This window comes from Urtica dioica, chromosome 7 (assembly GCF_054948205.1).
Source record: "Urtica dioica subsp. dioica isolate 48M chromosome 7, U.dioica_male_clone48M_v1_H2, whole genome shotgun sequence".
NCBI lineage: Eukaryota > Viridiplantae > Streptophyta > Magnoliopsida > Rosales > Urticaceae > Urtica > Urtica dioica.
The window spans coordinates 24,675,118-24,747,206 of NC_142762.1; the positions used below are offsets into that span (position 1 = coordinate 24,675,118).

At 38.2% G+C, this 72,089-nt stretch overlaps 3 protein-coding genes across 3 annotated transcripts; 2 read left to right on the forward strand and 1 right to left on the reverse strand.

The window, feature by feature from the left end:
• The first annotated feature begins 9,704 nt into the window (after nucleotides 1–9,704).
• On the forward strand, nucleotides 9,705–10,052 carry LOC149390502 (uncharacterized). The gene has a single exon (XM_089619787.1). The coding sequence runs from the start codon at nucleotides 9,705–9,707 to the stop codon at nucleotides 10,050–10,052; it is 348 nt and encodes a 115-aa protein (XP_089475913.1).
• Nucleotides 10,053–25,330: 15,278 nt separating this feature from the next.
• LOC149390503 (uncharacterized) lies at nucleotides 25,331–26,614 on the forward strand. Its single transcript, XM_089619788.1, has 3 exons — nucleotides 25,331–26,125; nucleotides 26,274–26,349; nucleotides 26,466–26,614. The coding sequence occupies exons 1-3, from the start codon at nucleotides 25,331–25,333 to the stop codon at nucleotides 26,612–26,614; spliced, it is 1,020 nt and encodes a 339-aa protein (XP_089475914.1).
• A 7,673-nt stretch (nucleotides 26,615–34,287) lies between these two features.
• Nucleotides 34,288–37,549, reverse strand: LOC149390504 (RGG repeats nuclear RNA binding protein A-like). The gene is made up of 7 exons (XM_089619341.1): nucleotides 37,162–37,549; nucleotides 36,335–36,659; nucleotides 36,158–36,223; nucleotides 35,914–36,043; nucleotides 35,292–35,447; nucleotides 35,150–35,206; nucleotides 34,288–34,609 (listed from the first exon to the last, which is right to left on the reverse strand). The coding sequence occupies exons 1-7, from the start codon at nucleotides 37,319–37,321 to the stop codon at nucleotides 34,421–34,423; spliced, it is 1,083 nt and encodes a 360-aa protein (XP_089475467.1). The 5' UTR covers nucleotides 37,322–37,549; the 3' UTR covers nucleotides 34,288–34,420.
• Between the last annotated feature and the right edge of the window lie 34,540 nt (nucleotides 37,550–72,089).

A 72,089-nucleotide genomic window follows, 5' to 3' on the forward strand; every position in this document is an offset into this window, starting at 1 on the left:
TGAAATATCAAAATTTCCGACAGAATCCGATGGATTCAGATAGATTCCGATGAAAATTGACAAATTCTGATGAAATCCGACCGTTTCTAATGACTTCCGAGTGATTCCGATGGTATCCGATTATTTATTAATTTTAATGTTTGTTTTTGTATTTTTTTTTGGGTATTTTTTGCAGTTTTTGTGTTGTATAATGGCACATGAGCGATTGTTCGTGTCCGATACCGCTCGTGTTTCTTCAACAAGTTGTATTAGAGAGATTGTTCGTGTCTGATACCTACTTACTTTTCCCAACAAGTGGTATTAGAGCGATTGTTTGTGTCTGATATCCTATGTGTTTCATCGACGAGTTGTGTCGGAGCAATCGTTTGTGTCCGATACCCCCCCCCCCCCCCTCGTTTCTCTACAAGTGGTATCGGAGCGACTGTTCGTGTCTGATACAACCCCTGTTTTTACAACAAAAACCATGCTGGTCCGGGGACAGCTTCAAATTGTAAAATTGGGCGAAATCCGCCAAAGCTGGAGGCCCATTATAGTACTTGGCGCACAAGACCGTCATCCCAACGAATATCCGATAAACTTTCGGTACAAGCTGAGTCGGACACAACCCAGGTCGGCCACAAATTTCAAAATCAGTGGGTGCATTGGTAACCCACCGAACGTTAAGTGCCACTTTCCCCGGAGGAGGGTTACATACCCGCTCATGCTCCTCAAGAACCGACAAGACGATCCCTTATCGGAGTTGAAACTCTTTGCGAACTTTCTCGAGGTACGCAAAGGAAACTCGGGAAGTCCATTGGGAGGCCGAGAATTGGCCTTCCTTGCATTCCATAACTTCCTCGTCCAGGTCATTTTTGGGAACATCCATGCCAAAAGTCCGACCACTCGAACCAAGGGACTCGGGATCTTTAGCCTCGTTCTCAGTCCCCGGCACCGAGGATGTCGTGGACTCCGAGATCAGGCTCAAAGGAGTGCTGACCTGTTCCGAGGACGCGAAAGCGCTTGACTCAAAAGACATCCATTCCCTGCAATAAAATCTTAGGGAATCAAAAACCCTATCCACAAGCTCCTTATTCATAAGCTCGGGATGCGAAGGGGGACGATGGAAAACTTCAGAAAGCAAGATCGCGAAGACAGGTCGGTCTTAACCAATTTCCAGAACATGGTACCGATCGATATCTCGGAAGAAAGAGACACTAAACCTAGAAGGGAGAATGACCTCTTCAGGATCAGGTTTTGTCCTCCGGACTATCATGTGATCAATCCTCAGGTATGGTGTCAACCGACCACCCATTTCCTATGCTATCACGTAATAAGCTATAATTCCTAGCACAACAAGCATAAGGCCGAGAAGCCTCACAAGGCTACCCTCGCCATATTTCAACAAAAAAAGAATAAAAAGCATGCATTATGGATAAAAACACATAAAGAATACATAAACAACTTACCCAAAATATTTGAAGGCGGAAAAGCTGAAAAAATCAAGTATTCACCCGGAAAAAGCGCCGGAAAGAGAGAAAAGGCGTTGAGAAAGTCGGAGCAAAATGAAAACCCAAAACCAGAAGAAATTTGAAATGAAAACCGAAAAACCGGAATAGAGCCTTATATACTTTGGTAACGAGCGGCTCAGATGCAGCGTACCAAGGAAGCCTCATGAATCTAACGACGGACACGGACGGTCGTTTCGTTTCAAGGAAAAAGAACATAAAACGACGCCATTAAAGAAGCGACTCGAAGACAAGAAAGGAAGATGAGAGGAAGAACTCCCAGGAGTCCTATGGGGATATAAGACAACTTCACGAAGAGCGATCGGGGAAACCCCTTTCTCACTCCTCTGCGAAATGGAAACTTTGATACCCGGAGAGATCGAAGTACCAGTATTTGATGAGAATTTGCAGGTGAAAATAAAGCGTATAACTATCAGATGATACAAAACGACCTAGACTTCATCGAAGAGAAAAGAGATCTAGCAAGAATTCGAGCACACAAAATTATTAATAAGCTGGTGGTCGATACTACCACCCGAAAGTAAAAAATTAGGAAATTTTCCATCGAGCAACTCGTCTGAAGGAAAGTTTTTCATAAAACTGTGTAAGAAAATAAAGGAAAACTAGGAGCGAATAAGGAATGACCTAACAAAAAGTCTCTAGAATGATTAGACTAGGAGTATACAAATTTGAAACCCCATAAGGCAAATCAGTTCTACGATCATGGAACATTCAACACCTAAAGATGTACCATCGGTGTTATAAAAAATAAACAACTATGATGTTGGTGAATCAAGCGCGTATCAGACACGAACAATCATTCTGATACCACTCGTTGGAGATGATTCTACCATATAACCATATTAATGCGAAAAATAATTAATTACGCTGATCATAAGCTAATTAAATTATGGTTATAATTAACAAGATCTAGTTATGTTTAATTAATTTAATTCACGAGAGCATATTTATCAAGCAACCGATTTGAGCGAAAAACGAATACTTACATTGATTTTCGGTTCAGCTACAGAACGCTCCTAACCAATCGCGTACTCCTTGCGTCGTCTTGATGAAGGACTCGAGGATGACACCTTAGTCTTCCGAAACGTAATCTCCGAGACGAATAAGAAAGATGAGTGGGCACAGTCTTTATCTCACTAGATGAGAAACGTGGTGTTTCAAATCTCGCTCTTATTTTACTAAAAATGGAAACGAATTTTCGAGGGGAAATGAGGCAGAAAATTTCGCACAGCCAAGAGAGAGAGCCACGAAATTATTAGGTCAAAATCCTTAATTTTTGCCTTCTCATGAACCCCTATTTATAGTAGTAAAAGAAGATATTCATGGAACCTTCCAGAATATATTATTTCCTTTTATTGTGTTCACAATAGAGGATTTAATCTAGGCCATTGGATCTCAGCAAGTGAATCATACTTTTTCTCTCATCCATCAGATCAATATCTATGAGATATTATTCTCTATTTAAATAGAGAATATTTTATTTAGTGAGAGAATAGAGGAGAATATATTATTTCCCTTTAAATATATTCTCATATATTCTCCTAAATACTTCCCTTTAAATAAGGAGAGAATAAAAGACAATATATTATATTATTCGCTCTCATTTATTTAAACAACTAAAGAGAAAATATTGGTAAATATCATTTTGAAATTTTCGAATTTGATGGCACACGGCCAAGGTGATTTGCGCAATTCCTAGTGCTAAAAAACCTAATTCGACTTTTCCATGTGTGCAAGGCCCAATTGCGTAAAACTCAATTAATCATTTATTTGCTTGGTCCAACAATAAACAAATAATTAATAATTGTTTATTTACTTGATCAAACAATAAATAAACAATTCTACCATAAATATTTATTCAATTATGCGAATACCCGTTTTCCAGAATTAATGCTGTCAATCACAATTACAGCAAGTGAGACTAATAATGATAAACATTATTATACTAAAGTTCTTATCCGCCTTTATCAGAGTCGAACCGGGGACTATGGACCTAGTAATAGAGCTTAACAAATCCGATGAAAAAGACGAAATAATCCTTTCTCTTTTTCCATCGATTCGTCTAATCTTGGTCAAATACTCCACTTTGTAAGCCAAGACTGAACTCTCCTTTAATACTAGAATTATATTTACTAATCGTGACGAGTGTCCACTGATATAGTCAGTTCGTGATCAAGATCCTCCAGGTTCAACCCGTGTCAAGAGAAGTCAATTTTTTCGTTATACTTCTCTTGATACATATAAGCCTTAAGCATTGTTGCTTCCCCAGCGAAAGATTCTTTTGAACGTTACTTACTTCGAAAGTGCTAGCAATCTATCGGTTTTGGAATCAGCCCTTAGGTGAGTGAACATTAACCTTCTTTTAGGAAGGCTGGATTCCGTATCTGTAAATCACTTCCCACTCGAATCATGCTCTGAGAGACTCCCAAGACATAAGATGTGATTAGCATGGATAGCCTTTTAGCGAATGAGTCAAAGAGCTCAGTAACATGACCCAGTGTCCATGATCACTTCAAGATTCAGATCAAGTCTCACTGTGACCATCATAGCGGCCTCGGTTAGTGTGTCGTAACGGTCCTTAAACGACACATCTACAACCAAGACCTGTCCAAGTCGTACACTTACCACAAGTGTAGAATGCTCCCACATAGTGATCAGCCTTCACCTATGTGTTCCACATATATGACTTTAGATATAGCTTTCCAGGCGTATATCAGTCATCGACCTCGTTTTAGCTCACCGTCTGAACTCAGGTGCCCAGCACGTGACTCAGTTTAATACGGAGGCTATGGAAGATAGTTGTTATTGATTTTAATTGTTTAGAACTCAACCCACTAATCATATAATGCTAATAGAGTAATCTTATTATCGAATTTAGTAATCATTTATTCATTATCTTCAAGTGGGCAATCTTTCCAACATATGACTGGCTTGATCCTCGAAAGGAGTACGTAGGTAACCCTACGGGGAAAAGCTAAACAGAAGGCGGGGGACATGACAAATTACCATAAACCACTCAAAGACAAATAAAGGGCCGTGACAATTTTTTTTAATAACATGCCCGACCAACTCAAGCATCGTACAATCGTGCACACAATGCAGCCGAGTATCACACTCGCAACCGAACGAATCACAAATAGTTGAACTGCCTTACGAAATAAGTCGAACTCTATTCGCGAAAGTGTATAAGACGAGCTGATCTTTCGCATCTCTCTATCAAACTACGTACACAAACATTCTCACAATAACGCTAAATACAGTTTGCATGGAGTTAACATTCATATAAAATTTTGGATGGGAAAAGAGTCCACCCGGAATTAGTCAAATACGAATGTCTGAAAAACGTAAGGAAGAAATAGAAAGGAAAATAACAAAAAAATGTCTGCGCAAGGGCCCAAAAGGATAGGAAATTATTCAAACATAACCAAAATATCAAATACTCGCACTCTTCATCACTTGCCTCCGTGTTGATCCCAGTAGGACGCAAAACCTGCCCAACAATCACGAAGCTTGACCCAAATTTGATCCGAACTGGTCCACTTCCATAATGACCACCTCATCTGTTCATAAATCACCCTCGATAACGATCGTTTTGGGGCTCCATGGGAGGAGTGAAAAAGGGCTCATTCATGTCAAAATCGGGGACATACAATGCATCAAGTTCGGCATGTTTCTCCTCATCAAAGCGAACGCATGCCTCCAACTCCTTCACCAAGTCAGTGACTTCACCCTTGTGCATCTCTTCTATGAGAGTCGCATTGGCCCTGGTATGAACTTTAAGTAGCTTAATCCGGTGAGCATCGCCCTTCTTGAGGAAGGCCTTGACCTTCTCGAAGAACTGACGATATTTCGCCGACGTAGCTTTCAGACCCTCAAAAATCAATCTCAGCTCCTCGTTCTTGAGCTTCACATGCGATACAGACAGATCCCGCTGCAATTTCTCGATGGTACCGTTCGCGAGAGTAATCTCCTCTTCAACATCTTTCTTCTCTACCGGAAGCCTATGTCGCAGATCAATCTCGGAAGCGTCGAGCTCCGCGTGTTCACTCCTCGTCATAGCTCCGCGTCGCGTCGCAGCTCCGTCGCCTAGGTTAGTGGTTATATGTATGTTACTTAAGTTAGTTTAGTAGTTATTTAGTTAAGTTAATAAATTAGGTATATAAATTTGTTAGGTAGTTATTAGGTAATTAATTCACTTGATTATTAATTCATATTCTGCTTCTAACGTCGCTTCTAAACGCTTCTCGTCATTTTGCATGAAATAATTAAGGCGCTGTATTTTTGGACTTAGAAGCGACCCTAGAGGCGAGAAGTCGCTCTTAAAAATGTCGCTTCTAATTTTTAGAAGCGACTGACCTTAAGAAACGGGATTTAGAAGCTTCTTTGTCACTTTTAAAGGTCCATTAGAAGCGACTTTTGTGCTTTTAGAAGCGACTTTTGTCATTTCTAAAGGTCTTTCTGTAGTAGTGTAGTTCACTTGCTGGACGGGCAATCTGATGAATCGTCCCCACGCCCGGAGCTGTCCCGAGGCAGAGAATGAGACGTTGTCCTCAAACCCAAACCATGATGGGAAGGTTTGTCGTGCGCGATCGAGCTTACTCCGTCCCATCCTTACCTTTGCCCTTTGGAGCATTGGCGGCAAGATTTGCTTCAGCTCGCTCAACGGTCAAAATCTTGTCCTCATTGTCCGAGGGACCACCTTCCTCGATGACTTTATGCTCCTTCTCGCGAACATGAACCTGATTCATTTTGATCTCCGCATGATATCCTTGTTGTTCCCGCTCTTCCTGAAGAACCTGCTCGACATTCTCAAAGATATTCTCATTTTAGAGGGAAATGACAAATAAGTACATGATAAATGAAAACTGAGAGGTGAAAGTAACCTCCCTTAATGACTTTTCGCCTCTTTATAAGAGTCAAATAAATAGCAAATCACTCATTAGAACCTTCTCCCCACGTTAGAGTATCGTTAATGGTCATTTGCTTAGCAATTTGAGAGATTTGTTAGTAAATAGCAAAAGTTTTAAGCTACTTGCTTATCATTGTTTTGCATATTAGCTATTGATTTAGCTTAGCAAATTAGCTCTATAGAGCAAATTGCTTAACCATTAGCTTAACAAAAAATTGGGCCCGTTTTTTTTTCAACCAATGAGAACTATGTATCATGATAAGTAGGATTAATATGACATTTAGCTTACCATTAAAGATGCTCTTGCACCGATAAATGCGAGAATTTCAAACGAAACCTGTAAATCATTATGATCTGCGCTTAAGAAAGTAGGGCCTTCCTACCGCCATAATTTGAACAGACTCCAACAATGACGTCATAAAAGGAAATAATTTGATTTTATTCAAACTATGACCCTTGAATCGAACAGAATCAATTAACCTTTTAAGTTCGTCTTAGCACTATGTACTTAGCGAACCGAGGGGCTGACAGTTGGAGTAGGACTTTGGCCCACAGTGGAACTTATAACGAAGAAAGAAACAAATGTGCACACACGCATGGGCCAGACCAATAAAGGACATAAGGCATGGACAGCCCACGAGGCATATAAAGTCCACAAGATATGCATAGAGATATTGGGTCCTGGTCAAGTTGCGGGAGTGTAAGGCAAATCAAGAAAGATACACATTTAGCTAGGTCTCGACGACAAGTGAAGAGGAACACGTCGTACGAGCAGAGATAACGCTATAACTATGTTACACATCTCCCATTCTTTTTAGGATCAAGGATATTTTGACTATTTTTATTTATAAATAGTCTGTTCAATAAAAGAAATGTACATTACTTTTTCATATGCAATTTTGCTCATAATTACTCTAAACTGTAATACTATAATAATATTTCTTCTCTACTTTTATTTTTTATGTTACTTTATGTAAAAGTGATTTTCAATATTTAAGTTAAACGGCTTGTGGATGTAGCTTTTGCTTTTGAATTATATATTTTTTTTCTCTCCTAACACTTTTATTCTTATATATTGACTTTTAATAATAATTATTTTTATATGTTTTTATCAAATAATTTTTTTGATATCACCAAAACCTATAATTTATATTTTACAATCTACAGACACTCACTTTAATATTTTTTTTATATACCTAAGATTATCTTATTATTATTATTATCATTAATTACATTTTATATAAATAATTACAAAATATTAATACTAATTTTAACAAACACTAAATCTGCTCCTGCTAACAGCTAAAGCTATTTTACAACAGTTTACAAAACATATGTTACTTTTGAAACATCAGTTTTTTTTTTTTTACAATCTAACATCATCTTTTTAAAAGCACAACAATGTCAAACGGAGCCACTAGATTATACAACATTTTAGGTTTTTACATTCATGTGCATTCTCGTTTGAATGTGGCTTAATATTGAGTTTGACAAATTATATTCAAGGTTTTTTTTTTTTTTTTTTTTTTTTTTTTTTTTTTTTTTTTTTTTTTTTTTTACTTTAATTGCTTCCGCTCTAAATTTTTTTAAATGCAAGATAATGTTGTCTTATCAACAAAAGGTTCAAGCACGATTTTTCAACAATCCAAAATTTTTCATTACCAAAACACTTGCCTTACGGTATATAAGCACGAGTTCTATATTAATTTTCTTTGCAAATATTCTAATTTTACTCTAACACTTAAATTCTTATCTAAGAATATGGAAAATGCACCACCTTTAAAAAAAAGTGGGCAAGGGAAAGAAAAAAAAAATCCAACAACGCAATTGATTCCACCACCAAAAGAGCAAGCTTTATTGATACTTGGTGATTTCAGAAATTTCAAGATGAATGTATCAAATAATTCTTTTCTTTTTCAACATTGTTTAATTATAATTTTCAATTTTTAAACATTAAACATGAGCATGAGAAAAAATCTGGATGTTATTGGGTCAAAGCAGCGACATTGGTTACAAATTTCGGACAAAGTTTCTACTATACTGGATGTTCAAAATGCAAGAAAGGAAGCTATATGCTTTGATCATATTGCTGAAAAGATCTTCTCATGCTAAGCTTCACAAATATCCAACATTCTAGAGCAGATACATCAATATTCTATCTTTTATTGATGTATAACCTAAAAAATAGAGAACTACAATTGAAATAGAAAATATATGATTTGAAAGAGTAGCTTTCAAAGACTTAAGTTCAATTGAGCTAATAATAATTGCTTCTTTTATATAAATAATAATTAAAAAAAAAACAATCTACTGGAATATTTGCAAGTTCAAGTTCAATTTTTTTTTTTTTTTTTTGCTTTCTTTTTCTTGCTTGGTAATATAAACTGCATATTCTTGTACACTATTCTTTCTTTCTCTCTTTTTTTTTTTTTTTTTTTTTTTTTTTTCTGACTAAGATAATTTAATAAACTTACTTAAAAAATACTATTTAAGGCACAAGAAACTATTACAAAAGCATTTTATGTTAAATCCACAAAGATTCTAACTTCAACATTAATGCAACAACAATTCACAAATAATCAACTTTAGACGCTCAACGAGTTTAATTCTATCCAACAAGGCTTGGAAAACAAAGCATCACATACTACTGAACAAGAAAAGGAAGTCTCCACATGTCTATCATCAAAACCAACAAGACACTACAAAAGATAGATGTTGATCAATCCTCTTCAACATCCACCTCCAACAAAAAAATTAAGGCTTCAAAAAACTTGTCTTCAAAAAGAGGACTTTTGAAAGTTTTGGTTTGTCTTCAAAAAAGGACTTTTGAACATTTACAAACAAAAAAGTTCAAAAGTTGTTAACTTCCGATATTGTATAATCAGTAAATATTGTGTAATTAGTATAGGATATTATTTCCTGTTTTATAGCCCTAGTTAGTTCCGATTATTCTAGGATATATTCTGTTTTTATTTTTTTCCTGATTAGTAGTCTAGGTTACTGTTTTTATGGGATTTAGTTATATCCTTGTACTCTATAAATAATTTCTATCGGTTAATGAGAATATTATCATTTTTCCGCATATTTTACCTCTGCTCTCATGGTATCAGAGCCACAAACACATCAAACACATCTATAAGATCTTAGCCAATTGTCATGGCTGATCCAAGTATTAATAGCACCGATCTACCGGAAATCCTTCTCGGTCTGGTGGATTGAATTCTATCACCACCACTGATCACCTTCAAACCCATTCCATTACTTCTCATAAACTAAATTGAAGTAATTTCATGGAGTGGTATCAATCTGTCAAACTCATCGTTCAAGGGAGAAGTAAATTTGGTTATCTTTCAGGAACCACGATCAGACCGGATGCTAAGGAAGATCTCATCGGCTACAACACCTGGGAGGCTGAAAACTCGATGATAATGTCATGGCTTGTGAATTCTATGGAAACAAGTCTAGGAAGAACATATCTCTTCCTTCCCTCGGCAAGTGCAATCTGGATGGCAGTAAGGGAGACATACTCAGACCTCGGCAATGCTGGCCAACTTTTTGAGATTAAGTCTCAATTGAGGAAGGCTAGGCAGGGCGAGAAATACGTGATGCAGTACTACACCGATCTCAAGATGCTTTGACAGGAGATGAAACTCTACTGCGATTACGAGTGGAGCTGCTCGAAAGACAGTGCCTTCTATCAGAAGACTGTCGAGAAGGAGAGAGTGTTTGATTTTCTGGTTGGCTTAAACGCAGATCTCGATGAAGTCAGGGGCAGAATCCTCGGTCGAGATCCACTCCCAAGGACGCGCGAGGTGTTTTCAGAAGTCCGCAGAGAGGAGAGCCGCCGTCAGGTCATGCTCAGGCTCGGTGCCAGTGATGCCTCACCAACGCAGCCAGAGATGAGTGCTATGGTGACTTCCAAACCGGATTTCAGCAACCGATTCTCAAAGAAATCTGACCGGCCAATCTGTGAACACTGCAATAAGGTGGGACACATTAAAGCTAAGTGCTGGAAACTTCATGGCAAGCCGGCTGATTCACAACGATCCTTCAACGACAACAAAATCTCTCTCTAAGTCTCTAAGTCGACGCCAAGCAACCCCAGAACTCAGCCATTGACTCCAGAACAGTCTTTCTTCAATAAAGACAACTTAGAGCAATTGTTTAAGCTGTGGACCTCTCATCAGTCATCCCTTCCATCATCATCCTTAGCTCAGAAAGGTATCCATATGACAGCCCTAAAAATATCCTTAGACAATTCTAATCCATGGATCCTAGACTCGGGGGCCTCAAATCATATGACTGGCTCTTCCTATCTGTTTCACACATATTACCCTTGTTCTAGTCATGAAAAAGTGAAAATTGCAGACGGATCTCTCTCTGCTATTGCTGGGAAAGGTTCAATCATTTGATCCCCATCCATTACCCTATCAAATGTTCTTCATGTTCCTAATCTTGCCTATAATCTGTTATCTGTCCATAAATTGACAACTGATTCATAATGTAAGCTCATATTTGTACCTACTGGTTGTGATTTTCAGGACCTATGCTCGGGGAAGATGATTGGCAGTGCTAAAGAATATGGAGGGCTATACTACTTCACCTCCGAGGCAAACTTGAGTAAAAAAATTCAGAAACCTCATTGTTCTAGTTTCTTTTCATTATCTGATGAAATAATGTTATGGAACTTTCGTTTAGGCCATCCAAGTTTCGGTTATCTAAAACATTTGTTTCCTTCTATGTTTCAAAATAAGAATATTGATCTTTTACAATGTGAAATCTGTCAATTAGCAAAACATAAAAGGTCTAGTTTTCCTACGTTGAAATATAGTCCATCTAAACCTTTTGCTTTAATCCATAGTGATATTTTGGGGACCATCATGTGTAAAAAATATAACTAACACACGGTGGTTCATTACTTTCAATGATGATCATACTAGAAACACATGGATATATTTACTAAAGGATAAATCTGAGGCTGAAAATACATTTAAGATGTTTTATAAAATGGTTGAAACTCAATTTAATAGCCGGATACAGATTTTAAGAACAGATAATGGTAGAGAGTATTTTAATAAAATTCTTTTAATTGAAAAAGGCATAATCCATCAAAGTTCTTGTGTTGATACACCTCAACAAAATGGAATTGCCGAAAGAAAAAATAGACACCTACTTGAAGTTACTCGAGCCTTAATGTTTTCAATGAATGTTCCAAAACGTTTTTGGGGAGATCCTTTACTAACTGCTTCATATCTAATTAATAGAATGCCAAGCAAAGTTCTTAGCTATAATACCCCTATTCAAACACTCAAAATTTTTTTTTTCCTGAAAATAAATGTTTCACACATCTTTCTCCGAAAATATTTGGGTGTACTGTTTTTGTTCACATTCATAATCATAATAGAGGAAAATTGGACCCAAGAGCAACTAAATGCATATTTCTTGGTTTTTCCCCTACACAAAAAGGTTTTAAATGCTATGATCCTAGCTCGGGTAAATTCTTTGTAAGTATGGATGTCACATTTTTTGAAAACAAACCTTTTTTTTTGATAAAAACCCTCTTCAGGGGGAGAAAAATGATAATGAAGAGTGTTTTTGGGAATTAAATACTCTGCCTATTTCTTTGCCTAAATCCGATTGTGTGCATAATGATATTTCATCCTATAATGAAAAAGAATCTGATTCTATTGAGGGACAAATCACTGATTTTCGTGTTAACTTAAGAGTGCAATTGGAGAATGAAGTTAAAACCCCGGCATTGTCATCATCGGAACCGGGCTCGGGTCAAGGTAACACATCTTCACCTTCTATCATGTCTAACTCACCCATAACCACTGAAATTAGTGATGAGTCAGCCGAAGACCTAGATGAGCCTATAGCCCTAAGAAAAGGTACCAGAAATTGCACCAAGTTTCCTCTATATCCTTTGTCAAATTATGTCTCATATCAAAGTCTTTCTCCTATCTTTAGAGCATTTACCACAAATCTTATAACTGATGATGTTCCTAGTTCTATACATGAAGCTCTAAGTAGTCCTAAATGGAAGGAGGCTGTTTTAGAGGAAATGAGAGCTCTAAAGAAAAATGAGACTTGGGAGATAACAGAGTTACCTAAGGGAAAACAGACTGTTGATTGCAATTGGATTTTTACGATCAAGTACAATGCTGAGGGGATAGTCGAGAGATACAAGGCAAGGCTTGTTGCTCGAGGGTTTACTCAAAACTATGGGCTCGATTATGAGGAAACCTTTGCCCCGGTCGCTGAACTTAATACGGTTCGAGTTTTACTCTCTCTTGCAGTGAATCTTGATTGGCCACTACGACAATTCGATGTCAAGAATGCATTCCTCAACGGAGAATTGGAAGAAGAAGTCTTTATGCAACTTCCCCCGGGATTTGACCAAAATTCCAATGGGAAAGTGTGTCTCTTGAAGAAAGCGTTATATGGGCTCAAGCAATCTCCACGAGCTTGGTTTGGAAGATTTTCAAAGGCAATGAAGGATCAACAGTACACACAAGCTCATAGTGATCATACCATGTTCTACAAACACTCTCTCAATGGTAAACTAGCCATATTGATTGTTTATGTGGATGACATAGTGATGACATGAGATGATGATGCCGAACTCAATAGGTTGAATCATTTTCTAGCTCAACAATTCGAGGTGAAAGATCTAGGGAGCCTTAAATACTTCTTGGGAATGGATGTTGCTAGGTCATCGAAGGGAATTGCTATCTCACAAAGAAAGTACGTGCTTGACCTACACATGGAGACTGGTTTACTCGGATGCAAACCTGCCTCTACACCGATTGATCCAAATCATAAGCTTACGAAGTCAAATGGTGAAAATCTGACTGATAAAGAGAGGTATCAAAGATTGGTTGGAAAGCTAATTTACTTAGCACATACACGGCCAGATATTGCATATGCAGTGAGTCTCGTGAGTCAACACATGCACAGCCCGTCTAAAAGCCATCTAGAGGCAGTGTATCGCATTCTACACTATCTCAAAGGGAGTCCAGAAAAAGGAGTTTTTTTTTTCAGAAGAACGACAGTAAGCAGATCGAGGTCTTCACGGATGAGGACTATACCGGATGCTCAGATGACCGACGATCAACATCAGCTATTGCACCTTCATGGGCAATCTTGTAACATGGAGGAGTAAGAAACACGCTGTTGTGTCTCGGAGTAGTGCAGAGGCTTAATTCCGAGCCATGACCCAGGGTATTTGTGAAATCCTTTGGATCAGAAGCATCTTGAATGAGCTACAGATCAAGTTCACAGCTCCTATGAAGTTATTTTGTGATAATAAGTCAGCCATCAGCATTGCTAATAATCCGGTCCAACACGACCGGACTAAGCACGTGGAAATCGATCGTCACTTCATCAAGGAGAAGCTAGAAAGGGGAGAAATCTGCATGCCTTTTGTTCCAACATCAGAACAACTTGCCGATGTTCTCACCAAAGGACTTTACAGACAGAAATTCGAAGACTTTATAAGCAAGTTGGGCATGATAGATATCTTCGCACCAACTTGAGAGGGAGTGTTAAATTCCGATATTGTATAATCAGTAAATATTGTGTAATTAGTATAGGATATTATTTCCTGTTTTTATAGACCTAATTAGTTCCGATTATTCTAGGATATATTCTGTTTTTATTTCTTTCCTGATTAGTAGTCTAGGTTACTGTTTTTATGGGATTTAGTTATATCCTTGTACTCTATAAATAATTTCTATCGGTTAATGAGAAGATCATCATTTTTCCGCATATTTTACCTCTGCTCTCAAAAGTCATCCTTTCGAAGACAAGTTTTCTCTAGCCTCAATGTTTTGTTAGAGGTAGATGTTGAAGAAGATTGATTAGCATCTATCTTTTGTGGTGTGTCTTGTTGATCTTGATCATAGACATGTGGAGACTTCATTTCCTGTTCACTAGTATGCGATACTTTGTTTTTCAATCTTTGCTAGATAGAATTCAGCTCGTTGAGCGTGTAAACTTGATTAATTGTGAATTGTTGTTTCATGGATGTTGAAGTTAGAGTTTTCGTGTATGAAACATAGAATGCTTTTGTCATAGTTTCTTGGCCTTAAATAGTATTTTTAAGTAAGCATTTTGTGCATCTTGTTGGACAATGTGAATAACCATTAATTTATTATTAAATTATCCTAGGCAGGAAAAAAAATAAAAAAAGAAAGAAAAAAAAAGTGTACAAGAATCTGCAGTCCATATTATCAAGCAGGAAAAAAAAAATGGAAAAAGAGCAACAAAAAAATTGAACATGAATTCCCAGATATTCCAGAAAAATTATTTTATTGTTTTAAAAAAAAAAGTGTTATTATTAGCTCAATTGAACATAAGTCCTTACAAGTTACTCTTTCAAATCCTATCTTTCATATTTCATTCGTAGTTATCTATTTTTTAGGTTATATATATATATATATATATATATATATATATATATATATATATATATATATATAGAATATTAATGTAATTGCTCTAAGATGTTGGATATTTATGAAACTTTGCATGAGAAATCTTTTCAAGCGCATGACCAAAGCATATAGCTTCCTTTCTTGCATTTTGAACATCCAGTATTGTAGAAACTTTTCTCAAAATCTGTAATCGATGCCGTTGCTTTGACCCAATAACTTCCGGATTTTTTCTCCTGCTCGTGTTTCATGTTTAGAAAAAAAATTGTAATTAAACAATGTTGAAAAAAAAAATTATTTGATACCTTTCATCTTGACATTGTTGAGTTATTCTTTTGTTCCCTTGCCCACTTTTTTAAAGTTGATGTGTTTTCCATATTCCTAGATAAGAAAGTTAAGTATTAGAGTAAAATTAGAAGATTTGCAAAGAAAATTAAAATAGAATTCATTCTTCATACCACAAGGCAAGTGTTTTGGCAATGGAAAATTCTATATCGATGAAAATTGTGCTTGAACCTTTTGTTGATAAGATCACAATATTTGTCACAGCAAATTTTATTTTTATAGATTAAAGTCAACCGAAAAAACCGCTTGAATACTAATCTGTCAAACTCAACGACTCAAGTACTCAGCCATAGACGTTAAGCCACATTCAGACAAGTATGCACATGAGTGGAAAAACCTAAAATATTGTACCATTCATAATTAAACACCATTCAATATATAATGAAACTAAATAATGTAAATCAGCATGGTATCTTATAAGAAAAAAAAACTCATAAAGACAAAGAAAACTAAAGAGCACAACCAGTAATTACATATACAATACCTAGATAATTTTTTGCTCTCAACTTAATTCCAGCAATAACCGGCCTTGTTTTTATCATAGCTGAAGTAGGATTTGCTTCATTTATTGCAATATCCACACGGATAATTTGATAACTTCAAAACTGAGATAAATAGAGAAAAAGGGTTAGAAAATATTAATAAATATGGAGAATCTACTTGAATCGCAATAGAAACCTTTGATCTATTAAGGTTAGTTGGCAAAAATCAGCATTGTTTTTTAGTTCTTGTTTTGAAACATGTATGACAACTCCTACAACGTCTGCAAAATTAATATAACGAAATAGTATCACACTTGTGATTCTATTTTAAATGAATGAAGTTAATATAACAAAACAAAATGTTCTAAAGAAAAATAATGAAGTACATACTGAAATCGAATTGTTTATCGAAGAAATTCTTGCACAGGTCGAATGTGGTTAAGTTGTACAATCCTTCTACCGTTGCGGTGTTATCTTTTTCCACTTCGTCGATGGTTGTACTTCTTCTAAAAGTCAAATGATAGTTCGATCCATATAATTTGAACGCATGCATCTCTTCTTCAATGATTGCATTTAAAATATGATATGTTTTACTCAATTCTAGAATTTGTTGTAGAGATTTACGTCATGATTAAATATAGTTCGTCAAATCTTGTTCGCCTAAAAAGTATAAAATTGTGTTACTAGAGTTACTATTAGAGAATAAAATAAAATAAAATAAATCGCACTGAGTTGTTTGAATGTAACCTTCGAATCAATCAATGTTTTGATGTTTTTTTTTTCCATGCACATGCTTTTCTTAGGACTTTGTTTTTTTTGACAACTGTGTGTGTTTGGTTCTCATCTCAAAAAGAGTTTTTGAGTTAAAAAAATTGGAAACAAAAAACGAAAATTGCGTTTGGTTTAATTTTCCGGAAATTTTTTTTTAAAAATTTTGCAGTTGTTTTGTAAAAGAGTAAAGAAAACTGAAAACAAATAAAAGATGTTTTTGGAAAAAAATTTCTTCTCTTCTCTCCTCCTTCTCCTCATCTTCTCTTTTCATTTTTTCAAAAACAAAAATGAAAACTATACCAAACACTTTTTTCAGTTTTTTCAATTTCTCAAAAACAAAAATGAAAACTGTACAAAACAGCTTTTTGAAAACAACCGCAAAATAATTTTTCAGTACAACTACAAAAATTAGAAAATAGAAAACAAAATTTTTTTGAGTTAACTCGGATGTGAGTAGTTTGGATGGTGTATCTGCAGTGACTTCATTTGTTTCTTCGTTGTTTGTACGACTGCAAGATGAGGATTAGTTGTAGTGAAAAAAAAATGTTCTCAATTAAAATGAATAAATTCATAAGAAAACAAAAAAACTCAACCTAGATTTTTGATTTGGCACAATTATATTTAGGGTGGCCTGGGTGGGCATAAGGCTACAAATACAAAAAAAGAAGTGCATGTGCATATAAGGTCTACTTGGATGATGAAGACATATTTTGCGGTAATTCTTTGTACAAAATTGGCAATGGTGATGGTAAGCTTGGATGGTGTTCTAAAACACGAATAGAGCAGGAATTTATAATCGATAATGTTAAATATTCTGAAGATGGGAAGACGGCTTTATATGTGATAATGGATAAGTGCAGAGATTTAAATACCTTGGTTCGGAACAGAAATTAGTTGAAGATCCGGGCTCCATTAAAAGATGGCAAAGCCGAAGCGTGTTCATTAGGTGAAGGTGAAGAGCCGAGCGACATAAAAGGTGAAGACTAATAAATTGTCGTGTGTACAGGGGAAAAAAAGTGAATTACATTATATATTTTCGGTGGATAATAGGTGATAATATAATATCTAGTATAAATGCCAGAATGAAGTTTGCGTATATACTATCCTCGTAATATGGCGTCATTTGCATCTTTTTTTATAACAGAAAATTTGGCTGTTTAAGCCACGGAATGTATAACAATTTAAAATTGAGAAATTGCTCAAACTACCACCATGTCAATAAGTTTTTTCAAAAATCCACCAAAGTATAATTTTGGCCAAAAATACAAGTTGGTCAAAAGTGAAAAACCAAATATACCCTCAAACTTAAATTTTCTTTCAATTTCACACCTACCTAATTTAATATCATTCCAAATTAAACTTTCTATTTTTTATTCTCCTTTATTTATCTCTCTCTCTCTCTCTCTCTCTCTCTCTCTCTCCCTAACCGTGTATCTCATTTCAAGAACTCACTCTCTTGATTTACTCTCTCTTTCTCTCTCTCATTCAAACTCACCCAGGGTGGAAAAAAACCGTTCCTCACCCAAAATCCCCGAGAGAAGATCATGTTCTTCTTCCCTGAATCGCGACCGAAACCCAACCCCGAACCCGAATCCTTCACGACCAGTCTCTCTCTCTCTCTCTCTCTCTCTCTCTCTCTCTCACCCAAATCGCGACCGAAATCCTTGCCCGAATTCGACTTCACTCAACCAATCCCTCAAGTCGCCATGTCTGACCCAAATCCTTGGATTTGAGCTCCGACACGCTCAAGGAAGCACGACCAAAGCTCATAGATCCGGTCACGATGAAGACCGTAGTTCCGACCAAGCACGTAGCTCCGATCCTCGCCGAAGGTTAGTTTTGTTTTTTGTTTTATCAAACTTTTCTTTCGATTTTGTGTATGTTTATTCTGGGTATGTTTAAATTTGGGGCAAAAATAAGGTTTTCGTGATTCTGGGTAATTTTTGAAGTTGTTTAGCGAAGTTTGTAAGTTTCGCAGATGTCAACAATTGACGTCAACAGTTGACATCAATTGTTGACATCTTATGTCAACAGTTGACATCAATTGTTGACATCTTATGTCAACAGTTGATGTCATTTGTTGACATATATTGTTGATGTATAATGTCAACAGTTGACATCAACTGTTGACATATGATGTCAACAATTACTAACTTTGGATTTCTTCTTGATTTGTACAATGATAGCGGAAATTTATTTATTATTCAAGCAAAGTGGTACTTTGGTTGAACCTAGTCGGTATCATGAGAAAAGATCTTTCGGAATTATGATGTCGTCCGAAGTGAACTTCGCTAGCTTTGTTCAATACCCTTATGCCATCGAATCCCCTTATGCCATCAATACTCGAGGAGGGGTGTGATTCGGTTTCAACTCATGAATCGTCAATTCGTTCTACATTAGGATTGGATGACTACTTTTTTATACTTTGTTCATGCTACTTTTTTTTAATTTATTATGCTTTGTTCATACTACTTTTGTTTAAGAGTCTATTTGTTTAATTCATTATGCTTTTTGTTCAAACTACTTTTGTTAAAGAGAATCTCTTTTGTGCAGACTACTTGTTGACCTCAATTGTTGACGTTGATGTCAACAATTGACGTCAACTGTTGACATCAATGTCAACATCATCAATGTCAACAATTGACGTCAACTGTTGATATCAATGTCAATAGCTGACGTCAATTGTTGACATCAATGTCAATAAACAGAGAGCTCATAAATCACAGATGTCAACAATTGGCGTCAACTGTTGACATTGATGTCAACAATTGACGTCAAAACCATTAAAAAACAACTACAGATTGATAATTGATATATTGTTGATATTCATTAAACATGCTATCAAAAGCATACCAAAAGATTAAGATATGAGTAGTACGTGAACAACATTGCTATCAAAAGCATACCAAAAGATTAAGATAAGAGTAGTACATGAAACACATTGCTATCTATTGCTTACATTGTTTCCTGATTGTCATAAATCTCCATGTCCGATCCAACATGGGTCGCTAACTTCACTGCCCCGTGCCGGTATAAGTCGATCGTGAACTTTTCCTAGTGAATGTACATCTCCTCTTGTTTGACATCTTGCAGATCTAAGCCGTGAGACATAAATGTAGAATTGACAGTTGTACCTGATCGCCAAGCCATTCTTCTTCGGTCCAGAGTTCATAGTAAAATGTCTTCAATTTGATTTCAACTTCTGTGAAATTCCATCCCTATGACAATTTATCTTCTAGTGGCTTGTACCAATGCCTTTCCTCATCTTTCTTCAGCCAACTCTCCATTACGATGACGTCCTCAATAAATTTCCGTCACCACTGCGTATAAATCAAGAAGAAATCCAAAGTTAGTAATTGTTGAATCAGATGTCAACAGTTGATATCAACAGTTGACATACAATTGACGTCAACAGTTGAAGTCAACTGTTGACATTATACATCAACAATATATGTCAACCGAATCACACCCCTCCTCGAGTATTGATGGCATAAGGGGATTCTATGGCATAAGGGTATTGAACAAAGCTAGCGAAGTTCACTTCGGACGACATCATAATTCTGAAAGATCTTTTCTCATGATACCGACTAGATTCAACCAAAGTACCACCTTGCTTGAATAATAAATAAATTTCCGCTATCACTGTACAAATCAAGAAGAAATCCAAAATTAGTAATTGTTGACATCAGATGTCAACAGTTGATGTCAACTGTTGACATTATACATCAACAATATATGTCAACAGATGACATCAACTGTTAACTTAAGATGTCAACAATTGATGTCAACTGTTGACGTCAATTGTTGACGTCAACTGTTTCGCTAAACAACTTCAAAAATTACCCAAAATAACGAAAACCTTATTTTTGCCCCAAATTTAAACATACCCAGAATAAACATACACAAAAATGAAAGAAAAGTTTGATAAAACAAAAAACAAAACTAACCTTCGGCGAGGATCGGAGCTACGTGCTTGGTCGGTTTGGGCAAGGGTTTCGGTCGCGATTTTGGGTGAGTTTGAATAAGAGAGAGAGAGAGAGAGAGAGAGAGAGAGAGAGAGAGAGAGAGAGAGAGAGAGAGAGAGAGACTGGTCGTGAAGGATTCGGGTTCGGGGTTGGGTTTCGGTCGCGATTAAGGGAAGAAGAACACGATCTTCTCTCGGAGATTTTGGGTGAGGAACGGTTTTTTTCAACCCTGGGTGAGTTTGAATGAGAGAGAGAGGGAGAGTAAATCGGGAGAGTGGGTTCTTGAAATGAGATACACGGTTAGGGAGAGAAAGAGAGAGAGATAAATAAAGGAGAATAAAAAATAGAAAGTTTAATTTGGAATGATATTAAATGAGGTAGGTGTGAAATTGAAAGAAAATTTAAGCTTGAGTGTATATTTGAGTTTTTACTTTTGACCAACTTGTATTTTTGGCCAAAATTATACTTTGGTGGATTTTTGGAAAAACTTATTGACATGGTGGTAGTTTGAGCAATTTCTCTTTAAAATTGGCCAACCTTTCGTTAATATGCTGTAAATAGCCATATTGCTTACGTGGCAGCTTATTAATTATATTAGGTTTACACTTTTGCCCTTATTTAATTCGCAGAAACCGAATAGGGAAGTTTTCAAAATTTGAAATTTGAAATTTCCTGCAGATTTTGAAAATTAATAGCCCATTTATTGTTATGTTTTTGGATGTTTTTAGCGTTGACTTTAGATAATTAGTATCTATTTTCGTGACAATTTATATGTATAAACTCTGTACATATATTCTTCATTTATTGATATTATTTTGTCTTCCATATATTCATAATTTCCAGAATTTTCGTGCTCAAAATATTTCCAGAAATTTTTTCTGTTCAAATACACGATTATACTGTAAATATGCTTTGTATTTACAGTGAATATACTGTAAATATGCTTTGTATTTACAATGATTATACTGTAAATAAGCTTCGTATTTACACGAATATACTGTAAATAAGCTTCGTATTTACACGAATATACTGTAAATATGATTTCTATTTACACGAACATACTGAAAAAAAAAAGTTCTTCGCAGAGTCCATAATATCGATCAGGACCTTTGGACGCAGATTCTTCTCTTCTCGGAAAATTCAAACAGGGAGCACGAGAGAAAAAAAAATCAATCTCTTGAATTCCGACGGTTCTCTTTGATGAATACCTTCTCAATTTGATGAATTCCAATGGTCCTCTTTGATTTCAGCCGAACTCCTCGTTAATCTCTTCTCGGCAACTCCCGGCGACTCCCCGGTCCGAGCGCGCGCGGGTTTTGGGTCCGCTCATGATGGGGTGTTTGGTGGTGGTCCGGTCGAGCGTTCTCTTCTTCCTCGAGCTCTCACTCCCTCGATCTCTCTCTCGGCTCTCTCTCTCTCTCTCTCTCGGCTCTCTTTCATCTTTTTTTTTTTTTTTTTGAAAAACTATAAATGTGAGCGGTTGTGGTTAAGTGTGAACGCAGCTACATGGTTATAATTACCTCCTTGATATTCACGAGCATTAATAACCGAATATTTTGACTTGATTACACGTAAATAGCCGATAGAAACTGGGCGGGAAAATAAAAGGGTAGTCTAGTCATATTTTGGCTGTAAATAAATCCTCCTGGCTATTGCTAAAAATAAATTACAGGCTATATAGCTTAATTACCCTTTTTTTTTTAATCGCAAGTCTGAATTAGTTTATTATATGCATTAATTTTGAATTAGTTTTAGTTCAAATTTAATAGGCAATTCAACGCTGAATAAGTGAGAGAGTTGCGGCGAGTGACTCTCTGGAGAGAGAATGAGAGACGCGCAATCATCGGGATTTCGTGGCTGGTCTTCAGGATTGGAGCGATGGTTGTGGTTCGCCGAGATATCGGGGGCTTTGGCGCTGGTCCGTTGCGGTGGATTGGAGGCGCGCGGTCTCAGATCGGAGACGACCTTTGACCGCGGGAATCTCGGAGAAGCAGAAGTCGCTGGCGGAGGGCCAGATCCCGACGACCTCGGCGATCGTTGAGGTAGATTGCCGGGGCGGTGCACATGGAGACGTCGTGGCCAAGAAAACCACAGCCACAACAAAGGAAAGGTAAATTGTCAAATTGGGAAGAGATCCATATTTGTTTACCAGCTACGGGTATGAACCGACCTGGACATATTCATTTAGCACAGACACAAAGCAATAGGAGCCGTCCCATTTGAAGTGGACGATGTCGCCTCCCGACATGGCGATTCTGGGGAGATTCTTTTCGGTACGGGCTTGTAGACACGCGTCCAGAGATTGACGGAGGACAAGGAGCAGTCTTTCCACTGGTCTGAGTCGAGCCATGTCTCGACAAGGAAAAAGCCGCCATTAAAGCACCACGGCTCTTTCTCAATAAGTCTGTCACGCTGTTTTGGCTATAAAAAAAAAAACTCAAAACCAATGTAGAACGCACCATACTATTTCTCGAGGAGTTTCGAGTGCCAGTTGGATTCGCTCCACCAGAGCCGAGTGGGGATGGCGATTAGGAGTTTTAAGGGTGCCAATGCGAGGAGCAATGACTTTCCCAACCGCTGCCGAGGAGAATGAGGTGCAAAGTCTTGTCCACTGTTACGGATTCCTTCGATGGTAAACGATACAAACGAAGGAATCCTAACCCGTCCTCGGGCATTGGGCCACGTGAGTGACAAAAAGGCCAAGTTTAAATTATTGCATTAGGATTTCTATTTTTTCGCATTAGGAATATAAGTAATTAATTTTAATTACAAATTTATTTAAGGAAATTTTGGATGAAATAGCCAATTCAAACTTAGTGTTTAGCAAAATGGTCAAGGTTTCACAAGTTTAGGCAGAATAGCCACTTATATTGTTAAAAGACAATATTATCCTTGTTGGTTGGGTATAAATGGTTACGATTTGAAAATGGTCTTCCTTTCCTGATTTTAGCTCTCAATCCGTAGCTCTCCATTTTTCAGCGTTTCAGCGATTGTGGCGATTTCCTTGCGTTTCATCATCGATCCGAGATTGACTAATAGGTTCGAATCTAATTCGTCGATTAGAAATATCATTGTCGGAGATTGAGGTTTGTCTGCTTTTATTTTCAACAGATCAGAGGTTTTTTTTTCCCTCTGCGAAGTTTCTAATCTTCAATCATCGATCATCTATCATCGATCATCTTCGATCATCGATCACTCATTGTTGTTCGCTTTGATTTTCAATAGAATATTTCACTGTTGTTAGATTTGATCTATGAAGTTTTATAATCTGTTATCCATGTTATTTTCGATGGAATTGGTGTCGAATTCTTCTGTTATAGCATGTTTATCTAAGTGAGGTCAGCTCTATTCTAGATCATACATTTTAGCTTTTGTTCTTAATCTGTGTTCTTCATGTTCATGAATCGGTTTCTCAGGATTTCAATATTTTTAAGGGCATTGTAGCGAAATAGCCAAAATGAAACTATAAAATTTGTTTTTAGCCTATGTTTCACAACTTTTAGAGAAATAGCCGACATGATTATGTGGCAATAATTAAGGTCTTATTTACCCTTATTTATTAATAAATTCGTCATTTTCTCTCTCATATTTTTTTTTCTACACTTTTTTTACATAAAAACTTCAAAAAATCATATCTATCTCATATGAACTCGAAATTGAGTGATTCCAAATCCTACGGATTCGTGATGCCGAGATCTTCAAAAATAGATCCATTGTGTTTGATGAAAAATAATGTTTATTACCATAGATGTAGAAAAATCTACCTTAAATATGGAAATAACTGAAATTTTTTGAAATTATAAAAAAAATAAATGGAAATGTAAATATGATGCATTAAAAATAATTTTTATCAAACACAATGGGTCTATTTTTGAAGATCTTGACGTCACGAATTTGTAGGATTTGAAATCACTCAATTTCGAGTTCGTATGAGAAAGATACAAATTTTTGAAGTTTTGATGCAAAAAAAAAATTATTTGAAAAAAATAGGAGAGAGAAAGTGACGAATTTATTAATAAATAATGGCAAATAAGACCTTAATTATTGCCACATAAGCCATTTGACTATATCCCTAAAAATTGTCAAACATAATATAGATCCAAAATCACATGTTTAAAGTGGCCTAAATAGTTACAAATCTCTATTTTTAATCTAGGTTTCCAAAATATTAACCCACTGTCTTTTTTTTTTTGTAGTTGATTTGTTTGAAGGTCTTGCTTTGGTGGATAATTGTGAATTTTCAGATACTCAACTCAAGTGAATGTAGTTTTGGATTCAGAACAGGATGAACTTGTAGATGAAATTGAACTAAAAAAACATTCCTTCAAACTTTAACGTGAAGGAGGGTAGTATTTTTCTTGAGAAAAGCACAATGGTCAATGCTTTTAAGATAATAGCTATTAGAAACAACTTCGAGTTCATAGTGTCCCGATCTAGTAAAACTAGGTACTTTCTTGTTTGTTGTAAAACACCTTGTGATTGGAAATTGAACGCGTCAGTGTGTGGGGATTCGGGCGGATGGGTGATTAGAAAGTACCAAAACATGCATTCTTGCACCGTTGAAGATGTTTCATCCAAGCATAGGCAAGCCTCTGCGTCGGTTATAAGTGAGTGCATGAAGAGAGAGTTCTATAGTGGTCGGGCTGACCATATGCCTCCCAAAGACGTAATCGACCATATGCGAACCCATTTCAAAGTCAACATATCATATTATAATGCATGGAAGGGTCAGGATCTTGCCTTGAAGGAAGTTTTAGGTTCGCATGCAACTTCATATTCAATTCTTCCGATTGTTGCTGAAATGATCACACAAAAAAATCCAAGTATTTCTTTTGTCCTGTTTCTTCTTTCTTTTCTATCCAATAAGTTTTTTGAAAGCTAGATTAATTTTTTTGACATTTCACCAAGATTGTAAACCATGAGTTTCATCATGCAGGAACCTACTCTTGTTTTGAAACTGCTAGAGGATTCAAATGTTTTTTTTATTGCGATCGGGGCTTCAATTGAAGCTTGGAAACATTGTCGTCCCGTGATCTCTGTGGATGGCACTTTCCTTAAAGGAAAGTTTCCAGGGACTTTATTGATCATTGCCGCAATGGATGTCGACAACCACATCTTGCTGCTAGCCTTTGGGATTGTAGATATTGAAAACGATTCTTCATGGCGCTGGTTTTTTGAGAATCTCAAGAAGGCAATAGGAGATCTTGAGAACTTGGTGATTATTTCGGATAGAAAAACTTCAATTCCTAAGGGTGCATTACAAGTGTTCCCATATGCCAAGTATGGGATTTGCATGCAACACTTATGGGGTAACATGCAGACCAAGTTTCGGCGAAGCAAACTTAGACCTCTCTTTATCAGGTGCGCAAAGGCATACACACATGAAGAGTTTGAGTACTTTCTTGAGAAATTGAGTGGCAAGCAGCTGAGAATTAAAAACTACTTGATGGAAGCTATACCCGAGTTATGGGCTCATTCTAAATTCCCGGGTAAAAGATACGAAGTCATGACGACCAACATTTCGGAATGCATGAACTCAGTTCTAAGTGAAACTCGGGGCTGGCCAGTAGCTTTTATGGTCTTGGCTTTTAGGAAGATACTACTACGACGGTTTTATAATCGGAATTTATCTTTAAAATCGATGAAATCTCGATTGACTACTTGGGCTTATAAGCTCATATTAGAGAAGGAAAATGACGCTTGGTCAATGATTGTAAGTGTTTCTTTATTTTCTCCATTACCATATCTACTTCTAATTTATGCTTTCTGAATATATAAGCAAGTTGAACTAAACAGTCTGATAGATAGATTTTAAGGCAGGATTAAATTTCTGGAAAGTCTCAAATATCTCTTTGAATCAGGTACATCCAGTCGACTTTCAACAGTTTGAGGTGGAAGATGGGCAACAAAGTGTTACTGTGGATATCGTGAAGAGAAGTTGTTCATGTCTCTATTGGCAATTAGAAGAGATTCCATGCTCGCAAGTCGTGGCCGCACTTTGGACGAGAAACCTAGACCCGATCAACTATACGTGTCTTCATACTATACCAAAGATACCTTGATGGCGACTTATTCCAGCGGTGTATATCCCATAAATGAGAATCGGGTATCACTGGTTCGTTCAAGTTGTGAGAGTGTTATTAAACCTCTTACCGTCAAGACACTTCCCAGAAGGCCTAGGAAGAAGAGGATGCGGTCTTAGAGTGAAGTAAATGTTTTGCATTGTGGTTCTTGTGGTCAACACGAACACAACAAAAGATCATGCTTGAAACATTGATTTCATCTTGTTCCACCTTTTATTTGGTTCATTCTGTGTAATTTTTACATTTCAAGTTCTCATGGATTTTGGTTTCTTTTAAATTTTGTTTGTTTCTCAAGTTGTTTGTTTCATCTTGTCCTTTAATAGACAATTTTTCAATAAAGTGGTTGTACAATCAGTTTCAATGATCTATCTCTATTTAGATATCAGTTTCCAAAATATTTCCAAAATATTTCCAAAATTCTAATATACTTAAGGTTCCATAATAGAGACCAAATAAAGGTTCCAAACTATTAGTCTAACTATCGAAAATATTAGACCTACTACTCAAAAAATATTAGACCTATTAAAGGTTCCACTTGTCTTCATTTTTCAGCCATAGCCTGAGATATTTGAAGGTCAAAGCTTCGCATATCATCATCGTCAAATTGAGGCTTCTCTATCGGCTTCTCCACGGGCTTCTCTACCGGCTTCTTCACAGGATTCTCTTTAGGCTTCTCTATCGGCTTCTCCACGGGCTTCTCCATCAGCTTCTACACGGGCTTCTCCATAGGCTTCTCCACCGGCTTCTTCTGTTTTCTTCTTTTTTCCTCCTCGGGGTCTGCAGATCCAAATTCAGTTATGTATGGTGGACACATTACCTTTGCTTTGTCTGTCTCACGCTTCCCCATGATGAGTAGTTCTTCATTTGGATTTCTGTTTTTAACGCCTTTATTTTTTCTCGGTGACCTGCGGACGGGCTGACCTGGTCCAATAGGTTGTGCTGCACCTCTTTTATGCTCCTGCAACATTGATCAATTTCCAAAAAAAAACAATCTAGTCTTCAAAATTAATGATCAAGGTTCCAAACACAGATGTTTCAGATTGCTACAACAAGGTCAAAACATTTCTTAATCCTTCCTTCCAAATTTTTAATCCAATATTATATCAACAATTTTGTTAACAATTGTTTGAGACTGTACCTTTGATGTTGCTTGTTTGATTGTAACTTTTTCCTGCTCCTACATAATACATCATAGTCCATGATTAATTCCAAATATCACATATACTTCTTAATCATGATTTCACAGTTTAATCTCGATTCAAAAGTAATTTACCTTGTTTGTATTCTCTTCAGCCACCGCGTTGTTGAACGTATTTATATTCCCTTCAACCACTGCATCGTCGACGTTACTTATATTCCCTTCAACCACTACATCGTCGACCTTGCTTGTATTCCCTTCAGCCATCGTGATGCCGAACTGAAAGATTAGTTAATTAGTTAACATTCTTATTTGACAAAAAATAAAAATTTATACAAAAGAAATGTAATCATTGATTACCTCTGTTTGTACGTCATCTACTGCATAATTTATGAAATCATATGCATCACTATCATCATAATCGTTGATGATGTTTGAAGGTGAGGCGACCTTGAGGTTTGATGATTCTCCGAGAAGCTTGTTGTTGATGTTGAATACCATTTGATATATCTCCATGACACTGTTGTCGAATTTGTCCATTTTCTTTCCGAACATCTTCTCCATTGCTTTTAGCTTTTCAAGTATCTCTTCATTTGTGACACACACCAAAGACGTCGTTGACTGTGGGGGCGTGCGCATGAAGTGGTCATTTCTGCCGTCTTCCTGATTCTCCTCTTCCTGTCCATCTTCTTCTCATCTTTGGGGTGCTTGCTGCATTGTCGATTTAAAAGGTATCATGTACCTTTCCTTCATTTCGCTGATTGTGCATTCCATTTCGATTAGCGAGAACTAGATTTAACAAACAAAAAACAGAAAGTATGCCATGTCAAAAATATTAATCCAACATTAAAAAAAAATTATCCTGCATCTCAAACTACTATGGAGTAAAAATCACACAAACATATTATACAAATTTCCATAAACAAACACATAAACATTTGTACCTTTGGGTTGTAAAAAACGTCTTGCGACAACGCTGCAAAGGTTGGGCTCAGGTTGAAGTTCCACCTAATAACCCTTGGTGTTTTTCGCGTTCTTAATTTTGTTGCAAGACCTTTCTCTGACAGCAGCGGTATTGTTTCATAAGCCCATGCTAATAAGGCGTGAATGAACCCACCGGCATCATACGCTTGAACTTTTCCCTTTGCTAGAGTCCTCGGGTTCTTCATTGTTGCAAGGAGGCTGTTGAAACTTTCTAACCCCCAAGGATGATTGGGCCGCAACACACTGAGTGTTGGCAAGGCAATATTTGTGTGTACAAGATACACAAATTTGCAAGCTTCACCTTCTCTTCATCTGTGGCTTTCGACGGGATACTGAACACAGTGATAAGATTGCTCACTGTAATCTTGCCTTTTTTCCCATTGAAGAATTTGTCAATCAGCGATGTTCCTCCCCGACTCCCTTCTTCCTCTTCATCATTGATTGCTTTGCAAAGCAGGCCAGAAGTGATTGCGAATTCCTTTATTCCAAATCTGACCAACTGTCCGTTGAAATTGAACGCCAATTCGTTGGGTTTTGTGGAACTGCATTGTCGTAGGAGCAATTGGTGCACCACCTTTCCCCGGAATGCTGAATTTTCGATTTTCAGGATGTGACCAAATGGCTCTTTCTCCACCTCCTCCCATTGGCCATCTGTTAGCTTTAACTTGATATCTTTAATCAAATCAATTCGTGTGTGGACATTGATTTTAGCGCTATTGTTCCAAGCCTCTCGTTCGATGATGAAATCTGGTGTGATAAGTGGCTACATAAAAAATCAATTTAAAATAAGAATAATTCATTTCACATTCACAATTATATTATTTGATATTATAAACATTCACATATCTGTATAATAGTTTGTCTGACCCTCTCTTCTATCACGGCAGAGTTTTGGCTTTTGCTTGTGGTTAGGGACATCTGTCACAAAAACTTAATCATGCTTTCATTAACACACTTTAACTCCATAAATCAGACACAGTTTATGTTTCCAATTATTTAATCTTACCATCAAAATATTTAATCTACTACAAGTAAAACAATTTCGCCTTTTTAATCAAATGTTAATTCAAATGACAACAAACTGGTAACAAATTTAATCTTCCCTTAAGAAACTTTAATCCAGTAAAAACACATCCTTAAACTACCATGGATTAATTTAAGCATTAAAAAATTTTAACCTAGAAATAAAGCAGAGTTAAAGTACTTACTTGTTCTTCAGATTTTCTTTTCTTCTTTCCTGCTTAGGGAGCTTTTAACCTGGTCATCTGCTACAACAATGGCAAAATATTAATACAGATTTCAAAATCTTTAATCTAGTATTCATATCAACTTTTAATCCAGATTTATACCAATAATCAGAATAAAAATCGATCAAGAATGCTAAAACAATGTCAAAAAAGATTTAATCCAGACTTCAAAATGTTTAATCGCCTATTCAATAACACACAAATATAATCCGGCCTTCCAAATTTTTAATCCAGTACTCATATCAACAAACATAACAACAATTTCTCGAGACTGCTTTAAGGTCAAAACATTTTCTTAATCCCGCCTTCCAATTTTTAATCCACTATTCATATCAACAAAATTAACAACAATATGTCGAGACCGCTACAACAATGTCAAAACAATTGATTATGATTTCAAAATCTTGAATCGACTACTCAATAACACTTTAATATAATCATGGTTTCCAAACTATTAATCTAGCATCCATGAAAGTTACCTAAATCGTCGGAGATTGAGGCTGAGTTCTAAGGCGTCGGCGATAGAGATCCACGGAGATTAGTGCTGCGAACGGCGAAGATGGGGACGAGGACGGCGATGGCGATCGATGAAGACGAGGACGGCGATGGCGAATGATGAAGACGAGGATGGTGATGGCGATCGACGAAGACGAGGACCGCGATGGCGATGGTGAGTCGAATAGGGTTTTTTTAGGGTTGTTTGCTTCTGGTCGAATGGAGATGTGTTTGGTAGGTCCAAGGGTATTATCGAGTTTTTACACGTTTGGGCTATTTTGCCCCAAATGGTGAAAGGTTGGCTATTTTGCAAAGCCCAAAGTTTCAAATGGCTATTTAGCCGCAGCCTCCTTTATTTAATTAAATGCATTATTTGGAAAGTAGGATTCCTATTAAAAAGATGAGCACTGCTATTTGACACGATGCCAACTTTTGACGATCCACACATTGTGTGACAAGTGGAACAATTTTAAACAGTTTTTAGGGTTTATTGTTTTTGTTGGGGTGTCGTGAGTCGTGAGACTCGTGACAAAAATCTTTATAGTAAAAAAATTCCTAGTAGGATTGGTCGTAAGTGAGACTTACCTATAAATAAGTCTCTTTTCATTAATAAAAAATAATCTTTAAGCCAAAATTAATTTAATCTCTCAAAAAAGGAGAGATTGAGTTTGTGATTATTGTCTTTTGTGTACGAAGTTCTCTTTAATTACAGCTCATGTTACGAGAGCTAGATCCCGGGCTGTATCAATTTTGGTATCAGAGCCCAATCTCGAAATAGGAGATTCGATGAAAGAATTCATGGTAGAAATCAAAAAAATCACGGCCGACAAGCTGTGACCCTCGCAACAATGGCAGCAAACCAAAGCGCGACGGTTAAAACCCTAAAATATGTACAAAACAAAATGCAAATGCACTCGCTTCACCTTGACGAATTAAGGTCGCAGGCCGCTGGATCTGATCCATGCAAAACAATAGCGGGTGAGGGGAACGAAGAATCACGTAGAATAAAGAGCGAAAAAGCTAGAGAGGAGGAGTCGCAAATATCTCCGAAGAGTCCATAACGCAGAAAATTTCCAGACTACGGGGAGGGCTTCAGCGGCGCTTTTCAATCAAGATATTGTGGAGCGGGACAAAGCGGTCACATGGGTGGGGAATTCGTGAATCGCTGGGGATTAGGGTTTCGCGAGAACCCACAACGAGAGACTCCGGCGAGATTGCTATTATTGCTTGGTTGAATTGCTCTCTACCCTTAGTATTCAATCAACCAATCTAGATCGTTAATGTAATCGTTTAATTAATGTGCTCGAGTAGCGTAATTATTTATATTTTGCACAATTATAGGGATACATGCATATTCCCAACATTGACTTGCTCAACGGTTGCTCATAGAAGCCTTCTTTGATGCTGATTGGGTGAGTTGTCCACACGACTGTCGTCCTACTTGGAGGTAATCTTGTCATCAGGTATGTGCGGAAACAAAAAGTGATCTCACGTTCTAGCACGGAATCATAGGGCCGGGCTCACTCTCTCTCAGACTGCTATAGAAATTCAATGGCTCAGCTCATTACTCACTAAACTCGCCGTCCCTCTTTCATCGCAAACATCTGTTCTTTGGTGCTATGATAAAGTTGCCAGTTCTCTAGCCTCAAATCTAGTCTACCATGCACGTACAACACACACTGAAACAGACATATATTTTATTCATGATCTGGTCCTCAGCAAGGTTATTGAAGTGCGTTATGTTCCGATTGCAGATCAATTGGCTAACTTTCTCACCAAGGCTCTACCAGTCTCGCTTAACGATGCTTTGTGATAGGCTACGCTTGAAACATGGCCGTCGAGTTCACGATGACGTGTGAATGTATATGAGCTGGCGTCTCTTTTAGAGTCCAATGTACATCAACGAGGCCTAGTGTGTTGATGACGTGGACTAATGATTAAGTTAGTTACGCTAATCAGTTAGTGGTTAGATTATAATGAATATATATATATATATATATATATATATATATATTCAACTGTACTCATCTCTGAATGGTTAATGAGAAAAACAGCTCCAACAACCAATTCTTGATCTTCTTCTTCAACGACGAAAAACGACAAAAAACGAAAAACGACGAAAATTGGTGAAAAATGACGACGAAACGACATATTTAGCTTTCGACGGCCGTTGACTCGCCGGAAACGAATTTCCCGGCGAAAATCGTGGAAATTCTCCGGCATTTGATTCCTTGATTGAAACATAAAAAAGTGACTTGTGGATTGTAGATTGTTTTCATTTTTATGAAATGATCTATTTTATTTATGGAGATCCCCGAAAATGAAACCGTTTGTCAGCAATCAAGTAGAGATAGAGATTGTCTATGAATATCATAATCTTGATTATACACAGTATTTTGTGTCATTTTACCTGGCTTCTTTATTTTTGCTCAGCTGTCACTGCTGATAAATATTATACAGTATTTTGTAAAAAAAAATGCCATTTTCTATTTATCAAAGAACTTATAAGAGTATCTCTGGAGCTCCACAAATTATGAGCATATACCCTTTTGAAATTCTGATTAGTCACAAAGACAAGATGTCGCACACAATGTATTGACAATGTGTCCGACAACTTGTTTGCCCAAAGATAATGGATAAACAACAAGCAGTGCGATAAAGAAGATACACACGATATGGTTACCCAGTTCGGTGCAATACACTTACGTCTGGGGGTAATCTGCCAGTGAAAAAGATTTCACTATCTTGTAGTCAATAGTACACGCAAGGTATATATAGATTACAATCACCAAATCAATAAAACCTAGAGACTATTACCACCAGTGAATACCTATACCAGGGACTCCCCCTGGATTTGAGATCCGCCCCAATTCCACTCTTCGAGCAACCGCCTATGCTCGAATGACTTTCAGTCTTCAAACGATCGTGAGCCTTCAATCACGAGAACACAGAACCCAACTCTCACAGACACTCAATCTTTCTAGAATAGTGTTTGAGAGAATACACCACTCTTAACGAAACACAAAGTCTCCCAATCCGCCGATCTTGCACGTCTAGGAGCTCTAAGTATTTTGTCAAAAGCGTCGAGGCTGCTAAGGGGGGGAGCGCATGGCTTTTATAGCAGCTGTACAGGTCTGGAAGAGTATCTAGGGTTTCCTTACCCAACCTCACACGAATATCTAACAATAAAGTCACCAGCGAGGCAATCGGTCAATACTGGAAACTTGCCCGAAATACTGTCTGCACACAGAAGGAAGGATGTCTCACCAGAAGTAAGAGCATAAAAACCGACATCTTTCCAAGCAACTTGCACTAAAAAATAAAGCCAACATATAACGTAACACCCTTTTATTGATGTGTAGAGGAGCTCAAAAAAAAAAAAAAAATTCGGTTTGCTATAGCTCATAACAACGATATTTTGGTCTACACATAGCCCGTTTAATTTTTTTTAACTCTTTTCTATTTTTCTAATTTGAATGTTGTATAGATATTACACACAAAAGTTAGTCACGTGCAAAGCACGTGATCCATCCTAGTATAACTAAGAATTCAAAATACCAGACCTCTTAAAATAAAATGCAATTTAACATGAAACGTTTTCCATAATACTTGGGAAAACATAAACAACATTCAACTATTCAATTATATTTTCTTTTTAATTTTTTCAATATTTTCTATAACAATTTTCATCGATCGTCACCATTCAAATTTTCGGGACCCTTGACACAAAATCTAACCAAGACATTTCACTGGTTAGTTAATTAAAAGTCTATAACGAAGCATAATAATAATAATAAAACAAATTTTGAAATTCAAGGAAAATAGAGGGAGGCTACAAGTGGCATTGGATATACCTGATATTTACATCCCTAATAAATAAAATTAAGATAGGAAACACCAGGGGGAGTAGAAGAAACAAAAGGGGGAGAAGAAGAAAAAAAAAGGCGAGAATATTTATTCCAGTCGAACATACAATTATTCGAGTCAAACATTCCTGGTTTAGATCAAAGAAAAGAACCCAAAACTAGAAAGTAAATCATAATAATTTAAACCGGGGGTTCTCACTTTCCACCCAAGGTTGGGAAGTGTCCAGGGTCTTCGATGGACGGGGCGGGCGAGCTGCTCTGTAAGCTTCCTCCGCCTCCATAGCCGCCTCCGCGGGGCCCACGACCTCGGCCCCGTCCACGCCCACCTGAGCTGTTGTACCTATCTCCATCCGCAGGCTTCAAAAACTCGTTGATGCTAACGGCCTACACACCGATGAAACAAAACTACTGTTACACTTACGAAATTGTATTTAAAATGAAAATAATATCTTAGATGAGAAAGAAAAGATTGAACAGAGATGAACACTAAAGATGCACATTGGAATTCCATGGAGCAAACACCAAACCCATCATGAACCACTATCGAGAGTAAAATATGGCTAGATATCCCAGGGTAACTAATTGAGAGTAAAATATCAACGGCGTTAAAGCATATTCTAAAACGTCTCCTTGCCCAGTGAGAATACATCCTTTGCCTCAGCTTGAAATACCAATATCTGTCTAGAGACAAGATGGTAAACTAAGACAAGAAGAGAAATTTATAGTTGTATAATCCATAATTGTAGGAGACGAATAAAATGCCTGGAAATAAGTATTTGACTAGTTGTACAGTGACAAAAACACCTTGACTGGAAGTTAAAATATATATACCAGTCACCAATAAGGAGAGAGTAGAACCACTATCGAGCTTCCATGGTAAATTATAAACAGTAATTTATAAGATAAACGAGATAACAAGTAGACCTTCTTAGCTTTCTCTTCTTTTTCAGCAGCCTCTTTCTTACGATCCTTGTCAGACCCCTACAGAAGAAAATCAAGTTACACCCAATTGAGATTCAATCGATGATTTAAGAACTTGTAGATACGAAAGGCCAGTAGCTTTCACCAATTTGATAAAGATTTCTTGATTTGCTTTCTTGTTTGAAAGCGGTTGCATAGATGCAAACTCCTTATCATCCACTTTTCTCTCTTCGGTCTTAAGTGCCAGCAAAGCCTTTCTTTTCTCCTCCCTCACTTTTTCGTACTCTTCCAAAGTCATCTCCTATTGATGAATTTAATAGGTCAAAAGTTTCTGTAAAAACTCATAGGAGGCAATCACCAAAAAATTCATTGCTACCTTTCTCACAGCGATATAATCTTGTATAACGCTTCCACGAATTAAAGTGGATTTGTATTCTAACAGTTCAATACAAAATGAGCTTAAATGAGAGCTAAAATTTGTAAAAAATTTAAAAAAAATTAAAAAATAAACTATGAATCAGGTCGAAGTTTCTGTTTCTTTTTGGTAATACAAGATTAACAAGAAATCGTAGACAACTTTTCTTCCAACAATCATCAAGCGATTGACTTTTTAAAACTCCAAATTATAAAACCTCAATTCCCATGCGTAAAAAAAAAAAATCTCGATACCAGTAAAGAAAGACATTCGCCTCTGGTAGCTATAAAACAGGAATCCATAACCATGACTAGGAGTCTAAGAACATAGGGAAAAGGGATGGAAAATTAACCTTATCCTCGAGTTCTTTCTCTTCAGGCTCAGCAACAGGGTCCTTGTTTTCAGCTGCTGCGCCCTCCTCTCTTGCAGGATTCTCATCACCCAATTTCTTCTCGGTCTCATCAACAGCTTCTTCAGCTACTCTTTGAGTTTGTAAAATATCATGACATAATGAGAAAAACTTATTGAGCTCCTATTTAATAACATATTAGCAACAAAAAAATAAATACTACACAGATTAGGAATATGAAAGTTACGGAGCAAATGCATCAGTCTCCGTTCCCCAGTTCGCACGGCCAGCCCCTTCACGCTTGAGCTCACTCCTGCACATAGGCACAATTTCCATCAAAGGTCAAGCGTTGACAGAAATATAAGTGAATTTCAGCAAGTGTGAAGTTATTTATATATATATATATAATAAAAAAATAATTTACCCGCGTCCTGTTCCACTATGGCGCTCATATGGCCTGCGAGAAGTGCGATCTCCATCATCAGCTTCACCAGTGCCGAAATCACTACGACGGCCTCCGCGGAAAGAGCCACGAGATCCCCCATAGCCACGCCGATCAGAATCACCACCATAAACTCGCCTTTCAGAGTCTCCCCCGTAGCTGCGCTTTTCAGAGTCTCCTCCATAGCTACGCCTTTCAGCGACTCTTCCAAACTCTCCTTCCTCTGAGAACTCCCGACCACGACCACGACCATATCCATGTCTGCCTCCACGTCCTCCTCTGCCAGATTCATTCTTGGTCTCTCTCACTAGGAAAAATAAAACGAACCGTTTGTTAAGCTCAGGAAAAAATGTTGCGTAGTTTTATAAAAAGATTTCAATTCACCAAGATCAATGGCTTACAACACTAGTGATATGGCACATTTATGACCTGGACCTAGTGGCTGGTACCAGAGAATTGGTATTTCAATTCACCTTTGTTTTGCGTTGCCAACCAAAGTTGAATAATTGAGTAGAGGAATATCAGAGGTTATGTTACTTTGAATTTTTGGGTAGCGGCTTGAGCATGTCTACAATGAAGCGCTCCCAGAAAAATCCAGTATTTACAAATTAAAATACCGATTACCGAATATATAAGAGAGAGAAAAACGTTTTCCCGTGATTTCGTTACAAAATTAATGGTAACAAACAGTTCAGCTTTTATAAGCTTAAGATATTCTGAATAAGGCAAGCGTGTTAGTAACAAGTAAAAAGGCAGTATCATATCAATGAAATGAAATGAAAACACAGCGCAGAGTCTTCGCAACTGACCAGCCTGAGCAGGAGGGAGAGGCTTGGATGGAAGCTGAGCCAGAGGCTTATTCGGCTGGACAGTCGGCTTCTTCGGCGCTGGTTTGTGAGCCGCGCTGAGCTGCGATGGGTCTTCAGCGTCTTCGTCGCCCAGCAAGTCGAAGGGATTCATGGTCGCCATTCTCTTCGATACAACAAGAGAGATTCAAGAGCTCAAATCCTAGCTTAGCAAAACCTCCATGGATATATGAGTATCTAACTGTGTACAGATCTGAAAGACTGAAACTTTGGTGAAATGGAAGTGGAACCCTAGCCGCAAGTACTGACAGAGTAGTCGCATAGAGAGTTATCTAATCTTTACTTTTCTGTGTCAATCTATTCTCTTTCTTTGTGTTTGTTCTTTCGAGCTCATACGGTCTAATATTATATTATTTTCTTATCAAACCCAATATATTCATATTTTAACGTCACTATTATTTGATGTAAAAAAACGAGTAAACCGCAAAAGCAATTGGATGGAGAAATAAAAATTAATCAAATATCAAGAGCTTATTTTTTTAAAATATCCAAAAATAAATTGTTGGATCATAAATAGACAAAAAAGCCCCTTAAAAATTTTACTCTCCCTCCCAGTCTCTCTCTCTCTCTCTCTCTCTCTCTCTCTCTCTCTCTCTCAACCAACAAAATTATGAGCCTTGACGATTGGATACGACATCGTACAATGGTGTACGACAGAATATGAGTTCATATGATGGCGAACGATAGTCCCTCTTCGAATTCTGACAGTGGTGGAGGTCCAAAAACCTGAGCTCCCAAAACGACCTAATAAGTGAGTTTTTCAATTATTTGCATGTTAAAACTCATTGTAGATGGTTAGAATATTGATTACGAGTTCGTATTTATAAGATTTGGGTTGATTAGAACTGATTTGGGTCGGGTTTAGAAAGTTAGGGTTTGAAATTGGGGATGAAATACGATATGATACAATGAACTTCATGAATCGTACGATGTCGTACGATACGATACTATGAAATTCATAAAGGCATACGATACGATACGATGGTATACGATGAGTTTATGTTTTTTCAAAAAAAAAAATTGTACGGCAGCGTACGATGCGATACGGTACGGTATGATGAAATACGATGTTGTACGATAATATATGATAACTTGCTATTCTTGCTGAAAGAATTGAAGGAAAAACCGGATGTGGCACAAAAAGAGGCCAAGTACACGCTGACGGGTAATTTGCATACTCTTCATTACTGGCCATACGAGGCTTTTCCAGAGATCTGAATGAGCTTTTGTGAAAGTCCTGGTATTCGAATATCGAGGATGCATTCATGGTCCAGCATCGTAGTCATTATGGGCAAAGACATCTAGGCCGTGTTGAATAAAAATACGGTAACTTCTTTTAACTCTAAAAATATTTATGTCACTAAATTTGAAAGATGAATAAACTTTACAGTTTTGTAGTTAGGCGTTGTTCAGATGCTGAGACCACGAGCAGCAGAGAAAGAATTTTTCACTTTGCTCAAATGTCTATATCCGATAGACGTCGGGGGAGATGACGCGATGGAGCCGCGTAGTATTGATGAGGAAATCGACCTAGTAGCATTTGTCGAGAAGGAGGCCGATGTACTCGAATTTGTCGAAGTTGACGATTCAAACGAAGAACATGTTTCAGACACTTCGCGTCTTTCTCGTCCAAGAGCTTCTCGTCCCAAAGCAGGCGCTCGTCCCGAAGTTCACAAGTATCCCGCTCCCAAAGTGGCCGCTCGTCTCGAAGATCCCGCTTTGTTTGTAATAACGCTAGAAAATGTGGGAAGAACTCAGAAAATCTCAGGATGGTCTTACACGCCTTGAATACAAACGGCCGTAGAATAGAGAGAATCAGACAGGACCAGGTATAAATATATATTTAATAAAAATTTAATTTCGTAGTCGTTATAAGTCATTAATTTTTTAATAATTATATTTGGTGACTTTAACTTCTAGATTCGCATGGGAGAGAGGCTCATCTTTGTCTTCACGAACGTGACAGGTTTACCTTAGGTAAGGTACCGACTACCCAAGCCAAAGGGGAGTGGCGTTGTCGGCCTAGTCCTCCTCCTCCTCATCCTCCTCCTGACTAAGCCGCCATCTTCATCTCCGAGGCCTTCGTCTTCCTCTCAGAAGCGATCTTCGACTAAGCCACCAAATTCTTCTCCGAAACTGTCTTCTTCTAAGACATCTTTGTCTTCGAGTCCTAGCCGTTCACGAGACGTTTGGGATAAGCAACTCTCGCTTACGAAACCAATTATGAGCCAATGCAGAGACCCACAAAAAACTCCATCTCAAGAGCTTCATCAGCGAAAGAAAACGACGCATTGGGACATATTCACTGATCCGACGAAGCCGAAGTACAACAAAAAAACGGCTATCTGTGTTCAAGCCTTTGAAGGAAGAAAATGATAGGGAGTTTAATTCCTTTGCTAAGTGGATGTGGACCTCGAAATATCAAGAGAGTTTCACGGCTATGTTGGAATAGATCTAGGGTTAAGAAAAGATTTATCGCTTCTAGCAAGCGGCGAAATATAAAAAAAAATTCTTTAAAACACGTAAAACGTTTTTACAACCTAGACAAAGCGCATGAACATATAATTTAAAATTTTAAAACTAAATTTAGTTTTTACTCGGTACCAACCTCGAATGGAGCTTGAACGTTGAGAAGCCTTAGAAATGTTGAAATGTTCGTCTCCCCACGCAGCACGCCTTTCCCACTAGTCTTCTTGAACCTGTTGAGCAACCACGAAAGTTTATACCACTAGAGTCTTAAGAGAATGGTTGGATTTAGTGTGTGGGCACTTTTAAACACGATGACTCAAGAACAAGTTTTTGAGCCAAAGAGCTAAAACAAATGCTAGGTTTAATGAGGACCTAGGTGCCAAAACAAAAGAACAAGAAGGGTTAGAGAGAGAGAGAGAGGCGGCCAAAATTCTAGAGAGAGAAGCTCTCAATCTCTAAAATTGTGTGTTGTGAGTTGTGAATGAGGTGAGGTATTTATAGGAAGAGGATTACCTTCAAAAGGTAATTTCCTCTTCTCTATTGAATATCACATATTCATGAGAAAATATTTGGTTTCCTCTTTTCCCTTTGCACGTCCAAGGCATGCACTCATTCCACATGGATTTGTATCCTCTTTTGCTTGCTCCCTCCTCGGCCGCCCAAATGGATTTCTTTCTAGAGGAAATTTGTTTGCTCTTTTTCTTTTGGCAAGTATCTTCATACATCAATGCACAAAATAATTCCTCTTTCTCCCTTGGTATGGACGGTTTTGAGCTTCTAGATGTTTCTTTATAATTGTTCATGACATCATAAGAAAAACCCATTAAGAATTTTCAAATAAAATTTCATGAAATGAAATAAATCCTCAAGGCCCAATTAATTATCTTGGCCGTGTGGTTTAAATTCCTTGTCATCATATGGCAATGTCAAGAAACTTATTTATTGACATTCATACCATCTCATGTCCAAAAGGACAAAACTCTAATGACTTGTGGTAGTGACCTTATGGATCTAAATGAACAAAGCTTGAGCGAGCTAGCATACTTGGACTCAAAAGTTCACAAACCTTTTCCAAGTTCTAGCTTAATGTCAAGTGACTCCACTAAAGAGTTGACACTGAAATTCTCTCGGTTCAAATGAATATATTTTCTACTCAAGAATTCTACTTAATTGTAATAAGTGGATCCACTGAATATTATCTGTGTTTACCCTTCATGAATATCATCAGCTAGATGTAGGGGTGTACAAAAATTGACCGAAAATTGGTTAAACCGATAACCGAACCGATCCGGAATCGAAATTCGGTGCCAGGTCATCAAACCGAAAATTCGGTGCGGTTAACCGAAATCGAATTTAAGAAACGATCGGTTATCGGTTTTGAAAATCCAAAAATTCGGTTATCGGTTATTTAACCGATTTTTTTTATCCAGTTTTGAAACCGTATAACCAGTTTTAAAACCGGATAACTGATTTTAATCGGTTAACCGATTTGAACCGGATAACCGATTTGGATAATTGTAACATCTTTAAAACTGGTTAACCAGTTTTAAAACGGTTATAAAACCGGTCATCAGTTTTACAAAACCGGTTAACCGAATTTTCAGTTAACCGATTTTCGGTTTTGGACCAATTCGGTTCGATCATTGGTCCAAAATTTTCAAAACCGAAAATTCGGTTTCGGTTTTCAAATTGGTCCAAAACCGAACCGAACCGAACTGATTTCACCCCTAGCTAGATGGGATTTATAAAATTACCATTTTACCCTTCTAGCTATTATTTCCTCAACTCCTTTGTCGCTTGTGTTTAAGTTAGAAATATTGTATTGACGAGGAGCTAACAAGTCACATTGATTCATCCAAAAGAGTCATGACTCAATTTGGACACTGGCCAGTTCATTTATTTACGTTCCAAGGAACAAAGAATGAGGTGATATACATTGCATTTCAGCAATCTTGTACATGAATTCCATATCTATGAGATCTTCACAAAGTTACTCATGACATCTTCATAACTTAGTACTTCGCCAATAGGTCTTGTCTATATCACATAGTGAATCTAGAACTCTGACTTTCTCAAATGAGAATACGTAAGCTAAGAAATGACATGTCTCATTTCAGGATTGAGGTAAGCACGATGCAATTCATACGTAGTGACTTCGAGACGGTTAAATGGTTTGTTCTTATTATGTCTCTAGACGTGCACTGGTCAATTCAGTACCTTCAGAAGATACCTAGAAGAACTATAGAGTCTCCAATTCTCAATGTCCCATAACCAGATATCATAGATTCTCCTAACAATCATACTGGGATCAATAGCCCTTTGTGTTGTCAATGGTGCCCACAAGAAGAGTTGTAATATTTATATTGTACATTTGATGTAATAAAGTCTCATGAAGACTCTTGCTTGTAATTGCTTATTCATTAATAAAAAGTTGAAACGTTCATTCATTCTTCCGTGTCTGTTTGAAGCTTTATGATAAAACATTAGTCTTTAGTCCATAAACAAACTAAATAACTTACGAAGAGACAAATGTAGATTTGCATGAACAAACTCTTCGTAGTTTGCTTAAAACGATATATTTGCAATCTAAGGGTCAAAGGACTATTGACCTCAGTACGATTGTTAGGAGAATCTATGATGTCTGGTTATGGGGCATTGAGAGTTGGAGACTCTATAGTTCTTCTAGGTATCTTCCGAAGGTACTGAATTGACCAGTGCACTTCTAGAGACAAGATAATAACAAACCATTTAACCTCTTATGTCTCCAAGTCACTACGTATGAATTGCATCGTGCTTATCTTAATCCTGAAATGAGACATGTCATTTCACACCTTAGTATTCTCATTTGAGAAAGTCAGAGTTCGGACTCACTATGTGATTCCGAACAAGGCCTATTGGTGAAGTACTAAGTTGTGAGAATGTCATGAGTAACTTTGTGAAGTTCTCATAGATATGGAATTCATGTACAATATTGCTGAAATGCAATATATATCACCTCATGCTTTGTTCCTTGGAGTGTGAATAAATGAACTGGCCAGTGTCCAAATTGAGTCTTGACTCTTTTGGATGAAACAATGTGACTTGTTAGCTCATCGTCAATACATTGTTTCTAACTTAATCACAAGCGACAAAGGAGTTGAGGAAATAACAACTAGAAGGGTAAAATGGTAATTTTGTAAATCCCGACTAGCTGATGATATTCATGAAGGGTAAACACTGATAATATTCTGCGGATCCACTCATTACAATTAGGTTGAATTCTTGAGTAGAAAATAAATTCATTTGAACCGAGAGATTTTCAGTGTCAACTCTTTAGTGGAGTCAGTTGACATTAAGCTAAACTTGGAAAAGGTTTGTGAACTTTTGAGTCCAAGTATTTTAGCTCAAGCTTTGTTCATTTGGATCCATGAGGTCACTGTCACGAATCACATCGATTAGGAATAGTTAAACTGGAAGCTAAGTCAAAACAAGAACGAAAATTGTCAAAAGGGTATTTTTGTCTTTTGAGACATAGCATGAAATGAATGTCAATAAATATTTTTGACAAGGTCATTTAATGACATGTTTCACTCGGCCAATATTAGTCTTATTGGGCCTTGTGGATTAATTTCATTTCATAAGAATTTTATCGAAAATTCTTAATGGGCCTTTTTCATGTTGTCATGAACAAGTGGAAAAGCTTCTAGAAGGCCTTTCTAGATTGAGATAGATGCCCAACATACCCAAGAGAAAGAGAGAATATTTTGTGCATAAATGTATGAAGATACTTGCCAAAAGAAAAAGAGGAAACAAATTTCCTCTATGAGGAAACAAAGAGAATCGGCCAAGGCAACCAAGATGGGAAACAAAAGAGGAAACTAATCCCTTGGGGATTTGCATGAGGTGGGCGCATATTTGGATGGGAATGGGTAATAAAAGATTGCTCATAAAGGCTTGGAAAATAAGAGGAAACTACTTCTTTCCAAGGCCAACCCTTCTCCTATAAATACCCTACCTCATTCCTCTCATTTCATTCATTCCACATAAGTTAGAGATTGAGAGCTTCTCTCTCTAGAACTTGTGGTTGCCGCCCCTTCCTCTCTCTCTCTAGTCAATTTCGTTTTATTGTTTTGGCACCTAGGTCCTCATTTGACCTAGAGTTTAGCTCTGCGACTTCAAGACTCGTTCTTAAGTCGTAGTGTTTAAAAGTGCCCACACACTAATTCCTTTTATTTCGAGTGATTTAGTGATAGAAACTTTCGTGGTTGCTCGAGTTGCCGAGGAAAGGAAGAGAGACGTGCTGCGAGGGAGACGAACATTTTCAACCTTCCGAAGGCTCATCGACGTTCAAGCTTCTAAAGAGGTTAGTAAATTTATTATGCTCATATTAGTTTTATTTACATGTACTTGCTCTTTGTCTAGGTTAGTAAAAACTGTTTTTACTTGAAAAGAAAATTTTAAAATTCCGCCGCTTAACGAAGCGTTAAACTTTTTCATAAATCCTAGATAAATTCCAACAAATGGTATCAGAGCTATGGTCAAAGATATGCATGTACATGTATTTAAAAATATGAGCTTGAAAATCGTTTTCGAAAGTTTACTAATTTTGTGACAAGTTAGAATTGTTTTCTTATATTTTTTTAATTTATTGCTTTTGCCTTTAAATTAAAAATCATGTTGATTTTCTATGAGTTTGGGATGTTATTAAAACACATTAGAATCAGTTCTAAAAGTTTTTAATTTTTTATATTGAAAAACGTGTTTTAAAGGTTTGAGAAATTTCTAGTAAATTTTGTGACTAGTTATCTTGTCCTACTAGTTTCTTTTATTTACTTGAATCGTTTTATGCATGTTGTTATTTCTTTTATGCCATGTTATTACCTTGCTAATAAAACACCAATAAAAGCCTTAACAACCTCCTAAAACGTTCCGTTACACTCGATTCTTTTTCGCACCTAAAAAAGTACGAGCTTTAATTATTTCTTTTTCTTCGAGCTGGAGTAAAACCCGCAGTAAAAGTGGCATAACTCTCTGCTCAGAAATCGAAATTTGATGATTCTTGAATCAAATTAAAGCTCTGTCTGTCCTCTGTCCAATGCCACCGGTTTCAGGTCAAAAAAACATCGGAGCAGTGAGTTATGGTGGTTTTACTCCGAGGTGCGCGGCTGTTCCGAAAGTCCAGTTTTTTAGAATTCCGGATTTTCAGCCCCACTACCATGACTTATAGAACTCTAATGTGAAAAATTTCTTGAGCAAAAATGTTTTTCATAAGATTATAAACATGATGCGTAAGATTAAAATGTTTTGATTTTTGAAAGTTTAATTGAAATTGAATTTTTACAAAACTAGTTTGAATTTTTAAAAACCGTTTTCACTTTCAAACTTGAAAAATATTTTGTCATCCAAATCAAATAAATTTTCAAAATGTTTTTAAAACTATATCTATATCAGATATGTTCAAAATCTATATGCTCTTGAAAATTTGAGTGGGGGGTCTCCTTGTAGACAAGCCGAAAAATAAAAAGATGTGTAATCTCAAACTTTCAAGTGTTCGAGTGAGTTGAAGTTCACACTTCCCTCATGCACTTTCCCGAAATAGAAAATAGGAAAAGATCGAGTATGTACCTTGTGCCTTTATGCACTAACACTGCTCTGAACATGATGATCTAGGATTCTCTTGTAGTTGTCCGCTCTGTCGCTCTCTAACTAGGAAATCCGTTTCCGAACTTACAAGAGTCGATGAACCAACTCCAAAAACTAAGTGGGAGGATTATATTTGTTGTTTGTAACCCACGATCCCCAACACTAATGAAAGAAGCAATTAACGTGGGACTAAGAGCTGCTCTTGCGACCCTCTCTTAAATGGGAGTACTCCAAGGCGTTTTTGTTTCGATCATTGCTCAATGAGGTACGTCCGAGAGGAGACGATGATGACAAGGCCTCCCCTTGGGGGATTGTTTTTCAAAGTTGATCTTTTGGACTAAGTGGTTGGTTGCACACTTAGGCTCAATCCCTAGTAATCCTCCCTTGAGGCTCTGCGAAAGGATGTGAGTGATCAAACCAATTTAAAAGGTGGCTAGTCAAAATTGATGTATTGACATCTTGGCTAAGCATTAATGATGTGTCATTTACTTATAAATGGAGATTTTTTGCGGCCTTCTCTTGAGGGAGTAAATTATCGTTTGGTTTATAACACCTTTGGATTTTATCAAGTCTTAAATAAAACTTAAATCCTAAACCTAAGACTAATCATAAACTTGTTTCAACTTTTATAGGCAATATGTCTCTCAACCCTCTCTCAACAATTCTTTCCTCGAATAAACTCGAAGGCGACAATTACGTCGACTGGAAACGTAACCTCGACATAGTCCTTACTGTTGACAAGCACAAATGGGTTCTCACCACCCCCTGTCCTCAAACGAATGAAGATTCGACACAAGAGGAAAAAGATGCCCTGGCGTCCTGGCTTCGATCCGATGAGATTGCGAGATGCTATATTTTGGCATCAATGAACAATGTGTTGCAACAACAACATCGTGATTACGAAACTGCCACCGATATGCTCTACAATCTCCATGAGATGTTTGGAGGGCAAGGACGTCAAGCTAGGCAACAAGCGGTCCGACAGTTTATGAACTGTCGCATGAAGGCTGGGACTCCCGTTAGAGATCATATGATGCTGATCATTAGCTATCTAAACGAAATGGAGATCCTTGGATATGAGATTGATGGGGAGACTAAAATAGATATGATCTTGGAAACTCTCCCTGAAACCTTTGATACCTTCAAGTTGAATTACTCCATGAACAAGCTAGAGTACACTGCTACCGAGCTCATGAAGGAACTTCAAACTGCTGAGGCACTCACTAAGAAAAAGAGGGCTCTAGGAGAGGTGCATGCTACTGCCTCCACCTCTGGATCTAAGAAGAGACCTCGCAAGGCCGAGAAGAATAACCAACCTAAGGTTCAAACGAAGAAGAAGGCGCCAAGGCTCCGAAGGTGGATAAGTCTAACGACAAATGCCACCACTGCAATGAGCCTGGTCACTGGCGTAGGAACTGTCCTGCCTACCTCAAAACCAAAGTAAAAGGTATTGTACTTATTACTGAAGCTTGTTTAGTAGCTGATAATGTATCATCGTGGATTATTGACTCCCCTGCTATTAACCATATTTGCTGCTCCTTAACTGGTTTTAGGAAAAGCAAAAGCTTAGAGGATGGCGACTTCTGCTTCAAGTGGGGTGATGGGAGCGTGGTGTCTGCGAAGGCTGTGGGATCTGTGACACTATCTTTTGAATATCGCACTTTAAATTTGAATAATGTTTATTATGTTCCTTCCTTTGGGAAAAACTTAATATCTGTTGCTCAACTTTTTGAGCAAGATTATTATTTAAAGTTTATAAAGAATGGAATTCGTATTTCTTTTTCTAATTCTTTTGTCACTGATGCATGTATGAAGAATGGTCTTTTTTACATTTATCCCACTCAACCTTCCATTTTAGACACCGAAATAGATAATGATCTAATTAGGGAGCCAAAGAGGATCAAACTTTCTGAATCCTCCGATCTAACAAAATCAACATACCTATGACACTTAAGATTTGGTCATATCAGTCTAGATAGGATTAAGAGACTTGTAAGGGACGGTCCACTCCAAGCCTCTGCAATAGGTTCACTACCTACTTGTGAATCCTGCATAGAAGGAAAAATGACTAAGCGACCTTTCTCCGATAAGGCTCGAAGAGCCACTGAGTTGCTGGAACTAGTACATTCTGATGTATGTGGTCCGCTCAGCCAACAGACACGTGGAGGATACGAATACTTTGTTACCTTCACCGATGATTACTCACGATATGGTTTTTTCTATTTGCTCAAACACAAATCCGAGACCTTTAACGTATTTAAGGTCTTTAGGGCTTTAGTGGAAAAGCAAACTAGCAAAGTGATCAAAACCCTTCGATCTGATCAAGTGGTGAGTATATGTCTGGAGAGTTCGATGACTTTCTTAAAGAAGAAGGTATCGCTTCTCAGCTTACCGCACCTGGCACACCTCAACAAAACGGAGTGTCAGAGATAAGAAACCGAACTCTTATGGAGATGGTTAGATCAATGATGAGTTACTCATCACTCCCTCTTTCCTTTTGGGGATATGCCCTCGAAACAGCCGCCTATATTCTGAACCAAGTTCCGTCCAAGACGGTTCCTGGTACTCCTTATGAACGATGGACTGGCCGTAAAGTGAATCTTGGCCGCATCAAAATTTGGGGTTGCCCCGCACACGTGCTAAGGCAAAAGACGAGCAAGTTGGCTAGTAGGTTAGAATTGTGTCTGTTCATTGGATATCTAAAGGAAACCAAGGGTTTTACTTTCTATAGTCCCGAGGACGATAAGACTTTCGTTAGCACGAATGCTCGTTTCCTTGAGGAGGACTTTATGAAGGATGCAAAACCTAGAAGCAAAATTGTGCTTGAAGAGAAGTTGGGTGAGGAAGCTTCTACCTCATCTGTAAGAACTGTTCTTACCCCAACTGAAACACAACCTAACTCATCAGAATCTCGTCAAGTAGTACTTCGACGTAGTGGGATGGCTACTCAAAAGCCTAACAGGTACATGTCCTATGGAGACTCTCTCGTAGCCGTCTCCGACATGGATGACCCTGTTTCCTATAGCCAAGCAATGGCTTGTTCTGAATCAAACCTTTGGCTTGATGCCATGTAAGTTGAAATGCACTCGATGTATGTCAACAAAGTCTGGAAACTTGTAGACCTTCCTGAAGGGATTAAACCCGTAGGGTGTAAGTGGATATACAAGAAGAAAATGGGTCCTGATGGGAACGTCGAGACATTCAAAGCACGACTTGTGGCAAAGGGTTATACCCAACAAGAAGGGATTGACTATGAAGAAACCTTCTCGCCAGTCGCGATGCTTAAGTCCATCCGCATACTCCTATCCATAGCTGCAGCTCTCGACTATGAGATCTGGCAAATGAATGTCAAGACAGCTTTTCTGAATGGAAATCTTGACGAGCGCATTTACATGGCTCAACCAGACGGTTTCGTGGATAAAGGTCAAGAGACCAAGGTTTGTGAGTTGCTTAAATCCATTTATGGACTAAGGCAAGCATCTAGGTCATGGAATATTAGATTCGATGAAACTGTAAAGAGCTTCGGCTTTGAACAGTCAATAGATGAGCCTTGTGTTTACAAGTTAATACACGAAGGCAAAGTTGTGTTTCAGGTACTATATGTCGATGATATATTACTCATTGGTAATGACGTCGGTAAGTTATCCGAGGTTAAGGTCTGGTTAGCAAAGCAATTCGATATGAAGGATCTAGGAGAAGCCGCGTACATTCTGGGGATCCAAATCTTTCGAGATAGGAAAAACCAGACCCTGTCGCTCTCTCAAGCATCTTATATTGATAAGGTGATAGATCGCTTTTCGATGCAAGACTCCAAGAAGGGCCAAACACCCTTTAGGCATGGAGTTTTACTCTATAAGGACCAGTCTCCCAAGACTGCATAAGAGATTGAAGACATGAGGAAAATTCCTTACGCCTCTGCCGTGGGAAGCCTCATGTATGCTATGCTTTGCACTAGACCTGACATCTGTTTCGCCGTTGGCGTAGTTAGCCGTTTCCAATCCAACCCTGGACCCGAGCACTGGATTTCTGTTAAGCATGTTCTTAAGTATCTTCGAAGAACTAGGAACTTGATGCTTACATACTCAGGTACTGACCTGACTATGACGGGATACACCCGACTCCGATTTTCAAGCGGATAAGGATTCCAGGAAATCCACTTCGGGATCTGTGTTCATCCTTAATGGTGGAGCTGTTGTGTGGATGAGTATTAAGCAATCTTGCATTGCTGACTCCACAATGGAAGCAGAATATGTGGCTGCTTGTGAAGCATCCAAAGAGGCTGTATGGCTTAGAAAATTCCTTAAGTATTTGGAAGTTGTTCCAAATGACGACGAGCCCATGACCCTTTATTATGATAATAGTGGGGCTGTCGCTCAAAGGAACCTCGAAGCCATAAGCGCTCTAAGCATATTGAGAGGAAATACCATTTGATTCGAGAGATCGTGCAGCGCGGAGACGTGGAAGTGAAGAAGATCTCAACGGTGGACAACCTAGCAGATCCATTCACAAAGACCCTAGCGAACAAGGTCTTCGACCAACATCGAGAGGGATTAGGCATGAAGGACTACGCACATCTTCTTTGAGTCAAGTGAGAGTTTGTTGTCAATGGTGCCCACAAGAAGAGTTGTAATCTTTATATTGTACATTTGATGTAATAAAAGTCTCATGAAGACTCTTGCTTGTAATTGCTTATTCATTAATAAAAAGTTGAAACGTTCATTCATTCTTCCGTGTCTGTTTGAAGCTCTATGATAAAACATTAGTCTTTAGTCCATAAACAAACTAAACAACTTACGAAGAGACAAATGTATATTTGCATGAACAAACTCTTCGTAGTTTGCTTAAAACGATATATTTGCAATCTAAGGGTCAAAGGACTATTGACCTCAGTACGATTGTTAGGAGAATCTATGATGTCTGGTTATGTGGCATTGAGAGTTGGAGACTCTATAGTTCTTCTAGGTATCTTCCGAAGGTACTGAATTGACCAGTGCACTTCTAGAGACAAGATAAGAACAAACCATTTAACCTCTTATGTCTCGAAGTCACTACGTATGAATTGCATCGTGCTTACCTTAATCCTGAAATGAGACATGTCATTTCACACCTTAGTATTCTCATTTGAGAAATTCAGAGTTCGGACTCACAATGTGATTCCGAACAAGGCCTATTGGTGAAGTACTAAGTTGTGAGAATGTCATGAGTAACTTTGTGAAGTTCTCATAGATATGGAATTCATGTACAAGATTGCTGAAATGCAATATATATCACCTCATGCTTTGTTCCTTGGAGTGTGAATAAATGAACTGGCCAGTGTCCAAATTGAGTCTTGACTCTTTTGGATGAAACAATGTGACTTGTTAGCTCATCGTCAATACATTGTTTCTAACTTAATCACAAGCGACAAAGGAGTTGAGGAAATAACAACTAGAAGGGTAAAATGGTAATTTTGTAAATCCCGACTAGCTGATGATATTCATGAAGGGTAAACACTGATAATATTCTGCGGATCCACTCATTACAATTAGGTTGAATTCTTGAGTAGAAAATAAATTCATTTGAACCGAGAGATTTTCAGTGTCAACTCTTTAGTGGAGTCAGTTGACATTAAGCTAAACTTGGAAAAGGTTTGTGAACTTTTGAGTCCAAGTATTTTAGCTCAAGCTTTGTTCATTTGGATCCATGAGGTCACTGTCACGAATCACATCGATTAGGAATAGTTAAACTGGAAGCTAAGTCAAAACAAGAACGAAAATTGTCAAAAGGGTATTTTTGTCTTTTGAGACATAGCATGAAATGAATGTCAATAAATATTTTTGACAAGGTCATTTAATGACATGTTTCACTCGGCCAATATTAGTCTTATTGGGCCTTGTGGATTAATTTCATTTCATAAGAATTTTATCGAAAATTCTTAATGGGCCTTTTTCATGTTGTCATGAACAAGTGGAAAAGCTTCTAGAAGGCCTTTCTAGATTGAGATAGATGCCCAACATACCCAAGAGAAAGAGAGAATATTTTGTGCATAAATGTATGAAGATACTTGCCAAAAGAAAAAGAGGAAACAAATTTCCTCTATGAGGAAACAAAGAGAATCGGCCAAGGCAACCAAGATGGGAAACAAAAGAGGAAACTAATCCCTTGGGGATTTGCATGAGGTGGGCGCATATTTGGATGGGAATGGGTAATAAAAGATTGCTCATAAAGGCTTGGAAAATAAGAGGAAACTACTTCTTTCCAAGGCCAACCCTTCTCCTATAAATACCCTACCTCATTCCTCTCATTTCATTCATTCCACATAAGTTAGAGATTGAGAGCTTCTCTCTCTAGAACTTGTGGTTGCCGCCCCTTCCTCTCTCTCTCTAGTCAATTTCGTTTTATTGTTTTGGCACCTAGGTCCTCATTTGACCTAGAGTTTAGCTCTGCGACTTCAAGACTCGTTCTTAAGTCGTAGTGTTTAAAAGTGCCCACACACTAATTCCTTTTATTTCGAGTGATTTAGTGATAGAAACTTTCGTGGTTGCTCGAGTTGCCGAGGAAAGGAAGAGAGACGTGCTGCGAGGGAGACGAACATTTTCAACCTTCCGAAGGCTCATCGACGTTCAAGCTTCTAAAGAGGTTAGTAAATTTATTGTGCTCATATTAGTTTTATTTACATGTACTTGCTCTTTGTCTAGGTTAGTAAAAACTGTTTTTACTTGAAAAGAAAATTTTAAAATTCCGCCGCTTAACGAAGTGTTAAACTTTTTCGTAAACCCTAGATCAATTCCAACACTTTGACCCTTAGATTGCGAATATACTGTTTTAAGAAAACCATGAAGAGTTTGTTCATGCAAATCTATATTTGACTCTTCATTTGTTGTTAGGTTTGTTTAAGGACTAAAGACTATAGTTTATCATAAAGCTTCAAATAGACAATGAAGAATGAATGAACGTTTCAACTTTTATTAATAATTCAGCAATTACAAGCAAGAGTCTTCGTGAGACTTTATTACATCAAATCTACATAAATAAAGACTACTACTCTTCTTGTAGGCACCATTGACAACAGGCTACGGTTTGACTCAAGACTCGCGACGTTCGTCCTTCTTTTTCCAATGTGTTGTTGGAGTGCACAAAATGGCTACATGATTCGATACGTCGAATTAATACTTATATGTTATAATACACATTTTATTTAAATTACATTAATATGTTTGTTATTTTATACACGTTTGCAGCATATTGATGCCATTATACACATGTTGCAGACTCGCTAGCTACAACTCGACGGATATCGTTAAGACGTCTGAATAATGGATTGTCGATGGGTCTAGAACGTCTACGGCCGATACCTGAAGGAAGAGGAGAATAAGAAAAAGTCCATCAAACTAGGGGCGGAGCCCGAGCCCGTGGAATAGGATACGAAGTCGGTGTTTGCCCCGATGATTGGGTACAAAGACTCGCAAATATCGCCATGGATGGGAGCACGAGAGATCTTATTCATCGTCAACTTTAGGAACCTTCATTGGTGCACTTTTCGGGTCGACTTAGATCACTGGACCATTACCCTCATGTATTACTAGAAGGACCTCATCCAGATGATGGGTAATCAAAAGGATTTCAACGAGTTGATGAAGGTACGTAAAACTATAACTTTAGTTTATTAACACCGTAATAAGTTTGTTACTCTTTTATAATCGTGTAGAATTGGAGTCGAGCTAGGGTTATGCCCCTGAGTGGTTTGTTATGTGAGCATGGTATGTCATATCGGGAGTTATTTGTGGCCGAATGGAATATCTGTTGGTGATTAATTCACCCTAATAACCGTGCGAAAAATAATTACGCTACTCGAAAGCTAATTAAGGTGGTTATTAAACAAGAATCGAGATTTACCTGTGTGTACTATTAAAGTATGACAGCGAGCAAGCAACCGATAAAATTTCAGATTAAGTTTTAGAGACACTTACTCATTGGGCTCACAAATTGAATCTTGAAGCTCTGACAAATCCGTCTTTAGTCTTTATAAGACTACTCCTTTGTGTTGTTTTTGAAACTTGGGGATCAGCTTCAAGCTGTCGTTGACGACACCGCAGTCTTCCGAAACGTAATCTCCGAGGCAAATAGGAAATATCAGTGGGCACAGTCTTTATCTCACTACGACATCGAACGATGAATTTAGGTCGCACCGTGTTTATGGGATTGGAATCACGGAGTTCCGAGGGGAAGGGAGAGAGAGAAATTTTCGTCCACCACAAAGAGGGAATAGACAAAATTTTTGATCCAATTCGGTTCCATTTTCACTTCCCTTGAACCCCTATTTATAGTAGTGGAAGTGTATCTTCTGGGTATCTCCAGAATATTTTATTTCCATTATTTGTGTTTACACCATGTGTTCACACTAGGATTTAATTTGAGCCATAGGATCTCATCTCCATAAATCCTACTTTTCCTTTCATCCATCAGATCAGTATCTAGGATTTATTAAGTGTTTAAATTAATTTAAAAGAGATTTAAAAGGTAATATATTATTTCCTTTTCAATAGATTCTCTTTTAAATATTATGAGAGAGAATAAAAGACAATATCTTATTTCCTTTTAAATAGATTCTCTATTAAATATTACGAGAGAGAATAAATGACAATATCTCATTTCCTTTTAAATAGATTCTCTCTCATTTAAATTAAACAACTAAAGAGAAAATATTGGTAAATACCAATATAGAAAAATTCGACTATTTTGCTTCCCGGGAAGACAAAATTTCCGATTTTTCTAAGTGCAAGGAAACAAAAAAGCGTTTTTCCTCAATGCTAAGGCCCAATTGCTTAAAACCCAATTAATTATTTATTTACTTGGTCCAACAATAAACAAATAACTAATTTATTAATTATTTACTTAAACAGTGAACAAATAATTAATACTACCATAAATAATTATTTAATTCTGCAAATACCCATATTCCAGAATTAATGCTTTCAAACTCATTTACAATTTGTGAGAATTTAATAATGATTTCATAATTATTAGAAAGTTCCTACTCACCTTTACCAAAGCCGAATCAGGGACTATGGACCCAGTAGTTGAAGCTTAACGAATCTGACCAAAAAGATGAAATAGTCATTTCTCTTTATCGATTCGTCTAATCTTAGTCAATACTCCATCGTGTAAGCTAAGACTGAACTCTCCTTTAGTATTGGAATTATATTTACTCATCGTGACGAGTGTCCACTGATATAGTCAGTACGTGATCAAGATCCTCCAGGTTCAACCCGTATCGAGAATAGGTCAATTATTCCGTTATACATTTCTCATACATATGATCCCTAAGCATTCTTGCTTCCCCAGCAAAAGATTCTCTCGAACGTTACTTACTTCGAGAGTGCACACAATCTATCGGTTCTGGAAACAACCCTTAGGTGATAGAACGTTTACCTTCTTTCAGGAAGGCTGAATTCCGTATCTGTGAAATACTTCCCTTCTCCGATCAAGTCCCGAGTTTCCAAAACATCTGTTTATGCAACCTCAATTGGCCTTTAACGTGATGAATCAAAGAACTAAGTAACAAGACCTAGAAGTCCATGAACACTTCAGGATTTAGATCAAGTCTCACTGTGACCATCATAGTGACCCTGGTTAGTGTGTCGTAACGGTCCTTACACGATACATCCATAATCAAAGTCTGTCCGGATCGTACACTTACCACAAGTGTAGAATGCTCCCACTAAGTGATCAACCTTCACTTGTGTTCCACATATGTGACTTCGGATACAGCTACCCAGGCTTGTATCAGTCACTGACCTTGTTTTAGTTCACCGCCCGAACTCAGGTGCCCAGCACGTGACTCAGTTTAATACGGAGACTAAGGATTGATGAATGTTTGTTGTAACTATTTGAAACAGTAGATAATGCTCTCAATTCAAATAGATTATAAATGTCGAAACTTTATTTTATTAATATTTCTGCGAAAATTACAACTAAATCTTCTCGTGGGCAAGAATTCCTAACAATATAATCATTTCACATGGCTAGTCGATCAGAACGTCTCACAATGTTTGGACTGGTAAACATGTCAAAAGGTTTTGACAAGTCTATAACATGTTTCAACTTTTTTTTAATAACGTCTTGCAATTTTTTTATAGCGATGACTGCGGAATAATTGCAGTCAAGTACGTAGAGCACATACTGGTGAATGAATCGTTTGAGACACTTCAAGGTGTCCATATGAGGATGTTCGGAAAAAAAATCATATTGCGACTTATTTTATGGAAAATTGTCCCGTGATACCTTATTTTAGATTGAATATTGTTGTAATTTTTTTGGTGTGTATGAATTAAAGTTAATTCACTTTGTAATCGGTATGTGATCATCGCTTTGATATTTGATATCATAAAATAAATAGTTCATAATTATGATAAAAACAAAACAGAATAAATTTTTTTTTAAAGTTCATAAAAAAACATAACAATACTTCTAAACTTAAAAAAAAATTACATTATTTTTTCAATCCCTCCAAGTGCATATCTTTCTATTATGTCTCCTACCACCACATTTGCCGCATTTTCGGTGGATAACAACCTTTTTTGCCTTGAGATGGGTATCGATTAACCCTTCGTTTTCCTTGTTTACTTTTCTTCGGTCGATTGGCTTGTTTGTTTTCAACTGGTTCCGCAATCTTCTTGTTTTTAATCTCATCTAGGACATTCCACTGTTCTTCATTCTCAACCGGATATATGGCTTCCTTTTTCAATCCAAGTCTCCTTCAAATAGAAGTGAGTACATATCGAGTGAACATCGACACCTCGATGTTGGGTAATGTGATGGAATGCTTGCACAGGATGCCCAATTGTTGTGGTAGTCCGCAAGTGCATGTCTTCACCATCAACACTACATAAAAATCACATTTTACGTCTTTGACATGAGACTCATATAGAACAAGTCATTACGCACTGGCGTACTATACCTATTATTTAGATTTGCGAGATCACTTTCCCACGTTGATGTCCATTTTGTGTTCGATTTGTGAGCAATCTCTTCTCGATCGAAAAACCAAGTTTGGAGTGTGAATTGAATAAACTCAAGTTGCGTTACAATTGAAAACGTTCTACGTTCTAGCATTCATCGTTTTATTGTTGAAACTTTATACATTGTTGCTTGTCATTAGGTTGTACCTATACAAAAAGAGCAACTTTTATATAATTAGCAACGTTATAAAATTAAGAAAACAACATTCTTCGTTTTATAGAATTGTACCGTTTTTCAGGAAAGAACGCTTTGGCCCACCGATCAAAACCAACTTCTTCAAGATACTTTGCAATCTCCACATCTTTCTATCCTGAAATGTCTAAAATTAGCTTTAAATACTGTTTTAGTGAAGGCGTAAGCAACATTGTACAGTTCATAGTGATAATGATCAGTCTTGAACTTATGTTGGACATTCAGTTGTAACTGATGGTAACATGCTCCGTTAGGGATAACAGGGAACACAACTTCAACTCCATATATGATGATAACAGTTCGAACGGATATAATTGTGAATTCCCATCTATTGCAAATGTGCAAAGCAACTATCCACCATATTTTGTCTTCAGAAATACAGCGTCCAATGATATGACCGACCGACATAATTTGAACCCTTTACGACACAACCCAATAGAAAATAAGGCGTATTTGAATTTGTTAACATCTCTCACAAAGTCAGTTAACGTCCTAGGATATTTTTGTTGCAACATGTATAGCCAAGACGGTAACTTCTGATAGGATTGTTCCGGTGTACCCCGCACGTACCCAATAGCTTTCTTTTTGGATCTCCAAGCCTTCAGATATGATATGTTAACATATCATCTTGATCTTGACTTCTTCTCTAACATTATGCACCGAATACTCCACCATAGAGTTAATGGAATATTGATCTTTAAATGCGTGACCAATGACCCATGGTGCAGCTCTTCGATGGTCCTATGTTCGAACAACATGCGAACATGAGTGTCTACTCTCGTAAGACATAATCTCTCACATATCAGACCACTACACGACACGCCTCCGCTTCCACGCGCATTTCTCATCTTTGTATAGAACATACCATCTCTTTTTCGAAGAAGATTTCACTCTAAATTCGAAATTATGTTTCAGAGCGTACAAGTGGATATGTTTTTGCAATTCCTCCTTGCTCTCAAACTACTGCCCAATGTATACATCTTACGAGCTACCTGATACTTTCAGAGGTTAGTTAAAAGATTAATAACTTAACATATTTCATTTATGAATTTAAGCACATTTAATATATATTACATGTAGAAGAATGACAGAGATAATTGTTGTCAATGGTGCCCACAAGAAGAGTTGTAGTCTTTATTTTGTACATTTGATGTAATAAAGTCTCATGAAGACTCTTGCTTGTAATTGCCTATTCATTTAATAATAAAGTTGAAACGTTCATTCATTCTTTCTTTGTTTGAAGCTTTATGATAAAACCTTAGTCTTTTAGTCCATAAACAAACTTAACAACTTACGAAGAGACAAATGTAGATTTGCATGAACAAACTCTTCGTAGTTTGCTTAAAACGATATATTCGCAATCTTAGGGTTAAAGGACTATTGACCTCAGTACGATTGTTAGAAGAATCTATGATGTCTGGTTATGAGGCATTGAGAGTTGGAGACTCTATAGTTCTTCTAGGTATCTTCCGAAGGTACTGAATTGACCAGTGCACTTCTAGAGACAAGATAAGAACAAACCATTTAACCTCTTATATCTCGAAGTCACTATGTATGAATTGCATCATGCTTACCTTAATCCTGAAATGAGACATGTCATTTCACACCTTAGTATTCTCATTTGAGAAAGTCAGAGTTCGAACTCACTATGTGATTCCGAACAGGGCCTATTGGTGAAGTACTAAGTTGTGAAAATGTCATGAGTAACTTTGTGAAGTTTTCATAGATATGGAATTCATGTACAAGATTGCTGAAATGCAATGTATGTCACCTCATGTTTTGTTCCTTGGAGTGTGAATAAATGAACTGGCTAGTGTCCAAATTGAGTCCTGACTCTTTTGGATGAAACAATGTGACTTGTTAGCTCCTCGTCAGTACATTGTTTCTAACTTATTCACAAGCGACAAAGGAGTTGAGGAAATAACAGCTAGAAGGGTAAAATGGTAATTTAGTAAATCTCGACTAGCTGATGACATTCATGAAGGGTAAACATAGATAATATTCAGTGGATCCGCTCATCATAATTAGGTTGAATTCTTGAGTAGAAAATAAATTCATTTGAACCGAGAGATTTTCAAAGTCAACTCTTTAGTGGAGTCAGTTGGCATTAAGCTAAACTTGGAAAAGGTTTGTGAACTTTTGAGTCCAAGTGTTTAGCTCAAGCTTTGTTCATTTGGGTCCATGAGGTCACTGTCACGAATCACATCGATTAGGAATAGTTAAACTGGAAGCTTAGTCAAAACAAGAACGAAAATTGTCAAAAGGGTATTTTTGTCTTTTGAGACATAGGATGAAATGAATGTCAATAAATTTTTTGACAAGTTCATTTGATGACTTAATGTCACTCGGCCATAATCAGATTAATTGGGCCTTGTGGATTAATTTCATTTCATAAGAATTTTATTGAAAATTCTTAATGGGCCTTTCTCATGTTGTTATGAACAAATGAAGAAGCTTCTAGAAGCTCATTCTAGATGTGAAATGGGCGCCCAAATACCCAAGAGAAAGAGAGATTATTTTGTGCATAAATGTATCAAGATACTTGCCAAAAGAAAACGAGGAAACAAATTTCCTCTATGAGGAAACAAGGAGAATCGGCCAAGGCAACCAAGAAGGGAAACAAAAGAGGAAACTAATCCCTTGTGGATTGAATGAGGTGGGCGCCTATGTTGATAAGAATGGGTAATATAAGATTGCTCATAAAGGCTTGGAAAATAAGAGGAAACTACTTCTTTCCAAGGCCAACCCCTCTCCTATAAATAGGACCCTCATTCCCTTCATTTTATTCATTCCACACAAGTTAGAGATTGAGAGACTCTCTCTCTAGACATTGTGGCCGAACTCCTCTCTCTCTCTCTAGTTTATTTTCGATTTGTTTTGGTACCTAGGTCCTCATTTGACCTAGAGTTTAGCTCTGCGACTTCAAGACTTGTTCTTAAGTCGTAGTGTTTAAAAGTGCCCACTCACTAATTCCTTTTCTCTCGAGTGATTTAGTGATAGAAACTTTCGTGGTTGCTCGAGGTGCCGAGGAAAGAAAGAGGGACGTGCTGCAAGGGGAGACGAGCGTTGCAACTTTCTAAGAGCTTCTCAAAGATCAAGCTTCAAGAAAGGTTAGTAAACTTCTTAGCTCATAATAGTTTTTAATTACGTGTACTTGTTTTTTGTCTAAGTTAGTAAAAACTGGTTTTACTTGTAAAAGAAAATTTTTAAAATTCCGCCGCTTACCGAAGCGTTAATTATTTTCTTAAACCCTAGATCGATTCCAACAATAATGACTTGGTTCTTCCTTCAGAAAAACATCGGCTGTGAACTTAGGTGTTTTCCAAGAATAAGGCACCATTGGTGATCTTATTATTGAAGGCTCACACGACGGATGACAGTGACCCGATGGTACTGTAAAAGTTTCCACAAAGCCATCATATTATTTGTGATTCACGAATTCTTCAAATTCTTCACCTGTAACATTGTTATCTCCATCATCTCTGTCATTATCGTGAACATCACCTCTGTCACTATTGTGTTCATCACCTTTGTCACTGCTTAGTTCATCATCTTTGTAACTGTTACGGCAATCATCTCTATTATGCATGTACACTTCGTCTTCGTCACCCTTGTACACGTTATACAAGTCATATTCGCCATCATCATGTTCGTCGTTGATTATAGGATCATTTTGTCGGTCCTTGATAGTAAGAATATTCTGTCTCTTCTTCGGTTCATTGCGAGACAACTCTCCAACCATCACATCTTTTGCTTTACATACTCCTCGATATGCAATTGGTGCCATGATCTATTTCTTTACCACGCTTACACAAAGTGGAAATCTCTTACGATTTTTGTGCTTCATATCATACGAAACGTCACCATCGTCCTTCAAAACAGCAGGAGCAATCGGAATCGTACCCATTGCGTATGAGACTTTGAGTTTTAAGTCGAACATGAATTTGTCTACATCAATCTTCTCGTATATCAAATCCACTAACTCTGTGTAAGTTATCTATTTCGAAACATCTAAAGCATGCGTAACAGCATTGGTGAACACATAGGTGTTCTTTCTTCTCCCAAATACCGTTAACTAAGATAAAAACTGCAAAAACAACCAAACTAAGAAAAATTAGCATATGTATCGTACACCATCGTACGACACCGTATGACATCGTACACCATCGTACAGAATCGTACGGTTTCGTACACCAAAGTCATCGTATCATATTGTATGGCATCATGTCATATGGTACACCATCGTTTGGTATCGTACACCATCATGAATTTTGTTTAAATTTCATCGTACAAACAAGTTAAATCTCCACCTATCCTATAGTACTCTATCGTACAAAAGTGTTAAGACCCAGATTTTCCCTATGTAATTCCGATTTGAACGTCTATAATATCCTACATGCTATATATTTAATAAAAATTTATTTAAAACGACTAAGTAGTCTTACCCATGATTCCATGAAATCCACTTAAGTAGTGAGGATTAAGAGCTAGAGAGAAGATTGGAGAGTTAAAATGAAAGAGGTTTAAGAGAGAAAGGGGTTTATTTGATCAGAAGTGTATTTTTGTTCGAAAAAAGGACTAAAGTTCATTTTTAGATATTTTAAAATATGAGGTCTAATTTTGATATTTTATTAATTTTTAGGTCTAATTAATGAAATTTCTCATTGAAATATGTTTGGCACATTTCATGTGACAATTTGTTTGATGGCGCACTGATTAATTAATTACTCAAATTATAGGTTATTATTTAGTACCCATATTGTAAACTAACTTAATTAAAATTATCAAAAAATTAGGAAAATAGCCAACTTAAACGTTTGACATTGCTAAATAGTCAACGTTTGATAAATTTTAAGTAAATAACCCCTTTTATACGTAAATCTTAGGTAAGTAGCCAACGTTTGGTATATGAAAGTGGCTATTTACGTAAGATTTACGTCTGAAAGTGACTATTTACCAAAGATTTACCAAATGTTGGCTATTTAACAATGTCAAATGTTTAAGTTGGCTATTTTCCTAATAGTCCCTAAAATTAACGTTGAAAAAATAGATTTTATTAAAAAAATTATAATAACCAAAACAAACTACCGGTTTAACCTCTAAAATTTCTATCTCCCAGCAAAATCGAGGAAAACCACTATTATCCTACTGCTTAAGGGAGTCATTGTAAAATGATAGCGTTGTACAAACCATTCTCCACAACTTCGTCATACTCTAAAAATACAAGGTATTTATAAAACGAGAAAATTAACTCAATACATTTATGAAAAAAGTTGTTTTAATTTTTTACTTTTTTAATTTTCTTTTTCTTTTTTATTTATTTTTGGGAAAATATCATGAATATCTCTCGTGTTTAATCGAAATGCGAGATTTATCCCCTGTATTTATAGAAATATCAGATATATCCATTCAGTTTAATATAAATAACATATACATCCCCTAAAAAATGTTATATTACAAATATCACCTGTTTTGTTTATTTTTTACAACAAAATAATTTGAACTCCCTAAAATACCCTTAATGAAATAATTTTTTATTTTCTATTCTATACAAAAAAAATTAAATTAAAAAATTTCTTTATAAAAAGTTAAGGATTTTTTTTATAAAGAGAGATTTTGATTTTTTTTAATAAAATAGTAAATACATATTTATTCTATTAAGGGTATTTTGGGAAGTTTAAATTATTTTTTTGTAAAAAATAAACGAAAAGGGTGAGATTTGTAATATAACATTTTTTAGGGGAGGTATGTGTCATTTATATTAAACTAAAGGGATATATCTGATATTTCTAGAAATAGAGAGGATAAATCTCGCATTTCGATTAAACACAAGGGATACTCCTGATATTTTCCCTTTATTTTTTCAGCCTACATCAGCAAAAATAATTAAAAATTACTTATATACCCATTCTTTTAACCTTTTTATTTTGTAAAATAAAAAAATAGAAAAAAAAAACAAATCTCCCCCCAAAACCAATGTGCTCTTTTTCTCCTCTCCTTCTCCTCTCCAGCGTGCTCGTCTCCAAACGTTTGATTCTCTCTCCACCCTAATCTCTAACCTCTGGTTCTCTCTCCACCCCAAAGGTCAGTTGTTTATTTTTTTATTTTTTTATTTTAATACATAATGGTGGTGGTGAAGAAATTGGGTATGTTTGGGATTTGGAACTAGTAATCTAAGGAGAATAGAAAGAGGATCCATTGTATTTCATGGTGTTTGGTTTCTAGAAAATTTGAGGGAAACAAATTATCAACATATGTGAGAGATGTGTAGATACATAGTGATATCTTAGCATAATTTTTTTAGCATAGAGATGTGAGAGATGTGTAGATATAACCACCAAAATTGAGACTTTGAATTGGGCTAAGAGATGTGTAGATGCAGAGTGATTTCTTATCATAATTTTTTTTTTTTTTTTTTTTTTTTTTTTTTTTTTTTTTTATGGTTGTAGTGAAGTAGATTCGAGAGTGTGAATAGAATACCGTGAACATAATCATGGAATTGGATCCTATAGCATATGTTTGAAACCCGGAAATGGAACATTTGAGGGAAAAAAATGATTTTTTTGTATATTTCATAGGTTGTGTGAATTGAATTTTTGTTGATGGAATTTCATTTTCTTGAGAAAATGCGTAGAAAATGAAACTCCCATGTTGGCTTTCTATTGCAGAGTAGATTTGCTCTAATGATATTAGAGCTTAATACTCTACTGATCATTATAGTTTCTCTACTTGCCAGTAGAGTTTGAGGTAAAAACTTGATGTGAAAAAAACTACCGGTAACTATACTGACGAGTAGAGAAACTCTAATGATCGGTAGAGAATTCAACTTTAATGGTCATTAGAGCAAATCAATTTTGTTTTTGATAATAAAAAATGTAAAATGTTTTAGCTATAGAGAAGCTTAGGAAAAAAAATCAAAGTCAATGTAGGGAGATAATCAGAATTTGTGTCTTGGTTTTTTTTAGGTACCAATGAGTTTAAGTTTTTGCTGATCCATTATAGAAGCGGAAAAACAACAAGAACAAAATAAGAGAATGATGAAGAGTACACAGACAAAGAGAGTGTGTAGTCCACGAACGAAGAGAGTGTGGAGTTCACGGACGGAGAAGAGAATGGAAATGATGATGGTTCTAATGCATCGGAAGAAGAACATTAAAGTGACAACAATGAAGAATCGCCAATTGATCAAATCGTTCAGGTAAAAAAAAGTTCATTTTGAAATTTAATTATTCAATAAACACTACTCGCGAGCAGAGTAAAATTTACAGGTTAGTAGATCCGAATTGTGCTCGGCTCTACTGCTGGGTAGACTACTCTATTAACCAGTTGAGTAAACAATATTAATTAAAAATAATAACTGTAACTTGTTTGTTATGTTTTTTGAGATTAAAGATAGAGAAGCCCATTTTAAAGGAGGACGATCATTTCCTGATGAAGATCACCATAAGAAGTAATTTTGAGGAGTATTGCAAACTAATCAAGAAAGGACTTATTAGGAGGGAGTTGGAGGTTCTCAAAAAGATAAAATTCGTACATTTTTTCAGGTGTGATTTTCATGTTCTATCAATATGAGTAGTGGTTCTACTGAGAATTATAGATAACCTATTGGTCGGTAGTTCAATTAATCGTGGCTCTACTGACCATTAGAGCTAATCTATGTATTATTTTACATGTTGCACTAAAATACATTTTTTGTATTAAGATGGCCGTTGATATTTTTTAAGGCGATTGGGACCCTTGACTTATATTTAAGTACATGTACTAGTTAAGTATGTTATGTTTCTTGATACTTATTATTATTAGCAACTAATGTGATGAACAAGCCCCTGACAAGGCATTAACGTTTCTATAGATATGCAAGGTTCTACTGAGCGGTAGAAATTATCTATTGATTAGTAGATCAACATTACTAGTGGTCTACTGAGTATGAGAGCTAATCTACTTATTAGTATATCAATATTACTAGTGGTTCTACTGAGCATTAGAACTAATGTAATGATCAGTGGATCAATATTACTAATGGTTCTACTGAGCATTTGAGCTAATCTACTAATCAGTAGATCAATATTACTAGTGGTTCTATTGAGCATTAGAGCTAATATACTCGTCAGTAGATCAATATTACTTGTGGTTCTACTGAGCAGTAGAGCTAATCTACTAGTCGGTAGATCAATCGTGGTTCTTATGAGCATTAGAATCAAATATAGAACAATTTAAATTACTAAGCAATTAAAACTAATGATTTTTATCTATAAATGTCATATGATATGTTTAATTAAGATTAGTGAGCAATTAATTAGAATTAGTTTCACAATAACAAAGTCACATGAACAATTTAAAATTCATGAGCTTAATATATATGTCATATAATATATTTAATTAAATTAATGAACAATCAACTAGAATTAGTTTCTTCTATAGCATTAATAAACAAATTTATTAGAATTAGCTACTTTCATATAGAATAACAAAATCATATAAACAATTTAAAATTAATGAGTTTAATCTGTAATATGTCATATTATATATTTAATTAAAATTAGTGAGCAATTAATTGAAATTAATTAGTTTCATATAGAATAACAAAGACGTATGAACAATTTAAAATTAATGAATTGCATCTATAATATGTCATATGATATATTTAATTAAAATTAGTAAAAAAAAATCTATAACATTAATAAACAAATGTATTAGATTTATCTATAACATTAAAATGAATAAACAAACCGAAGTAATATACATTACTGTACCGATCATTAGAGCCGTTAGAGCTGAATCATCTACCTGTCATTAGAGTTTCTCTACTCATCAGTAAAGTTACATGGTAGTTTTTATTTCAGATTTTTTCAAGTTTTATATGACTCTAATGACAAGTAGATTTGCTCTAATGACCGTTAGAGCTGAATACTATACTCATCAATAGAGTTACCGAGTAGTTTTTTCACATTGTTTTTTAAGTTTGATATTTGACTTTACTGCAGAGTAGATTTTCTCTAATGACCGTTCGAGCTGAAGACTCTACTGATCATTAGAGTTTCTCTACTCATCAATAGGATTACTGAGTAGTTTTTTCACATTGTTTTTTAAGTTTGATATGAATTTACTGTAGAATAGATTTTCTCTAATTACCTTTCGAGATGAATACTCTACTGATCATTAGAGTTTCTCTACTTATCAGTAGAGTTACCGAGTAGTTTTTTCCACATTTTTTTAAAGTTTTATATGACTCTACTGCATAGTAGATTTACTCTAATGACAATTAAAGTTGAATACTCTACTAATCATTAGAGTTTCTCTACTCATCAGTAGAGTTACCGAGTAGTTTTTTTCCACATTTTTTAAAGTTTTATATGACTCTACTAGCATAGTAGATTTTCTCTAATGATCATTAGAACTTAATACTCTGCCGATCATTAGAGTTTCTACAAAACACAATTTAATGTCACCACAATTTAAGAAAATGAAAGCAATAATGTATGCTAAACAAACATCTATGGACATACAACGAATAAGATAATTCAAAATAATACATAGAAGCATCTTTTTTTATCCCTTCTTGCATTTTTTTGTTGGTGTCGACCGAGCTTTTCCTCCATTCAAAGGGTATCCAAATATGTTATATCCAAATTGATTGCATTTTGAACATCTATTCTTTCGATTCTCTCCCACCGAGAAATTCTCTTTATCTTATTCCAGCATTTTCTCTTATGAACTATTGGAGGTATAACATCAACCAACTCTCCTTCCTTATGGATATCCAACTCACATTGTGATGGAACCGGGTATATTTTTTCCGAATACGCAAACGACCATAAATCCATTGTGTAATACCCAGAGTTGTAATCACACACATTCTCTAAGGTCTTCAAAGCTGCTAAAGCATGTGCACATGGAAGTCTATTGAGATCGAATACATAACAAGTATAACTTTTTCGACTCAAATCTACAATCGCATCGTACGTCCTACCAATAACCGAGAACTCATACATGTCAATGGGTTTTGCCGTTATTTTTTGTGCCTTAAGGAATCTCCTACGCAAAATAGTCTCAACCTCTAGTGTTAAAGTAGTGGTGCAAGATGATGCTTCATTTCAATGCTTATAGAACCAGTCAGTTGTCAACTCTTGAATGACGTCAGGCATGGAAATCAATGGGTATCTCTTGCTTCCTTTAAAGCGTGATTAATTGACTTAACTCCGCCCATTGTCATAATATTATATCGATAACCACCAAAATAAGATCTAGAACAATGAATCACATCCATGTTTGTAGTTGAATCTGTTGCAAGTTGATTGTACATGTTTTGAATCTTTCTCCATGACTCGTTGAATCGCAAAACTTGGTATGCTTCAGCCACCCGTATAAATAGATCAATGGCATCCGAGCACAAATAACGTGATTTGAGATTTTGCTTATATGACACATACAATATCCATGTCGTGCATTCTTGTAAACTCTTCCCAGCGCGTTCTTAATGCTTTGATTTTTGTATGTGATGAAGACGACATCTATTGTCGGTCGTTTTCGGAAAACCCGAGACGCCCAGAAGACGCGTCGCTCAAAGGGTCGATGGTCAGGCCGGAGGTCCTGAAGAGCGACGAACCTTCGAGCCCTTGCCCCAAACTCTTGACTCCTTGAGTCGAGCCTAGCCCCTCGAGTCGAGACTTGAGTCGGCTCCTTGAGTCGAGCCTCGCCCCTTGAGTTGAGACTTATTCAGTCTCCTCGAGTCGAGCTTCGCTCCTCGAGTCGAACCTTGATTCAGTCTCCTCGAGTCGAGCCTTGAGTCAGTCTCCTTGAGTCGAGCTTCGCTCCTCGAGTCGAGCCTTGAGTTAGTCTCCTCGAGCCGAGCTTCGCTCCTCGAGTCGAGCCTTGAGTCAGTCTCCTTCAGTCGAGCTTCGCTCCTCGAGTCGAGCCTTGAGTCAGTCTCCTCGAGTCGAGCCTTGAGTCAGTCTCCACGAGTCGAGCCTCGAGTCGAGCCTCGACTCGAATCCTATCCGTCGAACACACATTTGTGTCATAAACCCGAAATACAAAGCTCACAATAGCTCAACGGGCCCAGAAGGACGACGGTCGCGAAAAGCCCACGAAGGGACAGCCCGGTGCGCGCCACGCTGGCTGCACCGCGTGCCGCGCCCGGGCAAGGTCGCGCCGCGCGTGGTGCGCCGCTGCTTCTTTGTGCGCCTCCTCTTGGAAAGGTGCACGTCTTGAGTCCCACATTGGCGACGAAGGACCCCCTTAGGGTCCCCAAACACGTATATAAACCCTATCTCACTGAGGGGGAAGCCATCCCTTCATCTCCTATCGATACGCTTGATTTCTCACTCATCTCTGCTTCTCTTGATTCTATTTTTGGCCTGAAGCATTCTCACCAGTCTCTCTCGTTCTCAGAGGTTCCGAAGCACTCACAGAAACTTCCCAGACGTCGCTCCCTCTGACCGAACGCCCCCCGGTGCTCAAGCACGCCCCTAGGGTTCTCGACTAGAGTGCCCTTCGCGCGTCTAACACACTAGACGCGCACGCGATCTCCGAGGTTCTAAGACGCCGCCGAGGACTCCTCGTGGCCCGTCTCCTTCGTCGAGTATGCTTCTCCACCAAGGTTCTACGCCTCATACTGCGTCTTACACGCCTGAACTACGTTCTGACCTGATCCCACGCATGGGTACGTAGGCAGCCGACACCCAAGGCACGGTCACTCCTCCTCCTCATCCTCTACCTCTCCCGAGAGGCGGGTTGATCGGAGAAAACCTAGCTTGAGACTTTCGAGTTCACATTCTTGGCCTGGGTGCGATCACTTGGTCCGGCCTTGGATCGAACCGCCCGAAGTTTTCAATAGTTGTTCATTTTCGTGCGACAATATTTTGGCGCTAGAAGGAGGGGACTTCCCGACCTGTTCAGCCCGAAATCCCTTCTGTTCATCTTCTTCTTTTCTTCTACAAACTCAACTTTCTCGAACTTGAGAAAAGATGAGTAGTCAACCACCCGTACGTTCTGAGGGCGTTAACAACCCCGATAACGTCACTGGGACCAAAAAGTACTTCTTGCGCTCCCGAGCGCATGGTGACTGTTGTCGCACGAAAATGAACAACTATATAAAACCTCGGGCGGTTCGATCCAAGGCCGGACCAAGTGATCGCACCCGGGCCAAGAGTGTGAACTCGATAGTCTCGAGCTAGGGTTTTCTCCGATCAACCCGCCTCTCGGGAGAGGTAGGGGGTGAGGAGGAAGAGTGACCGTGCCTTGGTTGTCGGCTGCCTACGTACCCGTGCGTGGGATCAGGTCAGAACGTAGTTCAAGCGTGTAGGACGCAGTATGAGGCGCGGAGCCTTGGCGGAGAGGCGTGCTCGACGAAGGAGACGGGGCGCGAGCAGTCCTCGGCAGCGTCTCAAAACTTTGGAGATCGCGTACGCGTCTAGCGTGTTAGACGCGCGAGGGGAACTCTAGTCGAGAACCCTAGGGGCGTGCTTGAGCACCGGAGAACGTTCGGTCAAAGGGAGCGACGTCCGGGAAGTCCCCGTGAGTGCTTCGGAACCTTTGAGAACGAGGGAGGGAGAAGAGAGTCTGCTTCAGGCCAAATATGGCATCCAGAGAAGCAGAGAAGAGTAAGAAATCGAGCGTGTCGATCAGAGATGAATAGAAATTATTGGATGGCTTTCCCCTCAATGGGGGGGGGTTTATATAGGTGTTTGGGAGCCTTAGAAGGTCCCTTTTTCGTCCATGTGGGACTGGGAACGCGCATGCCATCAAGTGGAGGCGCACGGCGCGTGCGGCGCACAACGCGCGGCGCGCGGCGCAGGGGGCGCGGCGCGCGGGTCACCGGGCGCGGCGCGAGGGTCACCGGGCGCGGCGCAGGTCGCGCGGCGCATGGAGCGCGCGGCGCGCCGTCTGCTGCACGGCCGGCCGGCATGGCGTGAAAATGTGCGTGATGAACGGCTCGTCTTGCCGGGTTCTTGCGGGCCTTCGAATATCATTCTTCCCACGTGAAATATGAAGATTTTCACTTCACACGAGTGACTCGATTCGAGGAGCAAGGCTCAACTTGACGAGAGCGGCTAGCGACTAGACTCTAGGAGTGACTCGAGAATGACTCGAGGCTCGACTCGAGGAACAATTCAAGGCTCGACTCGAGGAGCGAAGCTCGACTCGAGGAGATTGACTCAAGGCTCGACTCGAGGAGCGAAGCTTGACTCGAGGAGATTGACTCAAGGCTCGACTCGAGGAGTCAAGAGTTTAGGCGAGGGCTTGAAGGTCTGCCGCTCTTCAGGACCTCCGGCCTGACCATCGGCCCTTTGAGCGACGTGCCTTCTTGGCGTCTCGGGTTTTCCGAAAACGACCGACAACATTAGCCCCCCAAGTTCGTCGCTCGGGAGGCGTCCCAGCGATGAACTTTTTGTTCTTCTAGTTGGGTGTTTGAGGAAAATGTTTCCCGTGTCTTGTGACCCCGAGGAAAAGTCTTTTCCTCTTCTTTTTTCTTTTTCTTTTTTTTTAGAGGGCCGCGCGGCGCGCGCCCTGGACGGCGCGGCGCGCGGTCTGTGCTGCATGACCCGCGCGGCGCGCGGCGCGCCCCGTGCGCGGGGCTGGTTCGCCTCGCGCGGGAGAACTTCGACTTTTTGGAGTTTTTACTCCGATTTTGCTCTTTGTGGGAGTAGGATTTCGACTCCTACCCCCCTAGAAGTCTATAAATAGACCTCCCCCCTTCCCTTTATTCCTCACTTTATTTTTTCTCTTTTCTCTACGCTTGTTTTCTTTTTTACGCTTGCATTATGGGTGTCCCTCCCCTTTTCTCAGCTGAGAGTCCCGAGATTGATTTCTCTCTCTTGTTTCAGGGTTCTGAACACGCAGAGGATGATCTCTTCACGAGATTAAGGGAAGTTCCTTTGCACGTGGAAGAAAATCCAAGCGGAGTAGAGCAGTGGCTGGAGGAAGGCGAGCTGGGTGCGACCGTGCCCGCTGCTCAGCCTCTCGAAGAGTGCGCGCCAACTGGGCGCGATACAGGTGGGGAGTTTGATCATCCCGCGTCCGGGGAGCCTGCCCCTCGCCTCGTGATCAACTTAGTCGGCGAGGGGGTTCGCGACAAAGTCCGCCTCGACGTGCCGCAGTCCGACTTGGACTTTCAAGGCGTGACGGGAGATATTACGGACGCGGATGCGGTGACTCCGCTAGAGTCGGTTCTCGACGAGATAGACTGCGTGGACGACTTTGGTCCCGAGTCTGAAGATCTCGGAGGTGAGTCAGAGACACGTCCGGGGGCCGAAGGCCTCGCATCGGAGTCTCCCGAGGTACCGTCGGCAGCTGCCGCGGTCGTGTCGGAGGGCAAGGACCCTTCCGTGGAGCCAGGGGGTTCTCAGCCCGAGACCCCTGACGCTGAGGCTTTAGTATCGGCGAGGTCGCTTGCTAGGACGGAGTGGTATCCCGAGGAGGGCCTTGCTGCTCCCGAGGACTTTGATTGTTCGGGGGTCGATGCTTCGAGCTCGCTCACCTACCGGACATTCGTTGGTCTCCGGGAGGCATTTGCCATTCCGTCGTCCGTGGTGCTTCTCCGTCCTTTACAGGACGACCGTCCTTTCCGGCCTCGTCGTGGATTTGCCGCAGTCTCAGTTGCAAGTCTCAGCTGCGGGTTACGGCTGCCGTTTCAACCCATCGTTCAGCAGCTTCTCGCCCGTCTGGGGGTGCACGCATGTCAGATGAGCCCGGCATTCTACCGTATAGTGGCGATGTGCCACATGGAGTGGCATTGCCAGACTGAGCGGGTAATGACCGTGAGTGATTTTCGCAACCTCATCGCGGTCTTCCCTGCGCCCAGGCAACCCAGTTTCTTTGTGGCCCGCGATCGCCGGAATACTAAGCTGATCGTCGATTCAGAGAAGTATAATCGACGACCATGGGTGTGGGTCTCGGCGGAGGCTTTTGGCGACGCGCCGCTCCGGTTCGGCCCCTTGGCCGAGTTTTCTGCTAACGTAGGGGCCGATGACCTCGACTTTGTGAAGGAGATCCGGGGAATGTCGGAGGCTCGGAAAGCCGTCGAACGATTTCGTTCCCCTGAGCTGATGGCTTCTACCGGGTGGTTCCCGCCATTTCCACCTAGCCAGCGGGCCGAGAGTGTCCCCAGTGCCGCTTCATCTCTCTCAAGTGGCGATCCGCAAGGTATGTCGATGTTTCACACTTCTTGCTTCTTGTTTTTAGCTTAGGTTTTTGACTTTTGTTGCTTTTGTAGTCTCTTCGGCTAGGGCAAGGGCTCGAGCGCGCTTAGCGAAGGCTTCTCGGGACCCGAAGTCGTTGGCGGCGGTCCGTTGTCGGATTGCCGCTCGGAACGGTCGGGAGAAACCCGATACCGATCATCGGACGGGGAGCGGTCCTCGCGCTTCTTTGAAGCGACTCTCCTCCTCGGCTTTACCCAACACGTCTTCGGACTCCAAGCGTGTAAACTCGATGGTCGACGTGGAGGCTGCGGAGGTTAGGGGGGAATGTTCCCTGGGCCTTGCTCAATCTTCGATGAAGATGTGGAAGAGTGTCGTGGGTAGCAGCGATGTGGAGTTCTTTCGTCACGGCGTTTCCGATGCACAGAGAGTAAGTTTCCCTTGCCTCGT

Bases quoted from the DNA above. Each gene is read 5' to 3' on its own strand.
- LOC149390502 (XM_089619787.1), top strand. From the start codon at position 9,705: ATGGAGTGGTATCAATCTGTCAAACTCATCGTTCAAGGGAGAAGTAAA.
- LOC149390503 (XM_089619788.1), top strand. From the start codon at position 25,331: ATGAGTTTCATCATGCAGGAACCTACTCTTGTTTTGAAACTGCTAGAG. The intron at 26,126-26,273 runs GTAAGTGTTTCT...TCTTTGAATCAG, and splicing joins ATGACGCTTGGTCAATGATT to GTACATCCAGTCGACTTTCA. The intron at 26,350-26,465 runs GTTGTTCATGTC...ACTATACCAAAG, and splicing joins TGTGGATATCGTGAAGAGAA to ATACCTTGATGGCGACTTAT.
- LOC149390504 (XM_089619341.1), bottom strand. From the start codon at position 37,321: ATGGCGACCATGAATCCCTTCGACTTGCTGGGCGACGAAGACGCTGAA. The intron at 35,207-35,291 runs GTGAAAGCTACT...TTTCTTCTGTAG, and splicing joins AAGAAATCTTTATCAAATTG to GGGTCTGACAAGGATCGTAA. The intron at 34,610-35,149 runs GTCTACTTGTTA...ATCGGTGTGTAG, and splicing joins AAGAAGAGAAAGCTAAGAAG to GCCGTTAGCATCAACGAGTT.